This window comes from Lolium rigidum, chromosome 5 (genome assembly GCF_022539505.1).
Source record: "Lolium rigidum isolate FL_2022 chromosome 5, APGP_CSIRO_Lrig_0.1, whole genome shotgun sequence".
In the NCBI taxonomy this organism is placed as follows: Eukaryota; Viridiplantae; Streptophyta; class Magnoliopsida; order Poales; family Poaceae; genus Lolium; species Lolium rigidum.
Genome location: NC_061512.1, coordinates 175,680,754 through 175,747,281, shown reverse-complemented (window position 1 = coordinate 175,747,281; position 66,528 = coordinate 175,680,754). Strand labels below are relative to the sequence as shown.

Genomic DNA, 66,528 nt, shown 5'->3' with positions numbered 1-66,528 from the left:
TGGTATGTGGTCTCTTATGAACTCATTCATATGCTTGCAAGACATTAGACGACATTCCACCGAGAGGGCCCGGAGTATATCTATCCGTCATCGGGATGGACAAATCCCACCGTTGATCCATATGCCTCAACTCATACTTTCCGGATACTTAATCCCACCTTTATAACCACCCATTTACGTAGCTGGCGTTTGGTGTGATCAAAGTACCTTTCCGGTATAAGTGATTTATATGATCTCATGGTCATAAGGACTAGGTAACTATGTATCGAAAGCTTATAGCAAATAACTTAATGACGAGATCTTATGCTACGCTTAATTGGGTGTGTCCATTACATCATTCATATAATGATATAACCTTGTTATTAATAACATCCAATGTTCATGATTATGAAACTAATCATCCATTAATCAACAAGCTAGTTTAAGAGGCATACTAGGGACTTCTTGTTGTCTACATATCACACATGTACTAATGTTTCGGTTAATACAATTATAGCATGATATATAAACATTTATCATAAACATAAAGATATAAATAATAACCACTTTATTATTGCCTCTAGGGCATATCTCCTTCACATAGACCAATCTTATTACGTATTGTACAGACAGTGTGGAACTAGCAAGCACAAATGGAAAATCAAAGAAATTTGAGGCAAGATGGCTCCAAGAGGAATCCTTCCGCGAGGTGGTAGAGCAAGCCTTGGTCCAGGCGGGGGCTGCTGTGTCCGAGGGGGGTGTTTTGGCGGGCCTATCACACATGCACTCTTCGCTTCATGACTGGGACAAGGATATCCTAAAGGCACCAAAACGGAGATTAAAAATGGCTCAAAGGAAATTGGAAAGAGCAATGGCAGGCCCTCTATCTGATGAAAACGAAACTATTGCTAAGGAGCAGGGGGCTCTGATTGAGTTATTATTGGAGAAAGATGAAGTTCACTGGATGCAACGGTCGAGAGTAAATTGGCTCCAGAATGGTGATCGGAATACAACATTTTTCCATCAGTTTGCCTCGGCTAGAAGGCAGAAAAATCAAATTAAAAAACTGAAGAATGGTGGCGTTTGGGTTGAAGGAACCCATGCTTTTAAACCAATCATTTTACAATACTTTACTGATTTGTTCAATTCTGAAATTAATGAAGTTGATCCTGAGGTTCTCAATAAAGTTACACCGAGAGTGACATCTATGATGAATGATAATATTATGGCTCCCTTTTCTGCTGATGATGTGAAGAAGGCAGCTTTTAGCATTGGGGATCTTAAGGCTCCAGGGCTAGACGGCCTCCACGCAATTTTTTATAAAAGGTTCTGGAGTATATGTGGAGATGTTATTACTACTGAAGTTCTCCAAGCTCTAAATTCTGGAGTTATTTCCGAAGGTTGGAATGATATTACAATTGTTCTGATCCCAAAGGTAGATAACCCAGAATCGATCTCTCAGTATCGGCCTATCAGTTTGTGTAATGTGATATATAAAATAATCTCGAAGCTGTTTGCTTTAAGACTGAAGCAAGTCCTCCCTCATGTTATCTCTCCTATGAAAAGTGCATTTGTTTCAGGTCTTCTTATCACGGACAATGTGCTGGTTGCTTATGAGAGTATCCATACTATTAAAAAAAAGGTCTGGTTCAAATGGTGCGCAGTGAAGCTTGATATGCACAAGGCTTATGATCGTGTTGAATGGGTGTTCCTAGAAAATATGATGCGACGGTTGGGCTTTGCGGAAAGGTGGATTTCTATTATGATGGCTTGTGTTAGCTCCGTAAGATATCGAGTAAGGTTCAATTTTGACGAAACCGATATGTTCACTCCAACTAGAGGTTTGTGGCAGGGGGATCCTCTCTCCCCATATTTGTTCCTTCTTTGTGCTGAGGGGTTATCTAGTCTCTTGCTATTCAAAGAAGAAGTTGGTGGCATTACTGATGTAGATGGTACGTGTATTCTTTACGAAAAATAAACTAGGCATTCTCTCTCAATAAAAGTAAACTAGGCATCGTAGCTAGCTTCTAGCTAGACCATGGTTACACGGTAGATGTGATAATATAAGCCGACAAGGTACTGATCTGTATAGTATATATGTAATGTATGCACACAAAAAAATCTCAGCTGGTATTTCTGAATTTTCGTCAGAAACTGGTTTTATCGGGTACCACCGATATATTTATCTACCAGATTACATTTGATGGTATTAATATAATTTTTTCAAATTTAAATAATTCTAAGAAATTTTGAAAGAATATATGAATTCATTTTAAATATCTGGAGCGGCATAGTAGCAGGTATTTCTGATATTGCGAAGAACATGAAATAACGACGTATGGCGGAAAAAGAAATTCTTGGTTGTCCATACATTTTTTTCCGCAGGAGAAAAGCTACCGCGAATTTAAAATATATTATTCACAAGACAAGGTACAGTCTAGGTTGATATGATCTCATTTTTTTCACAGCGGTCAAATAATACCCAAGTTAATATAATTTTATCAAATATAAATATATTTTCAAAATTTTGAAAGAATACATGAATTCATTTTGAATATTTTGGGAAAAATACCGGCCGGTATTTCTGGTGCCTACCGATAATTTTATCCAACTGAGAAAAAAAGCATTGACAATAGTAAGAATTTTTCCGCCTAAGGAAAGCTACCACGAATTCCAAATATATTATTCACTAAATTGGGGACGATTCATGCAAATTTAACGTACATCTATCAGATTGGATCTCACACAAAATGGATGGAAATTAGGTTGAATATACACTACTACCATCTCTCCCTTAAAAAAAGAACTCACAGTGCTATGTTGTTGAGAGGTATCTTCCTAGCATATCAATACAAGCAAAAAAAAACAAACTTCATACAGAAAGCTAGGCAGATCATGGTGAAAATGCAAATATATGGTAAAAATAAAAAGTTTAAACTGGTTAAGAGAAGTATCATAGGTTGAGTTACTTGAGTATATTGATCGGTAAATATGCATGTGTGAGCAAACTGGTCAAAACAAGTGGGTTTCTAATTTCGGTTATAACACATATAAAGAGTTACACATGTTCATAAAAATTAATTCTGCTCTATGATGCAAATCTTACTCGAGGGATAGGGAAAATGTGACAGATTCACATTGAAATGAGAATAAACAATTACACTCTATTAGGAAACTTATTAATATATTACAACACAAACTACAATCCTGAAATTCTCTCATGTATCTATATATTTTGTGGACTATGTAACTATATTGTTCCCCTGAATGGAAAGTGTCACTTTCAAAAAATTAAACAGGTTGTCCTCGCATTTGCGAGGGCCACACTGCTAGTTGCAGTTAAAAAACAAGATCGGGAGAAAACTACTTTTACTTGTCCTTATGAAATTTATGCTTATAAACGTATGCCTTTTGATTTGTGTAATGCTCCTGCTATGTTTCAAAGATGCATGTCTGCTATTTTTCATGGTTTTTGTGAAGAAATTGTGGAAGTATTCATGGACGATTTCTCCGTCTACGGGACTTCTTTCGATAACTGTTTGTACAATCTTGATAAAGTTTTGCAGAGATGCGAGGAAACTAATCTTGTTCTTAATTGGGAGAAATGCCACTTTATGGTAAATGAAGGAATAGTTCTTCGACATAAAATTTCTGAAAGAGGTATTGAAATCGACAGAGCCAAAGTTGAAGCAATTGAGAAAATGCCCTGTCTTAGGGATGTTAAAGGTATTCGTAGTATTTTTGGCCATGCTGGTTTCTATAGGAGGTTTATTAAAGATTTCTCTAAAATTTCAAAGCCTCTTACTAATCTTCTCCAAAAGGATGTACCTTTTTTATTTTTGATGATGATTGTAAGGAAGCTTTTGAAATTTTAAAGAAGGCTTTAACTACTGCTTCTATTGTTCAACCACCTGATTGAAATTTACCCTTTGAAATTATGTGTGATGCTAGTATTTTGTAGTAGGTTCTGTTCTTAGACAGCGAGTAGATAAGAAATTAAATGTTATTCATTATGCTAGTAAGACTCTTGATGTTGCTCAAAATAATTATGCTACTACTAAAAAGACTTCCTAGTTCTAGTCTTTGCTTGCGATAAGTTTAGACCTTATATTGTTGATTCGAAAGTTAGTATTCATACTTATCATGCTACTATTAGATACCTTATGGAAAAGAAAGACTCTAAGCCTATGCTTATTAGATGGGTGCTGCTTTTACAAGAATTTGATCTGCATATTGTAGATAGGAAGGGTGTTGAAAATCCTGTTGCTGATAATTTGTCTAGATTGGAAAATATTTCTTATGATCCTATTACTGTTAATGATAGTTTTCTAAATAAATAGTTGGCTGCAATAAAATTAATCTAGCAAGAGAGTCCTTGGTACGCTGATTATGCTAACTTTATTGTTTCTAAGTACTTGCCTCCAACATTTACAGCTCAGCAAAGAAGGAAACTCTTTTATGACTTGTGGCATTTTTTTTGAGATGACCCGCACTTATATAAAGAAAGGGAGTGGATGGTATTATGCAAAGATGTGTTCCAGAATATGAACAACGAGAGATATTGAGAAAATGTCATGGTAGTGCTTATGGAGGACATCATGCTGGAGATAGAACTGCACAAAAGGTTCTACCATCAGGTTTTTTATTGGCTTACTCTTTTGAAGGATGCAAGATAGTTTATTTTATCTTATGATGGATGCCAAAGAGTTGGTAATATTTCTAGACATAATGAAATATCTATAGATTATTATCTTGTTATTGAACCATTTGACTGTTGGAGATTTGACTTTATGTGTCCTTTTCCTCCTTGAGAAGGTTATACTCATATACTTCTTCTTGTTGTTGATTATGTTACTAAGTGGGTAGAAGCTATACGTACAAAGAGTACTGATGGTGAGACCTCGTTAAAAATGCTTAAGGATGTTATTTTCCCTAGGTTTGGTGTGCCTAGATATCTTATGACTGGTGGAGGTTCTCATTTTATTCATGGTGGTTTTACAAAAAAAACCTTGCTAGATATGATGTTAATCATAGGATTGCTTCAGCCTATTGATAACGTGTGAAGCACACGTCCGTTGGGAACCCCAAGAGGAAGGTGTGATGCGTACAGCAGCAATATTTCCCTCAGTAAGAAACCAAGGTTATCGAACCAGTAGGAGATGAAGGCCACGTGAAGGTTATTGGTGGAGGAGTGTAGTGCGGCGCAACACCAGGGATTCCGGCGCCAACGTGGAACCTGCACAACACAATCAAAATACTTTGCCCCAACTTAACAAGTGAGGTTGTCAATCTCACCGTCTTGCCGTAAACAAAGGATTAAACGTATGGTGTGGAAAATGATGTTTGTTTGCAAAAACAAGTAGAGAACAATGATTGCGTAGATTGTATTCAGATGTAAAAGAATGAACCGGGGTCCACAGCTCACTAGTGGTGTCTCTCCAATAAGAAATAGCATGTTGGGTGAACAAATTACAGTTGGGCAATTGACAAATAGAGAGGGCATAACAATGCACATACATATCATGATGACTAATATGAGATTTACTTAGGGCATTACGACAAATTACATAGACCGCTATCCAGCATGCATCTATGCCTAAAAAGTCCACCTTCGGGTTAGCATACGCACCCCTTCCAGTATTAAGTTGCAAACAACAGACAATTGCATTAAGTATGGTGCGTAATGTAATCAACACAAATATTTTTAGACAAAGCATTGATGTTTTATCTCCAGTGGAAACAACACATCCACAACCTTAGAACTTTCTGTCACTGTCCCTGATTCAATGGAGGCATGAACCCACTATCGAGCATAAATACTCCCTCTTGGAGTTACAAGTAACAACTTGGCCAGAGCCTCTACTAGCAACGGAGAGCATGCAAGATCATAAACAACACATATATGATAGATCAATAATCAACTTGACATAGTATTCCATATTCATCGGATCCCAACAAACACAACATGTAGCATTACAAATAGATGATCTTGATCATGATAGGCAGCTCACAAGATCTAACATGATAGCACAATGAGGAGAAGACAACCATCTAGCTACTGCTATGGACCCATAGTCCAAGGATGAACTACTCACACGTCAGTACGGAGGCGATCATGGTGATAAAGAGTCCTCCGGGTGATGATTCCCCTCTCCGGCAGGGTGCCGGAGGCGATCTCCTGAATCCCCCGAGATGGGATTGGCGGTGGCGGCGTCTCTGGAACTTTTTCCGTATTGTGGCTCTCGGTGATAGGGTTTTCGCGACGGAGAGTATAAGTAGGCGGAAGGGCAGAGTCGGGGGAGGCACGGGGGCCCCACACCATAGGGCGGCGCGGGCCCCATGCTGGCCGCGCCACCTTGTGGTGTCGGCGCCTCGTGGCCCCACTTCGTATCCCCTTCGGTCTTCTGGAAGCTCCGTGGAAAAATAAGACCCTGGGCTTTCGTTTCATCCAATTCCGAGAATATTTCCTGTGTAGGATTTCTGAAACCAAAAACAGCAGAAAACAGGAACTGGCGCTTCGGCATATCGTTAATAGGTTAGTGCCGGAAAATGCATAATAATGACATAAAGTGTATATAAAACATGTGAGAATTGTCATAAAACTAGCATGGAACATAAGAAATTATAGATACGTTTGAGACGTATCACCTATCATACCCAAACAAATGGGAAAGTAGAATTATCAAATAGAGAAACTAAATTTATCTTGCAAAAGACTATTAATAAATTTAGGAAGAATTGGGCTAATAAGCTAAATGATGCTTTATGAGCTTATAGAACTGCTTATAAAAATCCTATGGGTATGTCTCCTTACAAAATGGTTTATGAAAAAGCTTGTCACTTGCCTTTAGAATTAGAACACAAAGCTTATTGGGCAGTGAAAGAATTTAATAGATATTTTAAACTACCTGGTAAGAAAAGGTTGCTTGATTTGAGTTCTCGAGATGAATAGAGGAGTGAAGCTTATGAAAATGCTAGACTCTTTAAAGAGAAGGTTAAGAAGTGGCATGATAGGAGAATTCTGAAGAGAGAATTCCATGTTGGTGAAAATGTTCTATTGTATAGGTCTCGTTTCAAAAAAAATTGCAGGAAAATTACTCTCAAAATGGGAAGGACCTTTTATCATTGAAGAGGTGTATCGTTCAGGTGCAATAAAAACTGCTTCACCGAAAGATAACACTACATAAGTGGTGAATGGTAAAAGACTCAAACATTATATTTCTGGAGATTCTTATAATGAAGATATTGATATTATTCAAGTGGTGACTCCGGAAAAATTTATTAAGGAGCAATTCCAGGAAACTGCAGAGTCCGTTTTCGAATAGGTAACAATGTTAGTAGGGAAAAGTTAACGTTAAACTTTCTAGCCCATATTTTTGTTCTTTCATTAAATTTGGAAAAATACGAGACAAAAACGGGTAGGATACGGTGCCCGAGGGCACCACACCACTCCTAGGCGCGAGCCAGCCCCAGGCCGCGCCTAGGCATGGTGTGTGCGCCTCGGTGCTCCTCTCCGACCCGGTTTCGCCCCGTACCTTTCCTTTTGTTGTAAAACTTTCTGCTATATAATCCCCTGGATCCCCCGAGGTCCGTATATCGCTTTCTTGTCGTGTTTTCATTTTGATCTGTTTCTGTCAGGATTTGTTGTCAGTTTTAGAGGCACCATGGTCTCCGCTAACAACGACGAGGGCAAGAAGCCTTCAGAAGATGATCTCCAAAATCCCAAGCTGGAGGAGGAGGTTGAGAGTTAAGTTGAAGAGGAAGTAGAAGAAGACCGGCGTTCGCATCCTCGCACCACCATTGCAAGCATTGGAGTGGTGGCAAACCCTCTCAAGTTCAAGAAAAGAAAGTGGATTAACATAGGAGGAGGGGTTCCACGCCATCCCTTAGCTCAAAGGACACCGTCTTCAGGCAACAATAACCCCTTCCATACTTTAATACATAAACATCAATTCCAAAGGGTGCCCAAGGAAGAGTTACCCTTTGGTTGGAATATAGATTGTTCTAACAATGCAGGGAAAAGAAGCTCCCAGTTTGAAGAAAAGTGGGGAAAAAGTTCCAAGAGCTGGGACTCATGGTCTGACAAGTTCATAAATCGTATTGAGCACAATACAAAGTTGATTCGTCTTCTCACCTACAAGATTGATGAGTTGAAGGAGTTTGTTGATAAGATTATTAAGGATTCACCACCACCACCGAAGGAGTAATTCGTCATTGTTATTGGCATCCCCTTGGCTTGTTCCAAGCTTGGGCGAGTGCCACAGTATCACACCATTATCTTTTATCTTTTTTACTTTTCAGTTTAGTCATATCATGAATAGAAAAGTTACCATATAGGATAGTTTGCAGTGTGGAAGTATCTCTCCTTTAGTTGGTTATCTATTTATCCCTTGGCGTGAGTTGCCGCTATGGAATATTAATGAGTAGTTTTATCATATACTTTCTACACACCTTATTCTAGTTGGTAATTTTTGTTATATTATTAGTCTTGTTAATTAGTATTGGTATCTCTTTGGGAGCATCAAGTAAATCTAGTTGGTTTTGATAAACTTAGCATTGGTCAGTAGCAAAAATACTTTGAGGCTTGATTAGGAAAGAGAGAAATACATGCAGATACATTATTCTATTATATTTTTTTTGTATTCTGAAGTTAAAATGTTTGTACTTCCAAGGAAGATTGCATGATTGTTTTCTATCACATGTATATTTGTTTGCTTCACTCAACTCTTATGCTTGCTACCTAGCCTTGCTAGCCAAAAACCTGTACCGAGAGGGAATGCTTCTCGTGCATCCAAACCTTGAACCAAAAACCCATGCCATTTGTGTCCACCATATCTACCTATATGCGGTATTTTACCGCCACTCCAAGTAAATGGTTCGTGTGCTACCTGTAAAACCTTCTAACAAACAATCAAATAAATCTCCTAACACTATGGGCTTGAGAAATCATGAACTTAGATTGTTTAAACAAAGGAGAAGAGGAACTTTATTGTTCTCTCTATGGGAGCCTCTCTTGAAGCCATTAAGCATGAAAGGATGTTAAATCATTCGATACCATTCGTTGACATAGACATACACCACTCTCAAAATTACATTTTCATACCTCTGATCCATTTAAAACAAAAAGCTCTAGCACATGAGTGATCCCTGCTTCCCTCTGCGAAGGGCCTATTTTTTACTTTTATGTTGAGTCAGTAAACCTACTCCCCTCTATCTCAAGCAAGCATTTGAGTTGTTGTGATCCAACCATTTATGTGTGTTGATGTATCCAATCATGTCTTTTATCCTTCCTTGTGTAGCACAATGCTTTTATCTGAATGAATATAAATTTGAAAGTTATCAATGGCTGTAAAGATATTGTAATGATTGAGCATGTGATTTCTTCGATATACGTTGTAATATAAAGACTCTACTCGAAAGATAAGTACAATTTGTTAATTGTTCTCTGACTAAGAAAAAAGGTTTACCATCACCAATTATGATTGTCTCTATGCACATCTATTAGTGATTCCCTTACTCATTGCAAGTTAAGTTATATAGTGACTTGTGTATTGTTATGTGTGACGCTTCTTGTCCGTATTTTGTTTATCGACACTTCACTCTTTAAATCCGTGGTCTAGTTTACCGAGTTCAGTTTTCGCTTGGGGACAAGTGATGTCTAAGTTTGGGGGAGTTGATACGTCCAAATTGCATCACTATTTTATATCATAACTTACTGTTATTTAGTAATATATTTCATATTTATATATGATACTTATGTTATTTCAAATATTTTGCATGTTTTATGATTATTGGAGAATTACCGGAGTCAGAATTATGTTGGAAAAAGGACCGTCAACACGCCATATTTTTGATGATCAGCAATTTCCAAAAAATACCCAGAAGTTCCTATTTTGCCAGATGCCAGAGGAAGCCAAAGGGGGAGCCCGAGGTGAGCCAGGAGGGTCCCACACCACCCCTAGGCCGGCGCGGGCCACCCCTGGCCGCGCCTAGGCATGGTGTGGTGGCCCTGGCCCACTTCTGACGGTGCCCCTTCGCGTATTTCATCCCACCGAGAACCCTAAGACTGGAGGAGTCATCACAGAAATATTCTTCCTCCGCGATGGGGCGGAAAACAACAGAGAGAGAAAAGCTCTCCGACAGGCAGAAATCTGTCGAGGAAATTCCTTCCCGGAGGGAGGAAATCGTCGCCATCGTCACCGTCATCGGTCTGGACTACATCGGATCGTCATAATCATCATCTCCGTCACCAGCACCATCATCTCCACCATCTCCACTCCGCCCCGCTGTAACATCTTGGGTTTGATCTTGTCTAGTTCGTAGGGGAAACTTTCCTGGTGTTAATTACTCCTTGTAGTTGATGCTATTGAGTGAAACTATTGCATTAAGGTTTATATCTAGATTGTTATTCATCATTACATCACCTCTTATTATGATCCATATGATGTCTTGTGAGTAGTTCGTTTAGTTCTTGAGGACATGGGAGAAGTGAAGATGTTAGTAGTGGAATTATGTTGAGTAATATTTAATGGTTTGATATTTAAGTTGTGGTGCTATTCTTCTAGTGGTGTCATGTGAACATCGACTACATGATACTTCACCTTTATGGCCCTAGGGGAATGCATCGTGTATTTGGCTACTAATTATGGGGTTGCGGGAGTGACAGAAACCTAAACCCCTGTTGGGAAACCAGTGCACGAGGGCGTGTAGGATCTCAAAGTTTAAGGCTACGATTAGATTTATCTTAATTACTTTCTTATAGTTGCGGATGCTTGCAAGCGGTATAATCACAATGATGCATTAGTCCAAGTTGGGGTAGTGCATTAGCATAGGTTCGCTCACACAACACCTACCAAACCAATAAATATTATTCAGCTGCGTGAAGCGAAATCACTTGATACATACTTGTGATTATACCCCTTGCAAGCATCCGCAAATACAAGAAAGTAATTAAGATAAATCTAACCACAACCTTAAACTCTGAGATCCTGCTATCCCTCCTGCATCGATATACCAACGGGGGTCCAGGTTGCTGCCACTCCGGCAACCCCACAATTAGCAAACGAATACAAGATGTATTCCACTAGGCCCATAAAGGTGAAGTATCATGTAGTCGACATTCACATGACACCACTAGAAGAATAACACCACAACTTAAATATCAAACCACTGAATATTACTCAACATAGTTCACTACTAACATTTAGACTTCACCCATGTCCTCAAGAACTAAACGAACTACTCACGAGACATCATATGGAACATGATCAGAGGTGATATGATGATGAATAACAATCTGAACATAAACCTTGGTTCAATGGTTTCACTCAATAGCATCAATAACAAGGAGTAAACAATACCGGGAGAGTTTCCCCTATCAAACAATCAAGATTCAACCCTAGATGTTACAGCGGTGACGAGGTGCAGCGGTGGAGATGACGGTGACGGTGGTGGAGATGATGGTGATGATGATCCCAATGAAGTCCATCTCGATGACGGTGACGATGGTGTCGATTTCCCCCTCCGGGAGGGAATTTCCCGGCGGATTTCAGCCTCGCCGGAGAGCTCTTTCTCTCTGGTGTTTTCCGCCCCACAGAGGCGGCTGTGTCTCCTCGCGATTATGCCCAACACCTTAGGTTTTCGGGTAGATGAAGTACGCGAAAGAGAGGAGGCCGAGAGGGGCTGTGGGCCCCCTCCCCACAAGGCGGCGCGGCCAGGGCAGGGCCCGCGCCGACCTATGGGGGGTCCCATGGCGGCCCTCCTCGGCTCCTCCTTCTGGTTGGCTCATTCTTCTGGAAAAATAAGATCTTCGGTGTAATTTCCGTCAATTGTTGATCTCCAGGAATATTGCATTCTGGCGGTGCTTTTTCCAGCAGAATCCTGTCTCCGGTGCATGATTCTCCTATAATCATGAAACATGCAAAATAGGTGAAATAACATAAGTATCATCTCTAAATATGAAATATATCAATGAATAACAGTAAATTATGATATAAAATAGTGATGCAAAATGGACGTATCAACTCCCCCAAGCTTAGACTTCGCTTGTCCCCAAGCGAAACCGAACTCGATAAACAAGACCACATGTTTATGGAGTGAAGAGTCGATAAATAAAATACGGACAAGAAGCATCATATTAATTCACACAAGACATTCTAGTGAACAACTTCCTCATATAATTCAACTTGAAACAAGTAGAAGGAAATCACAAATAAAGGTACATAGGAAATCATAATTGGTGATGGCAAACTCTGTTCTTGGTCAGAGAACAATTAACAGATTGTACTTATCTGTCGAGCAGCGCTCTTATATTAAAGCTTATACGGAAAAACTTGCATACTCAATCATAATAATCTCCTCATAATCATTGATAACCTCCAAATCTATATTCATTCGGATAAAACTTGTACTAAACAAGGAAGAATAATAGGCATGATTAAGTAGATCACAATATAAATGGTTTGATCACAACAACTCAATTGCTTGCTTAAGATAGAGGGAAATAGGTTTACTGACTCAACATAAATAAAAGATAGACCCTTCGTAGAGGGAAGCAGGGATTAAATCATGTGCTAGAGCTTTTTCAGTTTTGAAATCATATAGAGAGCATAAAATTAAAGTTTGAGAGGTGTTTGTTGTTGTCAACGAATGGTAGTGGGTACTCTAACCCCCTTGCCAAACAGACTTTCAAAGAGAGGCTCCCATGAAGGACGTTATCTCTACCAGCAAGGTAGGTCATCCCTCTTCTCTTTTGTTTACACATGTACTTTAGTTTATTTAAGGATGACACTCCTCCCAACCTTTGCTTTCACAAGCCATGGCTAACCGAATCCTCGGGTGCCTTCCAACATTTCACATACCATGGAGGAGTGTCTATTGCAAAATTAAGTTGCTTACTGATGAATCAGGGCAAAACATGTGAAGAGAACTATTAATGAAAGTTAATTAATTGGGGCCGGGAACCCCGTTGCCAGCTCTTTTTGCAAAATTATAGGATAAGTGGATGAAGCCACTAGTCCATTTGTGAAAGTCTGCCCAACAAGATTGAAAGACAAAACACCACATACTTCCTCATGAGCTATAAAACATTAACACAAATAAGAGGTAATAACTTTTGAATTGTTTAAAGGTAGCACATGAAGTATTTACTTGGATTGGTAGGGAAATACCACATAGTAGGTAGTTATGGTGGACACTAATGGCATAGGTTTGGGTTAAGATTCGGATGCACGAGAAGCATTCCCTCTCAGTACAGGTCTTTGGCTAGCAAGGTTGATTAGCAAGCATAAGAGTTGAGGGAAACAAACAAATATACATGTGATAGAAACAATCATGCATCTTCCTTGTAAGCACAAACAATTTTAACTTCAGAATACTAAGCTAAGAGCTAACAAGAAAGAAAGATAATGAAATAACATATCTACATGTACTTCCTCTTTCTACTTAAACCTCAAAGTGTTGTTGCTATTTACCAATGCTAAGTTTTCCAAAACCAAATAGATTTACTCAATGCTCCCAAAGTGATACCAATACTAACAACAAGATCAATCATATAATAGAGATTGCAAACTAAAATAAGATGTGCAATATGTAAATGATAAAACTTCTCATTAATATTCCATAACGATAACTCACACCAAGGGATACATAGATAACCAACTAAAAGAGAGATACTTCCATACTGCAATCCATCTTATATGATAACTTCCCTACTCATGATATGACACTACTTGATAGTAAAAAGGTAAAAGATGGTGATGATGTGATACCGCGGCACTCCCCCAAGCTTGGAACAAACCAAGGGGGTGCCAATACCAATGATAAATTACTCCTTCGGCTGTGGTGGTGATGAATTCTTGATAAGCTTCTTAACAAGCTCCTTTAGCTCATCAATCTCGTACATGAGGTTGCGGATCATCTCCGAATTGTGCTCGACGCGGTTAAGAAGTATGTCCGACGGCGAGTCCCAACTCTTAGAGTTGTTTCCCCACTCTTCAGCTTCAGGCTTCATCCTTCATGCAGTGTTAGAATGATCTATATCCCAACTGCTAGGCAATATTGCCTTGGGAATCCTTTCAATTTGACTATTATGAATTAGAGTGTGGAAGGGGTTGTAGGTGCCTGGAGGAGATGTCCTTGGAGCTAAGAAGTGACGTGGAACTTTTCCCCCGGTGCTAATTCTTGCGCTCTTCTTGGAACTGAAAGGATTTTCCACCACCCCGATGCTTGCGACGGTGGCACGCGGGTATGCACGCGAGTTTTCCTCCACTTCTTCTTCATCTTCTTCCTTGACACTCTCATCCACCTCTTTCCACTCGGGATCTTGAAACTCTTCCTCCGAAAGCCCCTTGCCCTTGTTGTTGGAGACCATGGTGCTTCTAGATCAAAAACAAATCCTAGAAGAAAATAGCTCGAAACAAAACACGACGAGAAAATGATATACGGACCTCCAGGGGTCCGGGGGATTATATAGCAGAAGTTTTCACGATAGAAGGAAAGTAACAGGTCGAACCAGAGTTGGAGACGGACACCGAGGGGCCGTCCTCATAGGGCGGCGCGGCCAGGGTAGGCCCCGCGCCGGCCTATGGGGGCACGCCCTCGCGCGTCTCCTCCTCTCCGTTTCTATCTCGTAATTTTTCATATTTTCCGAAAATAGCAAAAACATTGTTCGGAAAGTTAAACGCGGACTTTTTATTACCAGAACTGTTACCTATTCAAAGTTGAACTCTACAGAACTGTAAATTTGACCTTTGATGAAAGCTTCCGGAGTCACCACTCGAATAACATCAACATCTTCATTATAAGAATCACCAGAGATATAATGATTGAGTCTCTCTCCATTCACCACTTGTGTGGCATCACCTTGCAGAGAACTAATTTTAATTGCCCCTGAACGATACACCTCCACAATGACATATGGTCCTTCCCATTTTGAGAGCAATTTCCCTGCAAAAAATCTGAGACGAGACCGATACAATAGGACTTTATCCCCAACATTAAATTCTCTTTTGATAATTATTCTATCATGCCATTTCTTAAGTTTCTCTTTAAAGAGTTTAGCATTTTCATAAGCTTCACTTCTCCATTTATCTAAAGAACTCAATTGTAGCAATCTCTTCTTATCGGCAAGTTTAGGATCTTTATTTAGTTCTCTTACAGCCCAATAAGCTTCGTGCTCTAGTTCTAAAGGTAAATGACAAGCTTTCCCGTAAACCATTTTATAAGGTGACATACCCATGGGATTTTTATAAGCAGTTCTATAAGCCTATAGTGCTTCCTTCAATTTACTAGACCAATTCTTTCTAGATTTATTAACAGTCTTTTGCAAGATAGATTTAATCTCTCTATTTGATAATTCTACTTGCCCACTAGTTTGATGATGATAAGCGGAAGCAATCCTATGATTAATACCATATTTAGCAAGAGTTTTCCTAAAACCACCATGAATAAAATGAGAACCTCCATCAGTCATAAGATATCCAGGAACTCCAAATCTAGGAAAAATAATATCTAAAAGCATTCTTAAAGAGGTCTCACCATCAGCACTTTTTGTGGGTATGGCTTCCACCCATTTAGTAACATAATCAACAGCGACAAGTATATGAGTGTTACCTTCGAAGAAGGGAAAGGACCCATGAAGTCAAATCCCCAACAATCGAATGGTTCAATAACAAGAGTATAATTCATAGGCATTTCATTGCGTCTGGAGATATTACCAACCCTTTGACATTCATCACAAGATAAAATAAACTTTCTTGCATCTTTAAAGAGATTTGGCCAATAGAAACCTGATTGTAGAACCTTTTGCGCGGTTCTATATCCGGCGTGATGTCCTCCATAAACACTACCATGACACTTACTCAATATCTCTTGTTGTTCGTATTCGGGAACACATCTTCGCATAATACCATCCACTCCTTCTTTATATAAGTGTTGGTCATCCCAAAAATAATGCCTCAAGTCATAAAAGAATTTCCTCCTTTGTCAGGCTGAAAAGGTTGGAGGCAAGTACTTGGAAACAATAAAGTTAGCATAATCAGCATACCAAGGACTATCTCGCGAGCTCACCTTTATTACAGCCAATTGTTCATTTGGAAAACTATCATTAACAGGAACATGATCATAAGCAATATTTTCCAATCTAGACAAATTATCGGCAACAGGATTATCAGCACCTTTCCTATCTAAAATATGTAAATCAAATTCTTGCAAAAGAAGCACCCATCTAATAAGCCTTGGCTTAGCATCTTTCTTTTCCATAAGGTACCTAATTGCAGCATGATCAGTATGAATTGTGACTTTTGAATCAACAATATAAGATCTAAACTTGTCGCAAGCAAAAAACTATAGCTAATAACTCTTTTTCAGTTGTAGCATAATTTCGTTGAGCAGCATCAAGAGTTTTGCTAGCATAATGAATAACATTCAATTTTTTATCTACTCGCTGTCCAAGGACAGCACCTACAGCAAAATCGCTAGCATCACACATAATTTCAAAAGGTAAGTTCCAATCAGGAGGTTCAACTACAGGAGCAGTTGTTAAGGCTTTCTTTAGAGTTTCAAAAGCTTCCTTACAATCATCATCAAAAACAAAAGGTACATCTTTTTGAAGAAGATTAGTAAGTGGCTTTAAAATCTTGGAGAAATCTTTAATAAATCTCTTATAAAACCCAGCATGACCAAGAACACTACGAATGCCTTTAACATCCCTAGGATAGGGCATCTTCTCAATTGCTTCAACTTTAGCTCTATCAACTTCAATACCTCTCTCGTAAATTTTATGTCCCAATACAATTCCTTCGTTAACCATAAAGTGGCATTTCTCCCAATTAAGAACAAGGTTAGTTTCTTCACATCTCTGCAAAACTTTATCAAGGTTTCGCAAGAAATTATCAAAAGAATTCCCATAGACAAAAAAATCATCCATGAATACCTCTACAATCTTCTCACAAAAGCCATGAAAAATAGCAGACATGCATCTTTGAAAAGTACCAGGAGCATTACATAAACCAAAAGGCATACGTCTATAAGCATAAGTTCCATAGGGACAAGTGAAAGTGGTTGTCTCTTGATCTTTAGTTTTAATAGCAATTTGTGAAAACCCAGAATAACCATCAAGAAAGCAAAAATGAGTATTTTTAGACAACCTTTCTAATATTTGATCAATAAAAGGTAAATGGTAATGATCTTTCTTAGTAACTTTATTAACTTTTCGATAATCAATGCACATTCTATACCCTACAACTACTCTTTGAGGGATGAGCTCATCATTATCATTAGGCACAACAGTTATTCCTCCTTTCTTAGGAACACAATGCATAAGACTAACCCATCTATTATCAACAATAGGATATATAATACCAGCTTCAAGAAGTTTTAATACCTCATTCCTTACCACATCCTTCATCTTAGGAATTAGACGACGCCGATGTTCAACAATAGGCTTTGCATCATCTTCCATATTGATGGCATGTTGGCAAATAGAGGGAGAAATCCCCTTCAAGTCATCAAGAGTGTAGCCAATAGCTCCTCGGTGTTTCTTCAATATTTCCAATAACCTTTCTTCCTCAAAATCTGAAAGCTTAGAACTAATAATAACAGGACATATTTTCTTATCATCAATATGAGCATACTTAAGATTATCAGGCAACGGTTTTAAATCAAAAACATGATCTTCCTTTGGTGGTGGTGTTGTACCTAGATCTTCAACCGATAAGTCATGTTTAAGAATAGGTTGACGAAGGAAAATTTCATCAAGATCATTCCTTTCTTCCCTAAAAACTTCACTCTCACTATCCTCCAAATGTTGCTGCAAAGGATTATTAGGAGCAAGAGCAATAGACGCACACTGTTCAACTCTAAAATCATTATTAGGAAAATCAGCTTTATAAGGAGTTTTGGAAAATTTAGAGAAATTAAACTCATAAGATTCACCAATAAATTTAGTCACAATTTTCTCCTTCTTGCAATCTATAACAGATCCACAAGTATTTAGAAAAGGTCTACCAAAATAATAGGACAAGACTTACTAGCAGCAGAACCAAGTACCAAAAAGTCAGCAGGATATTTAATCTTACCACATAGAACTTCCACATCTCGAACAATACCAATAGGAGAGATAGTTTCTCTATTAGCTAGCCGAATAACCACATCAATATCTTCAAGTTCACAAGAACCAATTTCATGCATGATTTCCGTGTAAAGCTCATAAGGAATGGCACTAATACTTGCACCAATGTCGCATAAACCATAATAACAATGATCACCAATTCTAACAGAGAGCATAGGAACACTGGCTTTCCTAGACTTATTAGGATGATAAACAATATTAGAAGCATCTTCACAGAAAATAATATGACCATCTTCTACATTTTCAGTCACAAGATCTTTAACTATTGCAATAGCAGGTTCAACCTTTATTTGCTCTTCAGGTTCTATAGATTTCTTTGCACTTTTATTCACCGCACTAGTTATAACAGAATACTCCTTCATTTTAGCAGGGAATTTTTTTTTCAATATAAGCTTCAGGAAGAATATGATCAACAGTTTCAATTACAACACATTTATTTATAGATGAATCATTTTTATCTTTGTACGGTTCATGATACTTATCAAAATTCTTCCTATGCAATTCAAAATGAGAGGCAAAAGCTTTATAAAAATTTGCAACAACTTGAGGGTCAAGACCGTAAGTAGCACTCATATTACAAAATTTATCAGTATCCATAAAAATTTCAATGCATTTATAATCATAATTTATACCCGACTCTCAGTCTTTGTCGTTATCCCATCCTTCAGTATTCTCCTGAATCCGATCAAGAAGGTCCCTTTTAAACTCTTCTTTGTTGCGTGTAAATGATCCAGAACAAGTAGTATCCAGCAAGGTTTTATCTTGAAAAGAAAGTCTTGCATAGAAATGATCAATGATAATATTACCAGGAAGCTCATGAATGGGGCATTTGAGCATTAAAGACTTCAATCTCCCCAATGCTTGGGCAATACTCTCTCCATCATGAGGCCAGAAATTATATATGCGGTTTCGGTCTTTGTGAATTTCACTTGGAGGATAGAATTTAGAATAAAATAGAGGCACAATATCCTTCCAATCAAGAGAATCTCCATTCTTCAGCAGTTTATACCAATGCGCTGCTTTACCAGACAGCGATATAGAGAATAGTTTCTTCCTAACTTAATCCATAGAAATACCGTGCACATTTGAATAACCCGCATAATTCATGTAAAAACAGTAAATGATCTCCAGGATGGACAGTTCCATCCCCTTCATAGCGGTTATCCACAACACGTTCAATAATTTTCATAGGTATTTTGTATGGAACCTCTTTCTCACTCGGCGCCTCATCCACTACCTTTGCAGTAGTAGTAGATTTTCCAAATAGGAATTCAAGAGAAGATCTCTCCATAATGAATTATAGCAGCAGGTAGAAATAAAATCAGCACGTACAGTAAAAGTTTTCCTTACCAATTCCACTTACCAATAGCGCTTCACTCCCCGGCAACGGTGCCAGAAAATAGTCTTGATGACCCACAAGTATAGGGGGTGTATCGTAGTACTTTCGATAAATAAGAGTGTCGAACCCAACGAGGAGCAGAAGGTGTTGACAAGCAGTTTCGATGAAGGATTCACTGTAAATGCTCACAGACAAGTATTCAGGGGGTTTTGATATAGCAGATAAATAAAGTACAAGTAATTAAAATGCGAGAGTAATAATTGCGAGTGGCCCAATCCTTTTTAGCTCAAAGGAAAAGCCGGTTTGTTTACTTATGTTGACCAAACATTCTTGAGGACACACGGGAATTTAGTCTAGTGCTTTCGCTTCATATAGTTGATTAATCTTCATTGTTTTGATAAGTGTTGTGTGGGTGAACCTATGCTAATGCACCGCCCTTCCTAGGACTAATACATACTTGTGATTATACCCCTTGCAAGCATCTGCAAATACAAGAAAGTAATTAAGATAAATCTAACTACAACCTTAAACTCTGAGATCCTGCTATCCCTCCTGCATCGATATACCAACGGGGGTTCAGGTTGCTGTCACTCCGGCAACCCCACAATTAGCAAACGAATACAAGATGTATTCCCCTATGCCCATAAAGGTGAAGTATAATGTAGTCGACGTTCACATGACACCACTAGAAGAATAACACCACAACTTAAATATCAAACCATTGAATATTACTCAACATAGTTCACTACTAACATTTAGACTTTACCCATGTCCTCAAGAACTAAACGAACTACTCACGAGACATCATATGGAACATGATCAGAGGTGATATGATGATGAATAACAATCTGAACATAAACCTTGGTTCAATGGTTTCACTCAATAGCATTAATAACAAGGAGTAATCAATATCGGGAGAGTTTCCCCTATCAAACAATCAAGATTCAACCCTAGATGTTACAGCGGTGACGAGGTGCAGCGGTGGAGATGACGGTGACGGTGGTGGCGATGATGATCCCAATGAAGTCCAGCTCGATGACGGTGACGATGGCGTCGATTTCCCTCTCCGGGAGGGAATTTCCTCGGCGGATTTCAGCCTGCCAGAGAGCTCTTTTCTCTCTGGTGTTTTCCGCCCCGCAGAGGCGGCTGTGTCTCCTCGCGATTATGCCCAGCACCTTAGGTTTTCGGGTAGATGAAGTACGCGAAAGAGAGGAGGCCGAGAGGGGCTGTGGGCCCCCTCCCCACAAGGCGGCGCGGCCAGGGCAGGGCCCGCGCTGGCCTATGGGGGGCCCATGGCGGCCCTCCTCGGCTCCTCCTTTTGGCTGGCTCATTCTTCTGGAAAAATAAGATCTTCGGTGTAATTTCCATCAATTGTTGATCTCCAGAAATATTGCATTCTGACGGTGCTTTTTCCAGCAGAATCCTGACTCCGGTGAATGATTCTCCAATAATCATGAAACATGCAAAATAGGTGAAATAACATAAGTATCATCTCTAAATATGAAATATATCAATGAATAACAGTAAATTATGATATAAAATAGTGATGCAAAATGGACGTATCACAGTCTCAACGTTTCCAAGGAGGCATGGGATCGAAAGAAAAAGAAAGTAGCCCAAAATCATGGGGTCAAAAAATCCAAGAAAAGAAGCTATTACCATTGAGAGAGGATGACATGCAGGACCCATGAGTAAGCATCATCATCAACATTTCCAAGGCGGCTGGGGGTTGAAAGATAAAGAAAGTAGCAAAAAATCAGGGGGTGAAAAATCCAAAAAAACAAACATTCACCATTCAAAGAGGATGACATGTGAACAGTGTCCTCAACGTTTCCAAGGTGGCACATGATCGAAAGAAAAAACCGCAAATAGCTAGAAATTAGGAGTTAAAAATAAATCCAAGAAATTAAACTTTTATTATACATAGAGGATGACATATATATCCCATTTTGCAGGAGCGGTCTCAAGGTTTCCACGAGATCGAAAGAAAATGTAAGTAGCCAAAAATCTGGGGATCAAAAAAATCCAAGAAAGAAACATTTATCATTCAGAAAGGATGACATGCGGGACCCATGAGGCAGCAACATCCTCAACGTTTCCAAGGCGGTACGGGATTGAAAGAAAAAGTAAATAGCCAAAAATTAGGGGGCCAAAAAAATTCAAGAAAAAAACATTTACCGTCCAGAGAGGATGACATGCGAGACCCATGAGCTAACATCGTAAATGGCTTGAAAGGAGAACGTGAACGAGAGGGCGCGATAAAAAAAACATCTCTAGATACATTGCCATTTGGGCCCTACAGCCCTGGGCGGTGCGGATTTGCGTTGACTTGGTCGGCGCACCCAAGAATTCGTCATGCACCATGTCCGGGGCCACCATACGCAACATTTTCCACGTTTCTGTGGTGCTAGATGGCCTCAAAAACAAGAAAAAAAGTTTTGACATACACCATAAAGAGAGCAAAAATCGTCGGTGATGGTGCATCAACAACCATGGCCTGACTTTGAATTTGTCGGCCATGACAACTTTTCTTGTAGTGATAACCAAAACACAATCGAACGTAAAATATTTTTCTGTACTTCAAAGGACGATCGAATGTACTTCTTGCTCACGAAATTATGTACTTCAGTGTGAAATGGTCATATATCATACTACCCCAAAACATGAGTCTATAACATTGGTGATATTGTAGTTCAAAAAACGAGCGGCCGTAATACTTGCTCACGAAAAAATTCACCTATTTATTATGAAGAGAACAATCCTTGCCTGCCTGAAAAGCATTAAGTTCAGCAAGCGAACAGAATAAATGAGTCTCCTTGTCTTCCTCAGAACAACCCCAACCACACATCTGACACCAATGAACTACAACATCCAAAGCATAGTGACACAATAAAATAAAAATAAAAGAGAGTGGACGATAACACCCTGTAGTAGGTTCCAAATGTCATAGGATCGAAACCACGGCTACTACTTGGCTTCTCGCATCCACAGGTCTACACCAACCACTTTGAAAAAATCCTTCTCCTTATATAAAACAGGAAACGAAATCAACGGCAGCAAGTGTGCATCACCGTGATCTCCATCATAGCAAATCAGCGGCAAGTCGGAAACTCTCCTAGGTTGCGGATTGGTGGTATGTATAACTTCAAAACTTCTCATTTTGGTAGAAACTCCATGTACTAGCTAATCATCCGCGTACGACAATAATGCACAAAACGGATATGGGGCTAGTGGTAAGCAGCATCGCTGCGTATTTTTTCCACCTCATGTATCCACCACCCATGTTGATGCTTAACTTTATGGTGTACATAGAAAATGTTTGCTAGACTGCAAGAGGTTGCATGCGCACTCCAGGGCAAAGAAGTACAGGTACTTGTGCACAAGCATATGTCCAATATGTCACGTCGACCCTCATAAATAGGTTTCAAACAATCAAATTTAATTCTTTATTGCATACAAAATGTATTACTCGACCCATGCAATGAAATTTCACTCTTTTTTTAAATCTAGATGCATCTACACTATATGATTTAAAATTAATTTCTTAATAATCGAAATGTCATCTTTATAAAATACAACCAACAAATCATCATGGTCCATCCAACACTGACATAGAAAATATCCAACGCGACGATCAAAGTAACAACACTGACGACATCGCAGACAAAGGTGTTGAGAGCGATGTTGATGAAAGTTATGCATAATTTCTGTCACTAACGGGCAAAATAACTGTTAGAGGTACAAATACCAACAACTAAAAATCAAACAATATAGTCAGTAGATAGTTTTTGAAGATAAATAATACCTCTTGATTGTAGTGTCTGGATTTTATGGAGATGAAAATTTCGACAAAGCATGTGTATTTAGAAACCATGTGAAGATGAATTACAACCAAGTACTCCATCTGATGAATACAGCCAACACGAACCAGACACCAGCTATTAAAGAATATATTTGCACCATGACTAAATCATTTGTTACAAGATACATATGCAATATGGTAAGTTTAAGTAAGACGGAAAATGTATCTCGTCGATTATGTTAAATATTTAGTTTCTACGGGACAAGAAAAGTTTTGAAGTAATGTACCCCAAAACTAATAATGTTCGTTTTAACACTTTCAGGAATTTCAGAAAAAATCACTAATGAACACATTTGAGAGTTCATACACGAACCTGTTAAAGTTGTTGTTGAGGTAGATGGATAAGAATGTGAAAGCTATGATAAAGAAAGATTTTCCATAGATAGTTCAAGAATTCAACCTGAAAGAAGGAGATATTTGCTTATTTAGCTTCAGGGATGAAAGGGGGTGTCCATTCTTACATGGCAGGGCCTGACTTCTATTTCGTTCTCACTTAATGCTAGTGTCATGTTATATGTGATATTTGAGAACCTTCTTGAAGTTATGCACATTGTAAATGTTAATGCTAGTGTCATGTATCTGCAATTACTAGGAAGCATTGGCGCGACGACACGCCGCGCCCGTGATATTATTATCTTTTGTATGTAATTAGTACTAATTATCTCGGAGTAAATTGGTTTGTCTTTTGTGAATTTAGTGTCGATTTGCATGTTTGCAAGAAACCGGTTTTAGTGGATACCACAGTGGACAGCAGAAGAAGGCTCATGTCCTACCATACATACCTACGTATACATTGGATTACATAGCAGAGGCCAGCAAGCGCGGATGCATCTTTACACTGAGAAAAAAGGTATATACTGGTATACAAAGCCTGGCTAGACAGGAGCCAGGGTGCCACAGCTTAGTTATGCATAAACATGTGAGCATTGCGAGCTTTAGTTTTCTCGGTTAGAGCATGACAACTAATAGAGAACTATTCATAACATTTGAGCAAGCATCTAGTGCAGTGATACGGCGGAACTACTTGTTCCTGGAATGACACATAGACCAATTAGTTTGACAACTTGGCGACAAATTTCTGATTCATCAATTGAACTCCCTGTCTCCAGTTTCTGAATTGCCGTGGTTGTAGTGCATAAATGGCATTCTTGGTCCTGATTGTGGAGGAACAAAGTGAGTGAAGTTAGTACATCAATTAGTGGTATAGCAAATTCAACATAATATGTATCTCAGAGTGCTTACTTGGTAAGTTAAGCTCCTTTTGTTAGGTGGGAAACAGTTCCTTGTTTACTTCCTTTTCTCAGCAGGTGCACTGCAAAAAAAAGACTGGCTATGAGTTGACAGTATAGGTTCAGTGTTAGCTCTCGTCTTATAGATCAGACGTACGAAGCCACCATCTTTTCAATGGCGTGGTGGTTGACTTTTATGGTTTTTTCCTTTGGTTGCCTATGTCGTGGAGCCTATGTTCTGTTATAAAAGAAGTGTTCCTTGTAAGATTGTTGCTGGGAGTTGAAACAGTTTATTGTTTGCTGCATTCGCTTAACTCTTGTAAGTCTGAATTGGTGTCTTCTACCTCTGAATTTTCGTTGCCTACTGATGGGGTGGCCGCGTCTTCAGGCAAACCAAGCTGTTCAGATTTCTGAATAGTTGCTGGCAGTCTGAAAGCACTGTTGGGTGCTGTCACTGAATCAATAGTGGTGATCATTTGAGAACTCGGGATGGGGAATGGTATGTTGTCAAGATCAACGGCTACTGGTGTACCTCGGCGACAACAACTCATTTTTTCCAATTGTGCCGCTAATAGCAGATGGTACATAGTCTGTTAGACCTCTTGCTGTAACGACAACCAAAGTTGTACCATGGCCCATAATTGTATTACATTGGTAGCCGGAAAACATGAATTGCCCTATAACCTCTTCTATTATCTTTGTATGCTGGATATCTTATCCATTGACTGGGAGCTTCTACCTGTGAACAGTTTGCATGTGAAATAAAGGGCTTGCTATACCTTTCCAAGCTAATTTGGGGAACTGAAGAGTGGCTTACCTTTCTACCCCATTCTATACATGTATAATGGGGGCATTTGTGAACACTCAGCTAACAACGAAGTAGAGCAAGTAAGAGATCTCTGAGAGTATACAGTTGCCTCAATTGAGAAAGACAATTTAAAGGTGAACATGTGTATTAGTCATTGACAACAGGCTATTTCTAGGTTCATGGAAAACATGGTAAATTGAACTCAAGTATGAAGGCTCATTATTACTCTTTACCAATGGCATATTAGAATGTACGTCAACTCGATTGTGAGGTAAATTTTTTATTATCATTAAGTTCAAACTGAAGTGAAGTTCTTCCTTTCAATTAATAATGCTGTAATTAGCGAGGAGAGGGAATGACAGATTAACTACATTGTACCCTTGGTTGGTATATAATGTAAATAAAAATTACCTCAGGTCAGCTGATATATGTACATATATACAAACTCCAAGGGCCACTGCAAACAAAGAACCATGGACCTTTTAATATAAACATTATCATCAGTCTCTGGGCTTGTCACTTAACCTGCAGACAATGGCCAAACTAATCTAAGAACCATAACACATTAACGCCATTTTATTTTCAGCAAAACACTACAGGAATCGCGGTAGATGCCGACGGCCTTCGACCCTCGGCGTAGCACGCGCTTGCCCTCGGCGTACGATACGCCGACGGGCCCCCTCGGCGTAGCTCCTCGGGGAAGGTAGGCCTCGGCAGAGCACACGCGGCCCTCGGCGTAGAGGCCGCCGTCGGCGTAGCCGCAGAGGGCCGACGGCTGGAACAGCTCGTCGGCGTCGCAACCCTCGGCGTAGCACGGTGGCCGGCGCCGTCCGGCTAACGTCCGTTTGGGCTACGCCGAGCGTCGCCCCGTCGGCGTATGGAGGCACGTGGCGCCTCCTGGCCGCTTCTACGCAGACGCTACGCCGAGCGTCGCCCCGTCGGCGTACGGGGGCACGTGGCGCCTCCTGGCCGCGTCTACGCAGAGCCTACGCCGAGCGTGGCCCCGTCGGCGTATCGAGGGCTATGCCGAGGGGGAGGCCCTCGGCACATAGGGCGACGTGGCAAACGCTGGGGGCTCCCCGTTCATACGCCGAGGGGGAGGCCCTCGGCATAGCCCTGACCATTTGGTCCATGTCGAGGCTATGCCGAGGGGGAGGCCGTCGGCGTAGAGTCGACCCAGATTTCGCCAAATTGCCAAATTGACAGATTTCACAGGTTTTCACAGATTTCGCCAAATTGACAGATTTCACAGTTTTTCACAGCACATATATTGCATAATTCACAGGACTTTGCACATAGACATCACATGATGTTCAAATAGCTACAAATCATGGTCTCATAACATAGCTCCGGATACATAGTATCGTGTCGATAAGATACATGCATGGGACAACTAGAGGAGCTCGTCGCCGCTAGACACCGGCCCGGGCCGATTCCTTCCGGTAGAAGCTGCGGAAGAACCACCGGGAGAAGGACCGGGAGAAGTACCGGGAGAAGTACCGGGTGTAGCACCGGGAGAAGGACCACCATGATGAACCGGTGTGATCTCCCTCCCACCACCCTGGTTTCCGGAACATCCCGTTCCCTACACACATGTTCCCGAGATGTTAGCAATTTGCGAGGCAAAGGAAAGCCATAGTATTCGGTTTGGCAAAGAACTTACCGTTGTTCTCCCATAGTACTCCGCAGCGAAATTTTCCTTCGATGGCATGTTTGGCGCCGGCCCCGGAAAGGGAGGCATCGGCCCTAAATCCGCTGTCTGTCCAGTTTGATTGGCCACCATCGACGCCTGCAAGATAGTTTACATGTCAGTCTTTGCAGAAATGAAGCATCAAACTAGGGGAAAGTGGGACTTGTCATCATTTGCGAAAACAAAGGTTGGAACTTACATGTATATATGCCATGTACTCCATGAAGTGCTGCTGGTGCTGGTTGAAGGCCACCCGATATTCTTGATGAGCGGCCACGTAGGCGGCCTCGAAGTCGGGCTACAATTTCACAAATTCATGTCTCGTTAGCACTTAGCAATGTATGAACGAAAGTCGGAAAGAGGATGGAAATGAGGGAAACTTACGTCGTATGCGGGTTGTTGCCGAGCCCGGCGACGAGGCGGGAGAGGGGGCTGTCCTTGGTGAGTCCCGCCTTGAGACGCGTGAAGGTCGTGGTGAGGGTATGCTTGACGGCCTTGTTCAGCATGGCGAGACGGCCATGCGGCAACCCTCCGGACGACGGGACCAACGACTCCTCGTCGACCTCCGCGCTCATGGGGTCATCCACCTCCGGGTGACGATGCCTCACCATCTCGCAGTAGTTCTCGACGTCCTCGGCGTAGGTGCCGAAGTACTCGGGGAGCGAGGGCTGAGGCTGCGAGAGATCGGGCTTCTTAAGCCGCATCTTGTTGTATATCTCGAGGTCGGACATCTCCTCCTCGGGTCCTAACGCGGCCCTCTCGCATCGCGAAAGGAAATGTTGTGAGTACCAACTTTGAACCTGAAGGAAAATAAAATGTATACATACCGTCTTCCCCTTGTAGCGCTCGTAGCTGAGGTTTCCCCCACCGTGTGTGCCACCGTCGCCTCGGTTCTCCGCGTTCCGCCTCGCCACGGCTGCAAAGTCCTCGTCCATCTTGAGCCACCTCGTCCTAACCATCTCCTCCCATGCCTCGGCATGCGGCTCGGCCCAATCGGGGATAACCTGAAAATGCAATACTCAACTCAATCTAATGCAATCGCAACTTAGTAGCAATGTAGAATCTCATTGACATTTTACTCACCGACATGTAGTCATCCACCGTCATCTCGTACTCGGCCTTAGCATTCTTACCGACAATGTCCGGCTTATGGACCCTCTCGCCTCTCTCTGCCCAGAAGTGACTGGCGGACGTGATCCTTTGGTTGTACCACACCTGCGGTGTCAACCTCTCACAAGTCGCCCGCAAAGTCCCGTTCGCGGCCGTCTCCTCAACCTCGGGCGCCACACGATAAAAACACTTCAATCATGCAAAAAACAATTGTGAGATTCATGAGTTAGAACATTGGGGTCATCAAATATGAACGAAGCTCGAGAAAATATGTCTTACCCAAAACTTTCTCATCACGGCCTCGGCAGCCGTCGGGAAGCCTACGCCAGGGGCACTCTCGTAGTCCGTCCAAGTAGTGGCTAGCTTCTTCTCGCCAGCTGGGACAGTGCCGAGGGGATAGTACTTGCCCGGCCAGAACTTCCTAAGCAAAGCTCCAATCATGCTACTAGGCAGGCGCCCCTTGACCCCCGGAGGAAATATCCAATTGCTGCACATGAAAATCAAACATTAGCACATGAAAATCAAACATTAGTACTTGAAAATCGAAATTGCCAAATTAGTACACTTACTCAGGGCCAACAGGAATAATAAGGGTCTTCGCCTCATGGGTCTTAGGCTCCTTCCTCTCGTCGGGGACTCTCGCTTCCCCACGAATCTTCAGTGCCTTCGGCCGCCCATCCTCCTCCGGAGTCTCAAACCCGCGGCTAGAGTCCTCCTCGGCTCTAGACTCCGTCTCCGCCTCCTCTCTAGACGTCCCCTCCAAAAAGAACCCGGAAGCAACGTCGCCCGAAGCCGAGGGTGGTGGCTCAAAGTCCGGTCCTCCCCAGCCACCTCCACCTCCACCTCCACCTCCACCTCCTCCCAAGCCACCTCCAGCTCCACCACCTCGTCCCCGTCCTCGTCCTCGTCCTCGTCCTCCTCCTCCTACCGCAAAGTCCTCGTAACGCGGATTGCGACGCGGTTCCCTCTCACTCCTTCTAACATTGTTCTTGCGTTGTTGCATCTTCTTAAGCAAGCTCGACGAGTCCTCCTTGCCGCCGCTCATATTGTTCAATCACCTGCATTGAGAAAGAGAAAACAATTAAGAAGCATGTTGAAAAATATATAAATAGTAAGCATAAAGACACTAAACAATTAAGAAGCATGTTCAAGAATATATAAATACTAAGCATAAAGATACTAAACAATAAAGAAGCATGTTGAAAAAAATATAAATACTAAGCATAAAGACACTAAACAATTAAGAAGCATGTTCAAGAATATATAAATACTAAGCATAAAGATACTAAACAATAAAGAAGCATGTTGAAAAAAATATAAATACTAAGCATAAAGATACTAAACAAATAAGAAGCATGTTGAAATATAAACTCATAAAAGACCCTCACCAGCCGTCATCAATCTCATCGTCAATCTCATTTTGTTTCTCCTTGCCACTATCACTATCACTATCTTTTGAGTAGTAAGTTGGATTTTGATAGACGGGTGGAGGCTCATCATCGCTATCATCTTCCACTTGTAACTTCTCGAGCATATCTATGTCCTTTAGATCCACCACTCGACTCACCACGAGTTTCGCATCGTTCTCGAGGTCCTCTTCAAGAACACATTCTAACTCAAAGTGCCCGAAGTCCTCTTCCTCTTGATAGAAAATTCCCTCGTATGTTACAGGGTCAATGTTGTTGTAATCGTCCTCGGAGGGAATCGGTAGGTTACCATGTGGCGATACCTGGAACACGACTTCCCAGCCGTTGAGGGCCGCTTTCTGGCATGGGTACGGCAAATAATAAACTTGCTTGGCTTGGTGAGCAACAATATAGACATCGGCTCCGGTATAGGTGGTGGAAGGCTTAACTTCAACTAACCCAATGGACTTGGTAATTCTCTCGTCCACCTCTTGGGTCGAACCAATGACACTTGAACACAACGAGATTGAGTTGTTTGTTTGTACGGTTGAAGGTCAGCTCGTATACATTCTCTAACCTCCCGTAGTAATCAAAGGTATCGGATCCTTTAGTGAAGACACCAGTATTTACCGTTTTTGGATTCGCCCGGCCCTTCTGGTGTGTCTCTGTATGGAATCAAAACCCATTCACGTCATACTTCTCATACTTCATGACGTCACGGTTACAACCTTGGGAAACACATCTCAACTCATCTCGTCATCTCAACGTTTGCATCGGCTCCCTACAAGCACGGTTCAAATTTGTTGTGTGCATTAGTTACGTGGAATAACAGGGACAAGTCACATATTGGAATAAGAGGGACAGCTTAGACATTACTTTTTTCATGAACCAAGACACAAAGTTTATTTTTACTTCGGGAGCACCCTCTTTCAGTAGAGTCTCCAACTCCGCGCCCGTGGGATCGCGCGGAAGCCACCACTGTTCATCCGTGAATTCGCTGAAAGGATACAACAAGCATTAGACCGAGTTGAGTGTAGGTGATCGAAACTAGATACAATAAGCATTACACCATGTTACCTAATGAAATCGTGACCGCCATCGTCGTCGTCCCCCCCACCACTTCCTTCATGTTCATAAGCACATAGAGCATTATGCAATCCTTCTCTTCCCTCTCCAATCTATATTTTTGTCCTTTACCAGCCTTGCCACCGGGACATTGGAATAGTTGAAGCTTGGGGTCATTCATGGGCACGTCGACATTGTAACGAGAGACCGGGTTATGCAGAGTGGGAACTTCATCGAGATAGTACGTTGTTGCGGCATCTGCCATCTCCCGAAGGCACGTTGCCTCAGCTATGCATGCTTCAATCTTGGCTTTGTTTCCAGTTATCTTCCGAATATACTTGAACTCTCTCTCAATACAAAACTGCCACCGAAACCGCATCGGGCCACCCAAGAGTGCCTCGTTTGCGAGGTGCACAATGAGATGTGCCATCGGAGTAAAGAAGCCTGGCGGAAAGATCATCTCCAAATTGCATAGCAACTCCGGCACTTGAACTTGCAGCTTCTCAATAACCTTAGGACATATCCGCTAGCACGGAGCGTGCGGAAGAAATGGCTCAACTCCGCGAGCACTCGCCATATTTTCTCGGGGAGATACCCTCGAAGCATCACCGGCATCAGCCGCTCAATCCATATATGATAGTCGTGACTCTTGAGCCCGGTGACTTTTCCCGTCGAAAGATTGACTCCCTTGCTCATATTCGAACAATAACCATCGTGGAACATCACAACGTATTTTAGCCACTTGAATGCCTCCTTCTTTTGGATGGAATCAAGGCAGAAGTCGGCGTGCGGCTTGAACCAATTCTTTCGACGGCCAGTAGGACGTTGCATGTGTAATTTCTTCCTATCACAGAGCTTCTCAACATCGACTCTAGCCTTGACATTATCCTTTGACTTCCCGGGAACGTTTAGGCACGTGTGAAATAAGGACTCCGCGACATTCTTTACGGTGTGCATCACATCGATGTTATGGGGAAGTTCGAGGTCCTTGTAATACTCGAGCTTCGTTAAGGCTGCCTCGTGAGTCCAGTTGTGCGTTACACCATATCCCTCAAATTGATGGCCAGCTTCCGATGCCGCTGGCACGAGAGCACGTAGCTCGGCATCAACAGCTATACCATCGAACTTTGGCACCTCTGTTACTTCATGCACAACTTTGCCTTTCTTGAAGTTCTTTTTGTCTTCTCTGAACGGATGCCTCCGTTTGAGGTACTGCCGATTCGTGTCAAACGCAACATACTTGCGACCCTTATTTAGCCAAAGGAACTCAAGTCGATGCCTGCACACTGGGCATGGGCATGGCCATTTACCAGCTGTACACCAGCCCTTAGGTGGGCTCCTAGCAGCCGCCGGATCCGTAGATTGAGTACGTTCTCCATGCTCTACCCCGGTCCGAGTCAGGATTTCGGCAGCACCTCCCCGCTGCTCTCCCGATACACGTCTCGCCAAAAGACAAGAGGATGTGCATCCGGAGAACAACGGTGAGACGCTGCCGAAATCCTGACTCGGACCGGAGCGAGCATGGAGAACGTACCCAACTACGGATCCGCCGACTCGTCCCGTAAATGCCGCAAGCGTTACGGTTGAAAATATGCCGACCACTAATGCATATTTATCCGCGTAACGCTTGAGGACGGGAAGTGACACCTAGGTGACGCAACTTGACTTGGAAAATGAATCTAGTGACATAAATAAAATGCGGAGAAGAAGTTGGAAATTTTGCTCACCCTCGGCTGTAGAGGAAGTAGTCGAACAACCGATCGTCGATGTCGGCGACCGTCGAGAAGCGCGTCAAGATCCGGGATCGTCACGCCGGGGTGCTCAAGACGAGGCGGTCACGGCATGGCCTATTACAAATACATATTATTAGAAGAAATTCACATTTGCATTTCTATTTCCATTCACACTACACATTTCTATTTTTTCCAAATGTCCACTATTCTAGTTCTATTACTATTTACGAGTATTACATTTCTATTTGTTTCGACTATTTACACTATTCTATTTCTATTCCCACTATTTCTATTACTAGTTCCAACATCAATTTCTATTACAACAATTAAAGCAACACAAAACTGAAAAAAGGCTAAAATACTTACCATCTGCAGGCCGGCCGGCTACTGGCCAGGGGTGTTGAGGAGGAGGAGGGCGGCGCGACGAGGAGGCCGGCGTCGAGTGCGGTGGGGGGGGCGGGGATCGGCGGGCGACGGCTGGGGGCTGCGGGGGGCGCGGCTGCGGCGGCGGGATGCGGCGGGCGGCGGCTCGGGAGGAGCGGGGGAAGGCTGGCGGCGGCTCGGGAAGGCGGCGGCGGGCGGGTTGCGGCGGGCGGCGGCTCGGGAGGAGCGGGGGAAGGCGGCGGCGGGCGGGTTGCGGCGGCGGCGGGTGGCGGCTCGGGAGGAGAGAGCAGGGGCGCGGGTGGCGGGCTCGGGTTGGGGACTGCGGGTGGCGGGCGGGTTGCGTGCGTGCGGGTAAGTTGTTTTAGGGTTAGGGGTTCTATGCCGAGGGCCGGAGATACGCCGACGGTGGCCCTCGGCATAGCCCAATTTTTTTTTTTTGTTTTTTCATTTCATTTATTTTTCTGAATATAATATACTAATATATATATATATATTAAGAATAGGTCCATATAATAATCATAATATATATAATTATCATAGATCTATCTAAAGCGCGTGGGGCTATGCCGAGGACCAGATCTACCCCTTTGAACGCGCGAAACGGAAAACATTTAGCACATAAAATGACGCGTCCTAGACCTAAAAACATTTTTCCCTCCATTTATTGAGCGAAGGAAAGTGTCGCCCCAGTTCAAATCCGGACAGTTTCCAGCGGATTCGGCGGGGCACCGCAGGAAGCGGGTGGGATTCCCGGATGGCTTCCGCGCGCATATGGCATGTGATAGGTGGTGCGTAGGAGGTATCCTACCGCCGCGCGGAGGTCCCGCGCGATACCGAAATGCGCACCATGTAGCCGCTTCACAAAAAAAGCCCTTCCGGCACCCCGAAAATGGAAAAACCGTCGCCCGTGGTTCGGATTGGAAATCCGCGACCGGGGCCTTGCTTCCCATCCTAAGGCCCACGCACGTGCCAAATATGGCCTCGTTCCGACAAACTATGTGGTGAAACGGGCCGTTTCCTACTCATTTCCCCTAAAAGCCATAGAACTCCGGACGAGATAGCCCTGTTCGTGAAGGGTTCTCCAAGATAATTGCCGTATCCCAGTTCCGTCTTTTGCGGTGGTTACTAGGACACATAAAATGACGCCACGCGGCTCCGCTCGATTTTTTGGCTCCGTTTGCTTTGCCAAGCTGCGCAAAACGGGGCCGCCGGGACATGCGGTATGGCCGTACCGGGCGCGCGCGTGCACCCGTCCGGCAACGCGCGAAACGGAAAACATTTAGCACATAAAATGACGCGTCCTAGACCTAAAAACATTTTTCCCTCCATTTATTGAGCGAAGGAAAGTGTCGCCCCGGTTCAAATCCGGACGGTTTCCGGCGGATTCGGCGGGGCACCGCGGAAGCGGGTGGGATTCCCGAGATGGCTTCCGCGCGCATATGGCATGTGATAGGTGGTGCGTAGGAGGTATCCTACCGCCGCGCGGAGGTCCCGCGCGATGCTGAAATGCGCACCATGTAGGCTGCTTCACAAAAAAAGCCCTTCAGGCACCCCGAAAATGGAAAAACCGTCGCCCGTGGTTCGGATTGGAAATCCGCGACCGGGGCCTTGCTTCCCATCCTAAGGCCCACGCACGTGCCAAATATGGCCTCGTTCCGACAAACTATGTGGTGAAACGGGCCGTTTCCTACTCATTTCCCCTAAAAGCCATAGAACTCCGGACGAGATAGCCCCGTTCGTGAAGGGTTCTCCAAGATAATTGCCGTATCCCAGTTCCGTCTTTTGCGGTGGTTACTAGGACACATAAAATGACGCCACGCGGCTCCGCTCGATTTTTGGCTCCGTTTGCTTTGCCAACTGCGCAAAACGGGGCCGCCGGGACATGCGGTATGGCCGTACGGGCGCGCGCGTGCACCCGTCCGGCAACGCGCGAAACGGAAAACATTTAGCACATAAAATGACGCGTCCTAGACCTAAAAACATTTTTCCCTCCATTTATTGAGCGAAGGAAAGTGTCGCCCCGGTTCAAATCCGGACGGTTTCCGGCGGATTCGGCGGAGCACCGCGGGAAGCGGGTGGGATTCCCGGATGGCTTCCGCGCGCATATGGCATGTGATAGGTGGTGCGTAGGAGGTATCCTACCGCCGCGCGGAGGTCCCGCGCGATGCTGAAATGCGCACCATGTAGCCGCTTCACAAAAAAAAGCCCTTCCGGCACCCCGAAAATGGAAAAACCGTCGCCCGTGGTTCGGATTGGAAATCCGCGACCGGGGCCTTGCTTCCCATCCTAAGGCCCACGCACGTGCCAAATATGGCCTCGTTCCGACAAACTATGTGGTGAAACGGGCCGTTTCCTACTCATTTCCCCTAAAAGCCATAGAACTCCGGACGAGATAGCCATGTTCGTGAAGGGTTCTCCAAGATAATTGCCGTATCCTAGTTCCGTCTTTTGCGGTGGTTACTAGGACACATAAAATGACGCCACGCGGCTCCGCTCGATTTTTTGGCTCCGTTTGCTTTGCCAAGCTGCGCAAAACGGGGCCGCCGGGACATGCGGTATGGCCGTACCGGGCGCGCGCGTGCACCCGTCCGGCAACGCGCGAAACGGAAAACATTTAGCACATAAAATGACGCGTCCTAGACCTAAAAACATTTTTCCCTCCATTTATTGAGCGAAGGAAAGTGTCGCCCCGGTTCAAATCCGGACGGTTTCCGGCGGATTCGGCGGGGCACCGCGAGGAGCGGGTGGGATTCCCGGATGGCTTCCGCGCGCATATGGCATGTGATAGGTGGTGCGTAGGAGGTATCCTACCGCCGCGCGGAGGTCCCGCGCGATACTGAAATGCGCACCATGTAGGCCGCTTCACAAAAAAAAGCCCTTCAGGCACCCCGAAAATGGAAAAACCGTCGCCCGTGGTTCGGATTGGAAATCCGCGACCGGGGCCTTGCTTCCCATCCTAAGGCCCACGCACGTGCCAAATATGGCCTCGTTCCGACAAACTATGTGGTGAAACGGGCCGTTTCCTACTCATTTCCCCTAAAAGCCATAGAACTCCGGACGAGATAGCCCCTGTTCGTGAAGGGTTCTCCAAGATAATTGCCGTATCCCGGTTCCGTCTTTTGCGGTGGTTACTAGGACACATAAAATGACGCCACGCGGCTCCGCTCGATTTTTTGGCTCCGTTTGCTTTGCCAAGCTGCGCAAAACGGGGCCGCCGGGACATGCGGTATGGCCGTACCGGGCGCGCGCGTGCACCCGTCCGACAACGCGTGAAACGGAAAACATTTAGCACATAAAATGACGCGTCCTAGACCTAAAAACATTTTTCCCTCCATTTATTGAGCGAAGGAAAGTGTCGCCCCGGTTCAAATCCGGACGGTTTCCGGCGGATTCGGCGGGGCACCGCGAGAAGCGGGTGGGATTCCCAGATGGCTTCCGCGCGCATATGGCATGTGATAGGTGGTGCGTAGGAGGTATCCTACCGCCGCGCGGAGGTCCCGCGCGATACTGAAATGCGCACCATGTAGCTGCTTCACAAAAAAAAGCCCTTCCGACACCCCGAAAATGGAAAAACCGTCGCCCGTGGTTCGGATTGGAAATCCGCGGCCGGGGCCTTGCTTCCCATCCTAAGGCCCACGCACGTGCCAAATATGGCCTCGTTCCGACAAACTATGTGGTGAAACGGGCCGTTTCCTACTCATTTCCCCTAAAAGCCATAGAACTCCGGACGAGATAGCCCTGTTCGTGAAGGGTTCTCCAAGATAATTGCCGTATCCCCGTTCCGTCTTTTGCAGTGGTTACTAGGACACATAAAATGACGCCACGCGGCTCCGCTCGATTTTTTGGCTCCGTTTGCTTTGCCAACTGCGCAAAACGGGGCCGCCGGGACATGCGGTATGGCCGTACCGGGCGCGCGCGTGCACCCGTCCGGCAACGCGCGAAACGGAAAACATTTAGCACATAAAATGATGCGTCCTAGACCTAAAAACATTTTTCCCTCCATTTATTGAGCGAAGGAAAGTGTCGCCCCGGTTCAAATCCGGACGGTTTCCGGCGGATTCGGCGGGGCACCGCGAGAAGCGGGTGGGATTCCCAGATGGCTTCCGCGCGCATATGGCATGTGTACATGGAAACCATAGGTTGGGCATACTTCACCATAAAATAGGCTCCATTTGAGCCGTGGCGAGAGTTTCCACATACAGATCCTGGATTTTACCAATTGTTAGCCCATGTATGCGGAAATCGTCAACAACGGGTACATCCAAGGTTAGCCAAACCTTACATCACACTTGTACACATATGTTATGGGCATATACAAGTTTTCCAGTGATTCCGACGATCCGATGGTCCGTATCTTGAAAAAACCCTAGGGCGGGGACCCCGCAGATCTACCCCTATAGCTTTCTCCGTGTGAGGGTTTACCAATGGACTTTTTACTTGCTTTGGTTTGTTTAGGACATATGTATATGGAAACCATAGGTTGGGCATACTTTACCATAAAATAGGCTCTATTTGAGCCGTGGCGGGAGTTTCCACATACAGATCCTGCATTTCACCAAGTGCTAGCCTATGTATGCGGAAATCGTCAACGCCGGGTACATGCAAGGTTAGACAAACCTTACATCACACTTGTACACATATGTTAGGGACAAATGCAAGTTTTCAAGCGATTCCGACGCTCCGGTGATGCGTATCTTGGGAAACCCTAGGGCGGGGACCACTGCAGATCTACCCCTATAGCTTTCTCCGTGCGAGGGTTTACCAATGGATTTTTTTATTTGCTTTGCTTTGTTTAGGACATATGCACATGGAAACCATAGGTTTGGAATGAAATAGGCCATGGATGAGCCGTAGCAGGAGTTTCCACATACATATCCTGGATTTTACCAAGTGTGGGCCCATGTATGCGGAAATCGTCAACGCCGGGTACATGCAAGGTTAGACAAACCTTACATCACACTTGTACACATATGTTAGGGACAAATGCAAGTTTTCAAGCGATTCCGACGCTCCGGTGATGCGTATCTTGGGAAACCCTAGGGCGGGGACCACTGCGGATCTACCCCTATAGCTTTCTCCGTGCGAGGGTTTACCAATGGATTTTTTTATTTGCTTTGCTTTGTTTAGGACATATGCACATGGAAACCATAGGTTTGGAATGAAATAGGCCCCGGATGAGCCGTAGCGGGAGTTTCCACATACAAATCCTGGATTTTACCAAGTGTCGGCCCATGTATGCGGAAATCGTCAACGCGGGGTACATGCAAGGTTAGACAAACCTTACATCACACTTGTACACATATGTTAGGGACAAATGCAAGTTTTCAAGCGATTCCGACGCTCCGGTGATCCGCATCTTGGGAAACCCTAGGCCGGGGACCTTGCGGATCTACCCCTATAGCTTTTTTCGTGCGAGGGTTCACCAATGGATTTTTTTAATTTCTTTGCTTTGTTTAGGACATATGCACATGGAAACCATAGGTTTGGAATGAAATAGGCCCCGGATGAGCCGTAGCAGGAGTTTCCGGCGATTCGGACGCTCCGGTGGTTTGTATCTAGGGAAACCCTAGGGGGCGGGGACCCCGCAAATCTACCCCTAGGGTTAGGGTTAGGGTTAGAGTTAGGGTTAGCAATGGACTTTTTTCCTTTGTTTTAGGACATATGTACATCGATAGCAGATGTTGGGCCCTCTTGGATCCCGTCGACCCGTCTACGAAGAGCGTCACTCGTGGGATCTACATAAGCCATCTACCATTTTTTTCTTTAAAAAAGTAACTATTTTTACATAATTCATACTAGTACATAAATAAAACAAACATAATATAAAGTTAATGACCAAAAAGAAAAAAAGAAAAAAAAAATGTATGCCGAGGGTGGCCGTCGGCATAGGCGGGTGATGCCCTATGCCGAGGGTGGCCCTCGGCGCCTCGCTGACGCCGTGACCGGGCCGTCACGGCCGGAGCGGGACCGGAGCAGATGCTCGTGCTACGCCGACGGCCTTGGGTACGCCGAGGGTGGCCGTCGGCGTATCCTTCTCTACGCCGAGGGGATGTCTACGCCGAGGGGCTCGTTGGGCCGCTGCCCTGGACCGGACGTACGCCGACGGCCCCGACATTTGGCCGTCGGCGTACGCCACGGCCGTCGGCGCAGCGCGCCATTCCTGTAGTGAAACTGTGATATTATTATAGAGAAAATATAGTAAAAGGGAAACCATACAATTAACTTGTTTTTTACAAAATATGGTCGATGTACATGAACACCATATCATTAATGCCTAGTGCTCCTTGAGAGATGGTCAAACCCATCACAGTTTCAATGTGCAAAGAAGGTCAATTTATATATAAGGGCTTATGATTTCCAAATAGGATAGGTTGGAAAAAGTATATTGTATTAGGGGAACTTTAGCCAGAACATTACTTGTAAGGGTAATAACAAAAGTTAGAAATACTTCTGCTCAGAATAATTACTTGCGTTTGCCTGTAGTTTTCTATGTATACTTACCAACTAATTTCAGGACAGCATATTTCTATGCACTGAAGATAACCTAGAACAACATCTACGGCAGATCTATTGAGGTGAATAACTCTTCTTCCTTTATGTGACTCGTCAATGCTATTTGGAAACTCATGCCCTTTCCCATCTTATATACATAAAAGAAGTACCAAAGCAATACGAAGGGGATTCTGCAATGTTAATGCTGAAAGTAAATCAATACAGGTACCTATTTGGCAACCATCTGACAACTCAAAAGCAAGTGTTATTTCAATTTTTCAGAATTTTTTTTGACAGATCCATGCAATCTATCAACAAGACAAAAGGTGATACAGTGCAGAAACATAAGTTCACAAAAACTGTTGACATATTAGTTTGATGTTTTAACACGTTGTGCATATTGGCAACATTTAAAGAGAAAATTCAATAGCGTCAGATGGACATATTAATAGTAGATTGTTTGCTTCAGTTTAGCAGCAAAGCATGAGATCAAAGCTATTGGAGCATAGCCCAACATCAATTACCTGTTGAAACTTCAGATCCCCATGCAGCTCATGGTGCAGAGCTAACCCGCTTCTTTGGTATCTGATGAGCTTCAACTCGAGCGCCTCGTCGGCTTAGAGTATTCCCTTCTCGATTGATCATCCATACAAATCTTGTTATACACCATAGCAGCAAGCAATCAGTAACTAAGGATCAACTAAACCAAAAGACATGTCATCACAATAACACAGGGCACACATGCGCCGGAGGGTGACATATCGTTACAAAAAAGACACAAAATACTTTGCCATATTAAATAGTAATTCTAAGTAGAAGTGCATGAACACCCCATCATGTCATTTTTTGAGGCGTACAGAAGTCTACATTCGCGGGAACTAATTGAAATAATATCGACAGAGCCTATCGGAAGAATGAAGATGAACCAAATTCTAATAAAAGAACCATAGCCAAGCCGACGACTTCATTAAAATTCCAAGTACCAAGGAACAAACAAACAAATTAGAAGAAGAAAAAAATAGTGATGCGCTTATGGATCGTCAAATACTGGTTTCAGATTCGTGAACAATAGACTGCATGGAACCATGAGACCGGGCATATTGGCATTCGTGTGGAATTAAACTTTTTGTGATTTTGACTGCATTCATTCAGCATATAAGAAATTTGCTTCCAATAGAGAAAGAACAAAATGAACATATTAATAGTACAATCAGTCGGCTGCTTGCCTAGACGAATTCCCTCCTTCGGCCAGCAATATTAACTGTATAATTTGCCAGCTGAACTTGCAGATCTGATGTAATAATTTTTCAGTACGAATCGAACCAACAACTGAACCATCAAAACCAGCAGCTAGGGCAACAGTATTTGAATCGACAGGTGAGTGATTAACCATGCAGGTCTACCACTAACAAAGAAGAAAAGCAAACCACTCACATACATCTTTGATTGTGAGATGAGGCACACAAAGCAGGAGGAGACGTAACTGGTCGGCCATAGCATCAATGAGCAGGAAGAAGAGCCTGCAAAAATCGATCATCAAATAATTGGAAAGAGAAAAATCGGTAAGCACCACATCCAAAGATAGAGAATTAAGGCCGACACAAATTAATGTACACCAACAACCTAGACCGGCTTGGAATAATAAATACGGTGGCTAGGAGGAGATCTGCCTAGAGAACTAAAGCTGCACGCAGTTGGAGAACTCCAACGGCTGAAGCAAGCACGCGGCCGACGCGATGGAGGAAAAGGAAAAAAAAATCAGCCCAATCCCAAGAAACGATCAGTCCGTACTTTCCAAGGAGTGAAAATCTGATGGATTAGAGGGGGAGGAAGGAGAAGGAGAAGGGTTAGGGTTTGTTACCGTTCGGGGTGGAATCGAGAAGATCCTCATGGGGATTGCTCCATGGAGGAGGTGATTCTCCAGGCCGCTTCAGGAGATCTCAGTGGTGCCGGCCATGGCAGGCCTCCTTGCCATCGCCCATGGTGACCGCTGCCATCAAAGAATTTGAGGCCCCCGCACCGTGTTGGCACATGTCATGGTGCCAGCAGCAGCGAGCGCCGCTGATTGCTGTCCGTGTACTACTCGGGGCTAGAGTTCCGTGCGATGGCGGCGGAGATAGGCCTAGAAGGCCGGATAGAAGGAGGGTGTGGGAGGCCATGAAAAAGAACGTGATAGAGAGTTGTTCCAGATTTTGTCTTCTCCTCTACTGTTTCGGTAAAGGGTAAAGAAGTGTTGTGAATGTGGGGTCTACTTGCTAGAAATTTTAGGAAGAAACCACCGCTTTACCGGAAGGGAAGGGCACAAGAGAAAATAAAAATGCATCTGAACCGGTAACCGGTAGCCCACTCTGCTAAAAAAATAACAAATCTAACTTAACACATCAGTGGAAAGATTACGTGGCACAAAAAGGATGAACGAAAATTGCACATCTACAATATCCAAATCAATATGAGGTCGGTTAAATTGATTGTCTTTTATATAGTGTATAATGTGTAATGAATATTTCAACGAAATCAAAAGAGAAACAATCTTGTACTCCTCTTCTTGCTCCATTTATACTTGTCTCACGATCACCACTGTAATCGACACGCTTGGCACCTATACGTGCCCAGCGAAACAAAAACTTTAAGGGAAATCAAAAGAGAAAAAATCCTCTACTCCTCTTCTTGACCCATCTGTACTTGTCTCACGATCACCGCTGTACTCGACACGCTTGGCACCTGTACCTACCCAGAGAAACGAAAACTTGCAGATAAACCACAAGAAAACACTCGTGTACTCCTCTTGGTGCCACAACTGTACCCGTGCAACTTTCACCACTGTACTCGACACGCTTGGCACCTGTACCTACCCAAAGAAATTGAAACTAGCAGAGAAACAAAGAGAAAAAATCATGTACTCCTCTTGGTGCCGTAGTTGTACTCGTGCGACTTTCACCGTTGTACTAGACATGCTTGGCACCGGTACCTACACAGAGAAACGAAAACTTGCAGAGAAACAACGAGAAACACTCATGTACTCTCTTGGTGCCGCAGCTGTACTCGTGCCGCTTTCACCGATGTACTCGACAAGCTTAGCAATTGTACGTGGCTAGAAATACTTGCAGAGAAACAAAGGGAAACATTCATGTACTTCTCTTAGTGCCAGCAGTACTCATACTGCTTTCACCACCGTACTCGACCCACTTGGCACCTGTACCTACCCAGAGAAATAAACAGAAACACTCATGTACTCCTCTTGGTGCCGCAGCTGTACTCGTGTCACCTACACGACTGTCATCGACTCTCCTGGCACCTGTACGTGCCCAGAGAAAACGAAAACTTTCAAAGCAACCCAAAGAAAAAAAATGTTTGATGCGCCCAAGGCGCCTTGTTGCGAGGCGAAGCTGAGCCGTGGCACTTGCTTCGACCTATGGGGGTAAAAACTAACGGGGACAACGACATATGTGTGCCATTCATTAAGTATATGAATGTTTCATGCGTCGAAGGCGTCTTGTTGCGAGGCGAAGCCGAGCCGTAGCACTCGCTTCGACCTATGGGGGTAAAAACTATCGGGGACAACGGCATATGTGTGACATTCATTATGTATATGAATGTTTTATGCACTGAAGGCGCCTTATTGCGAGGCAAAGCCGAACCATAGCACACGCTTGGAAGTGCTACCTCCCTCCCATTAATTCCCCAGAAAACTCAATGCCGGGAAAAGCAAAGGGAAAAAACGAAAAGCGAAATCTCTTTGTGGTCCCGACCAATTTTTTGAAAACGTACAACATACAGAAAGGGAAAAAGGAAAAAATCTAACGGATCAGTATAGCTTTAATGGATCTAATAGGGGAGAAATATAAAACCAAAACCCGAAAAACAGTTCGCATCTTTTCCTCAGAAAATCGTTCCTCGCCGACACGCGTCGTCGCGATATTAAGCGCGCGGATGATTTTTTTTTTTCCTTTACGAAGATTGATCTTCATGTAGTGGTACCCGGAGACTAGGCAGCCCACTAGACCAAGACCAAGAAGGTCTGTCACAACTTCGTTTGGGGTTGGAACCAGGCCAAGGCGGAGTTAGGGCCGGTAGCCCACTAGACGAGTAATCTCGATTGGCGTTACACCAGGCTTGGCCCATTAGTGTGATATCTGCAACCTATTCACGTTCAAAGTTTTTAGAGTAAAATTCGAAAAAAGAGTGTTTCTTTTCTTTTTGCGAAACACAGTATAGATGTAGACACTCACATATATGTATATACACTCATCCCTATAAACGCACACACAATCTAGCCCTATGAGCATCTCCGAGAGACTGCGTCCGAGAAACTTAATCTGACGGGTCTTGAGAAGTGTCTCGCTGTCGACAAGAACATCGTCTCCCACTGAAGAATATTCCGCCTTTAATAAGACACTAAAGTATCAAACCTGAGATTCGAACTCTGGTGGACTGGGGGGGCCACTGCCCTACCAACCACCTAATCACAGGTTAGTTCTCAAAAAAAATTGAGTAAAAAAAGAGTGTTCCAAAGTGACATTGCTTGTTCTAAAAGGAAATTGATCTTGATATGTTCTCTAAATAGAGTTTTCTCGCTTTTAAAATAACTTCTTGATAGAGAGTTTAAATAGAAACACTCGCTTGGGAGCAAATAGAGTAAAAACGTTAAGAAGAAATGATCCCTAAAAAATAACGTTAGCAAGCACGGAGAGATAGAAAACTCTTAATATTGGCATCGGTGCTTAGAGTTATAGTTCCATTTCTTATTACTGGCAAAAAAAACATCCTCTTCTCTTCACTGATGGTAGAGGATTATTCCTCCGCCAGCCCTGAGGTACATCGCTGACGGCTGTAAGACCAACCGTAAGCACTTGTAGCCGGAAGCCTTTTGAAGAACTCTCTAAAAACTTTACAGACCATTGCATTTTTTTTCTCAAAGTGATGCAAAAGTTTTGTCTTTTATATTGATATTGGAGTGGCAAACATAGGGAGGACGAAGACATTTTGAGAAGAGGCAAACATATCCAATGTTAACTTTGTGTAGAGTGAGATTAAAACATTATTTTACTCCATGACATTTTGCAATGGAGGGAGTAAACAGTTGGGTCCCACCATTGGTCATGTTATACTTCACACACAGCTCTAATTTTCCATGGGCACCTGCAGTGCAGTGAGCCAGAAACCTCTTATTGTTGTTCCTTTTCTTCTTAATTTGAACTCTGTTTTAACTGCATATTGTGACACTGTTGTTCTAAGTTGCTCCATGGAGTCAAACACCATGCCTAATTTACATTGAGGGTCCTCTATCTCACCAGCTGAGTTAAAAGGTTTGAACTTGTATATCACTTCTTTTCTTCTTCTTCTTATATTTCTCCTCATCATAATCACTCTTATGTCTTCTCTCGGTACCATCTTCCACTCTTACCTCAAGATATTCTTCATTGACATCGTCTCAGCAAGACATATGTGCATGTTGTGCTGCTATTTTCTTCCCCTTGCCAAACATTTCAACCTCCTCAGAATCATCAATATTCTCTACATAAAGGTCATCATCTTCATCCAGCTCAGAATCGCCATCATGCCAAGCAGGATCTCCATCTGAGTCACACCGAATGCCTCTTGTTCTGAATTTTCTGAACTTTTCAGACTTGTCATCCTCCCACTGTTCTTGTTCATTTTTTTCCACATGATTCGCATACAGAACAGAACTTTGCTCTCCACATAGACCTTTGCCATCATGTCACAATCCATCTCAAAATCAATTGGGATCAGCTCATGAATTGATTACCCCGGTGGCACCAGAAAACAAGATCCAACTCGTTACATGCATATCCTAACTCAGCTAGCATGCAGTCTAGCTATCATGTAATTCCTGAAGGTACTTGTGCCCAAATTGTCAAACCATGAAATCTTCTCATCCAAATAGCTAATATTCAGTCCGGAGCACACGAATAAACCAGCATGATGCATTTCAACACTGAATTTAGTTTAGTCCAGACTCCAGACCAGCTAACATTGTAGAAAGATTATCCATGATCAGCACATGGGGCATGATGAACCCTAAATCGATAACACCAACTTCAGAAATAGTTTTTGAAGTGGCGGTTGTTGTTGCCGGTATTGACGTGTTGTTGTAGCCGACTCTGACAGAGGTGAAGCTGCAGCCGCCGCCCCGACCTCGTTCGATACAGCGTCCACCATGCGCTCTCCCGTGACATCCCTTCCAGCCCGCTCCCCATCCGTCACCACTCGCCATCGAGCTGAGAGGAGCGGCAACAACGACATCAAAGGATTTATAAATTTTGAAATCTTCGGCAGCATCCTTGTCTTTTCTGTTGTCCCGAACTGATTGTCCTTAGAGCATGTCTAACAGGCCCCGTATAACCCGCCCACCCCGTAAAATTCCGACAGGATACGGGCAGGCGCGATTTGGGCGTCTAGCAGGCCCCGTATTCGGGCCGGCCCGTTTCGGCGGAATACGGGGCCCAGGAAATCGGTCCCGTCGCCCCGTACTTATACTGGGCGCAGGTGCGAGTGAGAGGTTAACCCCTCACTCGCAACCCTAGCTCTGCCGTGCGCCGCCGCCTCCGTACTTAGCTCCGGCGAGCAATTCCTCACTCCCCCGCGCCGCATTCCACCCCAGATCTAGCATGGACGCCCGCCGCCGCAGTACCGCCTCGCCGGCGAGCGGATCGAAGCGATCCCGCTCGCCGGACAACGTGGAGGATGCGTGGCGGCGCCAATGCAAGAGATCCGCCGCCGGGAGCCGGCGTGCGGCCTGCAGGTACGCCGGCGCCGCGTACGTCCTACCGAAGCTCGTTGACTTCGCGGCAGGCGGGCGCTGGTACAACGAGGATCCGCCGATGAAGCCGATGAGCGGGCCCAAGTTCGACGAGTGGCGCGCCGACTGGGAGCGCCGCCGCTGGGCGAAAGAGGCTTGGAGCAGCGGGAGCACCAGCGCCGGAGGAGCTCCGCTCGCCGGCGAGGAGGAGGAGGCCCCCGACTTGTTGAAGGAGCTACGACAGTTCCTCAAGGACGACACCAAGAGGAAGAGGGCGGAGGAGGAAGAGGTGGCGGCGGCCATCGCCGCCGCGAAGGAGGCGGAGTTGCGGGAGGCAGAGGCGGAGGCGGACTCATACCTAGTCGACCTCCCCGAGTAGGATCGCGCATTCTGGATGTATAATCGTTGATCCGTATGTTTGATCCGTAGTATGATCAATGAAGATGGACTTCCCGGGGTTTTTATTTTTGAAATACGGGGTCTGCAAGACGAAAAGGCTCTTCCGTTAGCAATTTTTCGATACGAGACGAAAAAGCGGCGAGATACGGGGCAGAAATATAAGGGGCCTTGCTCTTAGTTTCTCAACCAAGTTTCAATCAATCAGCTTACGAGTGATAGTGCTGGGTTGTCGTGAACCTGATTTGTTATCCCCCTCTTGTAAAAGCGCGCTTCTGCCTCCTCTATGAACAAACTAGAGTCTTCATAGACATAGACCGTGAACCTCAGGATATCATCTCTTCCATCAATAAGCTTGCACTGGTCAACCGAGATACCCAGTAGAAACACCACCATGCCACCATGGCTGCTGCCTACACAAGAATCCATGGCCTCCTCGTGCTGTCCTACGTTTCATACCTTGCTTCACACGCCGCCGCACTCTCCTTCAACTACAGCGGCTCCGACTCCCCGTCTCTGATCCCTCGCCATGGTGCGCACCTTGCAACTAACACCGCCGCAGGCATATCCAGTGTCCTCGCCGTCGGTTGGTGCTATTGCCAGGCGTGGCCTCGGAACTCCGACGTTGCTCCTGGGCATGTACTCTTTAACTTCGGTGGAATCGATGCAGTAACATCTTTGCAAAAAAGTTGCTGTGTAGAAGCCGTTTCTTCCACTTTATTATTCGCATTGCATCAGCTCGTGAACTGCAGCAGGAAGCCTGGCTCCACTACTGGCCATATGTTCCAAGATAAATCATTTGAACTTGGTGTTTCCTGCTATGCGGGTTCTCTGCGCGGTTTGGAATATCGCTCCCTTCCAGAATACTCAAGCACACGAGGAAGTGGAAGAGTGCACCGTACATGGCCGCACTACCACCGGCCCCGCGACCAACCTACGACACGAAGATTGATGTCCGCTGCATATGGCCGAAATACGACAACGCAGCATCGGGAGGTCGCGTCCTCTTGGATGGAGCATGCATCTGTTGCAGGTCCAGCTTTGGTGGGTCTGATTTGCGCCGTGGCGGGGCTTGCGCTCTGCTGCGTCCGAATCAAGAGACCGCTTCAGAGCACTGCGGCTACTGAGCTGGTGGGATATGATGATGAGCAGATCATAAGGGAACCTGACCTCCGCCAAGGATTGGGCCCCAGGCGGTTCCGTTACAGCGAGCTTGCTGCGGCGACGGACAATTTCGCAGAGGAGAGAAAGATCGGCAGAGGGGGTTTTGGTCCGGTGTACCGATGCTACTTGACTGATCAGGACCGGCATGTGGCCATCAAGGTGCTCTCACAGGAGCTTTCCGTGCAGGGTCTAAAGGAGTTTCACGCCGAGGTCACCATCGTGAGCCAGCTTAGGCACCGCAACATCGTCCGACTCGTCGGCTGGTGCGGTCGCCGGAGAGGACTAGCTCTCGTCTACGAGCTCATGCCGGGCGGCAGTCTCGACATGCATCTCTACAATCCCGACACACACTTGACTTGGCCACAGAGGTACTTCACTCTCCTCCCGAAATGTTCTTTCAGTTAGCCAGTTGTTTCACATAGATGCTGGCTCTCTCTGTTTTCGTTATGCCTTGTAATGGATTTAGTTTTGCGGGTAAAATAGGAACTTTATCAACCAGGCCGGAAGGATTAGAAAACGATCATCACCCATGGTCTGAAGAATAGCATCAGACCCAGAACCTAAGTACCTAACCACATATCCGTGGTGTTCTGCTCGTGCCAAGTTTTCAAGGCAGCGGCTGAACCTAACCTGAAACCGTTCTGTTTTTACGAAAACACAAACTCCATCACGACTAGATAAGTTCATTATCTCTGAAAACAAGTGTATATATGTAGAATATGTCGCTTGTTGGAGAGCTTGGGGCTTCAATGAGCTTGGTGGAATCAGTTTCGATAATAATCGGCAGCTGACTGAATTGAAGAACCAACTCCAATCCTCTGGAAATTGGTCTCTTCGAGATCGCTTGGGAAAAAATAATTCTCCTCCTGAACTGACCAATTTCACTCGCCAAAGTTATGTATAATTTGAATATTTGAAGTTGATATCCGAACTCTGAACTCGTCACAGGTACAACGTCGCGCTTCAGCTAGGCTCCGCCTTGCGGTACCTCCACATGGACTGCGACCAGTGCGTCGTGCACGGCGACATCAAGCCCGCAAACATAATGCTGGACGCGTCCGGCAACGCCAAGCTCGGCGACTTCGGGCTAGCGAGGCTCGTCGACCACGGGGCAGAACCGCAGACAACGCAGGTCGTCGCGGGCACCGTCGGGTACATCGATCCGGAGTTCGTCAGCAGCCGGAGGCCGAGCGCCGAGTCCGACGTGTACAGCTTCGGCGTCGTGCTCCTCGAGATCGCCTGCGGCAGACGGCCTACGACGTCGAGGCGATCGGACCAGGCAGCCTCGGCGGCGCTGCTGGCTTCGGTCCGCGACATGTACCACCGGAAGGTCATCCTTGATGCGGCGGACCGGAGGCTGGATGGCGAGTTCGACAGGATGCAGATGGAGCGTTTGCTGGTGACCGGGCTTTGGTGCGCGCACCACGACCCGATGCAGCGGCCGTCCATTGTGCAGGCTCTGGATGTGCTACGATCTGAAGACGCAGAGCTGCCGGTGCTTGTAACGATGGGTGATTCTGGAGAGATTCTCGCGTTGGAGGGACAGGCTTATGGTGATTTATCTGACGAGAGCTCCGCTTATTTGGATGATTCCGATGAAACCGCGTACCTTACTACAGAGGATTCAGCTTATCTGGTGCAAATGTAGGTTTATCTTCTCTCTAATTCTTTCGTTTGGTTACTTGCCCTGCCTACATGATGTCACAATCTGACAATCACATTCCTAATTTACAAAGTTCAGCACTGATAGAATTCGCCTCTTTCTTCTAAAGACAGTTTAGACGCTTGAGGAAGTAGAACAAGGACAAACACTTCTTTAATCCGGAGAAATGCTGCATCCCTGTCCGCATGTCCGCTCCCGGGAGCGGCAGGACAAATCCCTAGCTCGGGCCCTCCTAGTCCCCATCCCTTCCCTCGCCGCCTCGGGGGGGGGGGGGGGGTTGCAGCTGCTGGCGGCGTGGTGGCTCTGTGTGCTGGACCTCCTCGCGCTATGCTGCCCGGTGGAGGTAGGGCTCCGCTCCGTCTTAGGAAACCCTCGCCCATCCCTGATGTAGCCTTCTGTGGACGCCGTTCCCTTCTTGAAGGCGTCGTTGTGGTCTCTCGATCCTCTTTCGTGCTTTGAGTGAAAACCCAACATTCTTGAATCGGGCAGTGATGACGCTCTTGTGTCGTGCTCTTCTTGAAGATACCGTCTTGGAGCTCGCAGCGTGCATCTCTCGGTTGGTTATGTGGCGGAGATGCAATATCTTTGGATGGCGTTGGCTCTTCGCTTGTCAATCTTCAACAAGGTGTGTCCTGCACTTTCGTTGAGTTACCCTAGTGCTGCTTGTATGTTTGTGGGCCGCATTAGTCGATTCCTGGTGGTGGCCGGTCTTTGGTGGCATTGCCTGCGGCGGGAAGTTCTATTGACGGTGTACGTGTTTGTTAGCCCACTCTTGGGTAAGTTCCGTCCCGACACTGTTGTTGTTCATCTGCTACTTCGATTCTCCATAGTCTTCATAATTGTCGTGCATGCGGTTCGCGTTTTCGTTTGTAGCCTCTTTGGTAGTCGTGTCGGTGTGTTGCTCGATCTTGTAAGTTGGATTCAGCAGCATGTATCTCTTCATCATTGAGAGCGTTATTAATTTAACATCGGGTCTTTGGCCTTTAATCTATAAAAAAAGTAGAACAAAACACACACCCACATATGTTGACCAATTGATACGGCTTATATTTTTCTTGGATGGTGATGTTCCATATTTGTTTATATTTTAGATCATTACTACGCCGCGGCCATGGTGATAATCCTCTATGTAATTAGTTATTATTTCTTTGGAGTGTGTTTTTTGATTCATTGTGTATCTATATTTTAAGGCCTAAAGCTTAAAATGAAGATCTTTTTAAAGTTAATGTAAGAGAACCCCGAAATTATTTGGCATGTTTGTTTAGCCATTGGGCATATCTACATTTTAAGTGGTGAAGCTTAAATGAAAATTTCACGAATACTAAACTTCTAGAAGAAGTAGTTGGTGAGTGTGTTTTTTGAACCATTGTGTATCTACCTTTTAAGTGGTGCAGCTTAAAAAGGTCTTCTTGAAGTTGTCATAGGAGAACGATGTATGTACCTTTTAAGTGGTGAAGCGTAAAACAAAATTTTAATTTTTTGGACTGTGTTTTGAAACTTTGTGTTTCTTATTTTTTGAAACAAGACACCCCTCCCGTAGGAGGAGCCTAGCTTTAACTGAAAGCTAAACAAAGAGGTCCGATAGCTTACAGCACAACAGCCACAGCAGGGGAACAACACACAAACCTGCACCTACAACAGTTTATGCCTAGCCAACACACCTAGGATGCTAGCAGAAACCATAGAAACCCTAAATGACAGGGAGAACACCTCCCCCACCAAAACACCGAACTACCAGAAGCTAACGGAGGCCAACTACACAAAGGATAAAAACCCAGAGATGAACTATCCAACACCTGATTTGACTGATCTTAGCTCCCTCAGCTTCCTGTCGACCAAACCAATCATCTCCTCCGTTGGCGCCCGACGCTTACTTTTGAACAACAACTTCCACTGCAACATGAGAGAAAGCGCACGATAAAGCGGCTGAATTGGATTAAACAACACTTTATGCTGGAAAATCTGTTCATTTCTGGTTATCCACAAGGCCCAGGCAACGGCAACCATCCAAAACCAAACAACATGGTTATCATTGCTGGCATTTTGTTTAAGAAAAATAGAAAGAAACTCATCTCTCCTTCTAGGAATACAACTTGACCCAAAACAATCTCTCAAGACACACCAAACAAATTTGGAAATGGGGCATGTGAACAAAATATGATCCACGTACTTCCTCAACAATGTTACATTGCACACACAACATAGACTCTGGCCATTTCCTCAATGCTAGTTGGCTGACCGATTGGATTTGGCCTCTGAAACAAAGCCACAGAAGTTTTTCTGTTTCCGGGGGATAATTTGTTTTCCACATCTCAATCATTCTACCATCAGTAACCCCAAGATTCAACATGTATAGGTATAGAGATTTAGTAGAAAATTTGCCACTTTTCTCCAATTCCCACTTAACCACATCTTCCTCCTCATTAAGAGAAACATCCTCCAACAATGTTTGTAAACCACTCCACTCCACTCCTCTACCTCCACAACCCCAAAAGACCTAAATGTGAGTGAGATGCCCCCGTTTTAGAGCACCACACCCATAGTTTCGTTTTCCTATTCACATCAGACATACAAGGAAGGAAACATGTATTTCAGTGGGCAAGACCCAATCCATACATCTAACCAAAAGAAAGTTTTCCTACCATTTCCCAAGCAGTAGCTTGACCCCCTCTTAAACCTTTTTTTAATATTACGAAGGTTCGTCCAAAATTGAGATCCACCAACCTCACTAGATTGACAGAACCCGACCTCCTCCATATATTTGTTCCTAAGAACCGAAAATCTCAAGTCCTGAGCACCACTTCCCAATTTATAGATCCATTTACTCAATAAGAAAATATTTCTTATTATGGTATCAGCAAAACCAAGCCCCCCAATTTTTTCGGTTTGCACAACCGATCCCAATTAACCATGTGGTATTTTATCTTATCTCGAACACCCTCCCAAAAAAACCTAGCCCTAGACATATCCATTTTATAATGATTACTCTCCTTGAGCAAATAGAACCCCATCGCATATGTGGGAATGCTGTCCAAACAAGCATCAATTAAAACTGCTGTAGCACCAGAAGATGCCAAAGAATTAAACCAACATTCCAACCTATAGTCTACCATTTTAGGAACAAAATCCAACTCAATAGCCAGGATTATTTAGACTCACGGGCAGCCCCAAATACTTTAAAGGAAGAGTACCTACAGTACAATTAAGCATGTTACTTAGCAGCTCGAAGTAAATCTCCCTCACTAACTCCAACACTCGTGATCTCACTTTTCTAATAATTAATTTTAAGGCCAGATATGGCTTCATAGCAATACATGATAAATTTTATCGCATCAATGCTGCCTTCATCATTCTCAGTAAGAATAATTGTATCATCCGCATAGTGCAGATGAGACAACCCACCCATAACCAAATTAGAAGCTAATCCTTTAACATAACCTGCATTCCTAGCACCATTTAACATTTCACTCAACCCATCACCAAACAAATCAAACAAAATGGGTGATAATGGATCCCCTGCCTAAGCCTTTATATGTTCTGAAAAAGGATCCATTCTCATCGTTAACGTTAACATAGACTCTACCCTATTGCACCACTTGTTTGATCTGAAGGTTTCATTAAAACCTTTCCTACTCAGAACCTCCACCAAGAAACTCTAGTGAATTTTATCATAAGCTTTTTTAAAATCAAGTTTCAAAATAACACCGGATTTTCTGGACACCTTAAGCTCATGCAACGCCTCATGTAAAACCACAACCCCATCCAAAATCTGCCTCCAAGGCAAAAAAAAAGGCTGACTGTGTTTGTCCAATGCACTTGAAAACCACCAAACAGATCCTTTTTGTTATAATTTTAGTATTGATTTTGAAAATCACACTGAGCAAGCAAATAGGCCTATACTTCTTAATCTCGGTAGGATTCAAATTTTGTGGAAGTAACCCAATTACCCCATAATTATTCCTCTGCAAGTCGAGCTTGCCCCCTAACTAGGTCATCCAGCATCTCCAAAATGAGAGGGGAAACTCTCCCCAAGAATTCTTATAAAAAAATAATTGGCAACCCATCAGGGCCAAGTGTTGAGTTGGATTTTAGTTCCCTAATAGTTTCTACCACTTCCTCTAACGTAAAAGGTTTGAGCAATAAAGCATTTTACTCGTCAGAAAATCCTCCCCTAGGCCCGCATGTATCCACAGCAAGATGCACAGTAGGCACAGGTTCACTACCAAAGAGCTTCTTATAATATTCATTCGCATACTCTCTAGTATCCAAACCTTCACAGTTAACTCTCTGTCCCCATCCACAAGATAGGAATTTTTTTCTTCCTTTTCCTTCCATTAGCAACAATATGTAAAAAAGGTATTTGAGTCACCTTGCACTATCCATTTATCCCCACTTCTCTGATGCCTATACACCTCTTCAGCACAGAAAAGCTGAATCAAAGCTTTCTCTAGCTTATATCTCTCACGCCACTCCTCATCATTAAGACCCACCAATCCATCCTTCGAATCTAATCTCTACAAATCATATGTTAATTTTTTCTCTCCCATCTATATTCCCCTCTCAAATTAGCTCCCCAGCCTTTCAAGAACTTTCTTAACCCCTGCCACACATCAAAATCCCATGCCCACTCAACCTCACTCTTAAACTCTAGTTCCAGAAACCAAGACGGCTCAAACCTAAACGATCTCATGGGACATGGTGATGGGATTCGTAGCATAGAAAATAAAAAAATTCCTACCGCAAGAACGAAAACACAAGCCAAGATCTAATCTAGTAGACGGTAGCAACGAGGAGATGAAGAGACTAACCCTCGAAGATCGCAAAGCTTAACGAGATTAGATCTCGGGGTGGATGTAGTCGATCACTTGCCACTTGCAAAAGCGCGTAGAAGATCTTGACGGTTCCACAATCGGGCAGCACATCCGTACTCGGTCACACGTACGGTGTTGATGAAGACGACGTCCTCCTCCCCGTTCCAGCGGGCAGCGGAAGTAGTGTTGGAGATATGCCCAAGAGGCAATAATAAAATAGTTATTATAATATATCTTTGTGTTTATGATAAATGTTTGCATACCATGCTATAATTGTATTAACCGAAACATTGATACATGTGTGTTATTTAAACAACAAGGAGTCCCTAGTAAGCCTCTTGTATAACTAGCTTGTTGATTAATAGATGATCATGGTTTCGTGATCATGAACATTGGATGTTATTAATAACAAGGCTATGTCATTAGATGAATGATATAATTAACACACACCCAAATAAGCGTAGCATAAGATCACGTTATTAAGTTCAACTTGCTATTAGCTTCCGATACATAGTTACCTTGTCCTTCGACCATGAGATCATGTAAATCACTTATACCGGAAGGGTACTTTGATTACATCAAACGCCACTGAGTAAATGGGTGGTTATAAAGATGGGATTAAGTATTTGGAAAGTATGAGTTGAGGCATATGGATCAAGAGTGGGATTTGGCCATCCCGATGACGGATAGATATACTCTGGGCCCTCTCGGTGGAATATCTTCTGATTAGCTTGCAAGCATGTGAATGGTTCACAAGAGATGATATACCATGGTACGAGTAAAGAGTACTTATCGGTAACGAGGTTGAACTAGGTATGGAGATACCGATGATCGAACCTCGGACAAGTAAAGTATCGCGTGACAAAGGGAATTGGTATCGTATGTAAATGGTTCAATCGATCACTAAGTTATCGTTGAATGTGTGGGAGCCATTATGGATCTCCAGATCCCACTATTGGTTATTGGTCGGAGAGGGGTCTCAACCATGTCTGCATACTTCACGAACCGTAGGGTGACACACTTAAGGCTTGATGTCGTTTTAAGTAGATATGGAATATGGAATGGAGTTCGAATGTTGTTTGGAGTCTCGGATGGGATCCAGGACATCACGAGGAGGTTCGGAATGGTCCGTAGAATAAGATTCATATATGGGAAGTTATTTTCCGGAGTTCGGAAAAAGTCCGGTGTTTTGACCGGAGCTTCTAGAAGGTTTTGGAAGGACCGAAATAGTCCGGAATATTGTGGAAGGTTCCGGAAGTGTCCGGGACGACCCGGGCTGTCTAAGGAAGTCCGGAGGGTTCCGTAATAGGTGTATCCATGTTTTCCTTAAGGGTTAAGAAGTTTCCCCTAAGGCAGATTCGGACTTGGCAAAAGAGTCCTAGTTCTAGTAGGTTTCGGCTGACAGAAACCTACCGGAACTCTCCCAAACTTTGGGGGCAGGTCTTGGACGACCCAAGGACCTTTTCCACCTATAAAAGGAGGGAAAGGGGAGCCCCAAGAAGTGCACAAGTCACAGCCCTAGCTCCCTCTCCCCAAACCATAGCCGCCCCTTCCTCCTCCTCCCTCTTGCACGGCTACGGCGAAGCCCTGCAGGATTTCTCCACCACCACCGCCACCACACCGTCATGCTGGCGGGATTCCGAGGAGGATCTACTACATCCGCTGCCCACTGGAACGGGGAGAAGGACGTCTTCATCAACACCGAACGTGTGACCGAGTACGGAGGTGTCTGCCGGCTTGTGGCACCGTCAAGATCTTTTACGCGCTTTTGAAAGCGGAAAGTGATCGACTACAGCAACAACGAGATCTAATCTCGTAGGCTTTGGAAATTTTCGAGGGTTAGTCTCATGATCTTCTCGTTGCTACCATCTTCTAGATTGGATCTTGGCTTGTTATTCGTTCTTGCGGTAGGAAATTTTTTGTTTTCTATGCTACAAATCCCATCAAGTAGTAGACCCTCCTCGGAATCCCGGCAGCACGACGGCGTGGTGGCGGTGGTGGTGGAGATCTCCGACAGGGCTTCGCCTATGCGCTGCGGGAGAGATATGTGGAGGAGGGGCGCTAGGGTTTGGGGAGAGGGGGGTTCTAGGGCGCCGGCCACTTGGGGGCTGCGGCCTAGGAGGCTTTTTGGTGTGGCCGGCCCCTCCCCTTGGCTCCTCATTATATAGGTGGAAGCCCCAAGAGTTGTAGTCCAAGTCTTCGAATAAGACCCCAACACCAAAACTTGCCTTTGGTGGGAAACCTACTCAAGATGGGAGTCCTACTCAAGGTGGGACTCCCACCTTTCCTTGAGGGGGGGTGGCCGGCCACCTTAGGTGGAGTCCACCTGGGACTCCTCCCCTTAGGGCTGGCCGGCCATGCTAGTGGAGTCCCTCCGGGACTCCGCCTTCCATAGTGATTTCTTCCGGACTTTTCTAGAACCTTCCATAAATGCACCGGATCATTTTCAAACTTATAAAATGACTTCCTATATATGAATCTTATTCTCCGGACCATTCCGGAACTCCTCGTGATGTCCTAGATCCCATCCGAGACTCTGAACAAAACTTCGAACTCCATTCCATATTCCATGTCTACTTAAACGACATCAAACCTTAAGTGTGTCACCCTACGGTTCGCGAACTATGCAGACATGGTTGAGACTTTTCTCCGACCAATAACTAAAAGCGGGATCTGGAGATCCATAATGGCTCCCACATATTCAACGATGACTTAGTGATCGAATGAACCATTTACATACGATACTGATTCCCTTTGTCACGCGATATTTTACTTGTCCGAGGTTTGATCATCGGTATCTCTGTACCTCGTTCAACCTCGTCTCCTGACAAGTACTCTTTACTCGTACTGTGGTATGTGGTCTCTTATGAACCATTCATATGTTTGCAAACTAATTAGACGACATTCCACCGAGAGGGCCCAGAGTATATCTATCCGTCATCGGGATGGACAAATCCCACTGTTGGTACATATGCCTCAACTCATACTTTCTGGATACCTAATCCCACCTTTATAACCACCGATTTACGTAGTGGCGTTTGATGTAATCAAAGTACCCTTCCGGCATAAGTGATTTACATGATCTCATGGTCGAAAGGACTAGGTAACTATGTATCGAAAGCTTATAGCAAATGAACTTAATGACGTGATCTTATGGTACGCTTAATTGGGTGTGTCCATTACATCATTCACATAATGAAATAACCTTGTTATTAATAACATCCAATGTTCATGATCACAAAACTATGATCATCTATTAATCAACAAGCTAGTTATACAAGAGGCTTACTAGGGACTCATTGTTGTTTACATAACACATATGTATCAATGTTTCGGTTAATACAATTATAGCATGGTATATAAACATTTATCATAAACACAAAGATATATAATAACCACTTTATTATTGCCTCTTGGGCATAGCTCCAACAGTCTCCCACTTGCACTAGAGTCAATAATCTAGATTACATTGTAAGGTACGTAACACCCATGGCATTCTGGTGTTGGTCATGCTTTGCCCTAGGGAGAGCTTTAGTCAACGGATCTGCTACATTCAGATCAGTGTGTACTTTGCAAATCTTTACTTCTCCATCTTCGATGTACTCGCGAATCGAATGAAAGCGCAGCTTGATATGCTTCAGCTTCTTGTGTGACCTTGGTTCTTGTGCATTGGCGATGGCACCCATGTTGTCACAATAAATGACTAGTGGGTCCAATGCACTAGGAACCACACCAAGCTCAACAATGAACCTCTTCATCCATACCGCTTCCGATCAAGCCTCTGAAGCCGCTATGTATTCCGATTCTGTTGAAGACTTCGCCACCGTGCACTGCTTGGAGCTGCACCAGCTTACTGCAGCACTATTCAATATAAACACGTACCCAGACTGAGACTTAGAGTCATCAGGATCAGTGTTCCAATTTGCATCGGTGTAACCGGTTACAACGAGCTCTTGGTCACCTCCATAACAAATAAACATATCGTTAGTTCTTTTCAAGTACTTCAGGATATTCTTGACCGATGTCCAGTGTTCCATTCCTAGATCACTTTGATATCTGCTAGTCAAACTAACAGCATGTGATATATCCGGTCTAGTACACAGCATGGCATACATGATAGAGCCAACTGCCGAGGCATAGGGGATCTGATTCATCCTCTCTCTTTCTTCTGCCGTAGCCGGACCTTGAGTCTTACTCAAGACCTTACCTGGCAACATCGGTAAGAACCCTTTCTTACTTTCATCCATTCTAAACTTCTTTAGAATCTTGTCTAGGTATGTACTCTGTGAAAGCCCTATTAGGCGTCTTAATCTATCTCTATAAATCTTGATGCCTAAAATGTACGTTTCTCCACCAAGGTCCTTCATTGAAAAACACTTATTCAAATAACCTTTTACACTGCTTAATAGTTCTATATCATTCCCAATCTGTCACGCCCCGAGACCGGGCCTGGACGAGACAGCCGCCGCGCGCCTATAAACCGAGAGGCTTATACTCGCGCAAGGCTAAAATTGCAGGCTTAAACCAGCACAGAGGATCTTGAGAAGCTCATATACAACATATTATATATTTATTTTACATTTACACAAGAATTACAACTAGATTCTCTAATCGCTTCCCACCCGCTGGTCCAGCCTAATCTCCGATCGACGAACTCTTCTGTTGCGCAACTCTGATAAAAACATTGGGGAGCTGGGGTGAGTACGACAAATCATACTCAGCAAACCGATTACACACAATCATATAAGTTGTAAAATAGAAATGCTTTTATAAAAAAACAAAAGATGGTTGAGTAATTAGGCAATTTAAAACGCATGGTGCCACACATGAAAGTAAGTTTCCCTACCCGGGAATCACAGGGGTGAAATTCACACTTTTACACTCTGCAGAGGGGTACTCCGACATCGACAGTCTTGACTAGGTTGCGCTAGTCAAGCAGTGTTCTTATACCCGCTAAGACCCGGACACTCTGACCTACTGATGCCGGTCGCTCCTACGGATCCATCACCGACACGTTCCCGAACAGAGATCGTCCCCAGCGGAGAACACAGACAGTCCCATACCTGAACTGTGAGAGGTACAATATGTTTACCTTCGTAACACCAAGTTTTCTCTTCTAAAAACAATATTTTCTCAGTTGATCACTTTCTATCGATATTCGCGCTAATGCCCGATTCGTACCGGTGGCTCCAGCGGATCCATCACCGTGTAACGGCACCGGCGAATTAGCCCACGAATATCTCCACATAGTTCTCACATATCTCATATCAATTAATGTATCAGCAAAATCTATTCTATCAAAATATACGAGAGGGTATAAAGCAGCTTGCCTGAAATAAACTATTTATCTTGGCATTAAATCCAGATCAATGTATAGCTCATAATAGATAACCACCAACGATATAAACCAATAGCAGTAATCTAGGCTCAGCTCTCATCTTCATTTTGACAGCATCTCCCTATGCATTTCGTTGGCATATCTCCTCTCTCTGGTTTTCTCCTTCTAACTCGCTTTCTCTCGGCGCCGCTCACTAATTCCTTCACCAAAATATCGTATGTCTCACTGGTGGCCTGGTATCACGCTCTATTGTCTCTCAGTCGATCGCTGATCTGCTCTGAAGCAGTAGCGAACTAACCATGGATGCTGGCTATTTATACATGAGCGACGTCGGTTCCCAAAGCCAGCCAAAATATCTGACCGCTTGGTCCAATAAGATCTGCTCCTATTGGTCACACCCTCACACGTGTTGAAGACTAACAGGTTGACTAACATGCACACCTCCACGGACGGAAACAAAGACCGACTAAGAGCAAGTACAGCAATGCTGAGTCAGCTGGCTACAACAAGTTAAAAAGTATTAAAATATTACGTGGAAGAGAGAGGAGGGAGGAAAGAGAGCCGAGCCGGCGCTTGCAGTAGCGCCGGGCTGCAGCGCAAAAACCAAGATTCTACAGCTCGCATGCAGCCTACCTTCGGCGGTAGAGGCCGGCTGTTAAGATTTATTGTGTCTTGCATGTAACCTGGTGTACCTGCTACTCTAAATACTTAAATATATGATATAGCCTGCACAACAGCCAGCTTACTGTACGAGTGCAAATTTTTAATAGCTACATGTGACATGGCACAAGTATACAGCCGGCAGCCGACTACGTTATTGCCCTTGCTCTAAGCTACTATCACCAAGCCAGTACTACTAGCATGAAGCCACGTTGCACCTCATGATAAATATCATGCAGTGAACCATGCCGACAAGAGTCCAACGCCAAGCTTCAATCGATACATACATGTATTAAGACTAGCTAATGGACATGTACAAATTATTCAGGTTCTAATTTAAAACTTACATGAACATTTTAACCTTAAATTTAAACACTAGTTTTTTGCCAAACAAGATAATTAGCAGTAAATTTTCATTAAACTTAAATTAATTTACAACTCAATAATTGGGTTATCACACAATCAATAATATATCATCTACATATAATATCAGGAATGCTACAGAGCTCCCACTCACTTTCTTGTAAATACAGGCCTCTCCATGACACTGTATAAACCTGAAGTTTTTGATATCCTTATCAAAGCGTCGGTTCCAACTCCTGTATGCTTGCTTCAGTCCATAAATGGAACGCTGAAGTTTGCATACCTTGTCAGTATTTTTAGGATCGACAAAACCTTTGGGTTGTACCATATACAACTCTTCCTCAATGTCACCATTAAGGAACGCGTTTTGACATCCATCTGCCAAATCTCATAATCGAAAAATGCAGCTATTGCTAACAAAATCCTCACAGATTTTAGCTTCGCTACAGGTGAGAAAGTCTCATCGTAGTCAACACCTTGAATTTGTTGGAAACACTTTGCGACAAGTCGAGCTTTATAGACAGTAACATTACCATCAGTATCTGTTTTTCTCTTGAAGATCCATTTATTCTCGACAGCCTTGCGGCTATCAGGTAAGTCTACCAAAGTCCACACTTTGTTATCATACATGGATCCCATTTCGGATTTCATGGCTTCTTGACATTTGTTGGAATCTGGGCTCATCATCGCTTCTTCATACGTCGCAGGGTCCTCATCATTGTTGTCCACAATCATGAAATTTAGACAAGGATCATACCAATCAGGAGTGGTACGTTCCCTTGTCGATCTGCGAGGTTCAGTAGCTACCTCGCTCGAAGTTTCATGATCATTATCATTAGCTTCCTCTGTTATCGGTGCGGGCGGCACAGGAACATCTTCCGGTACTGCGCTACTCTGATCAACGAGAGAATATTCAGTAAGCTCGTCGAGTTCTACTTTTCTTCCAGTCACTTCTTTAGTGAGAAACTCTTTCTCAAGAAAGGTTCCGTTCTTAGCAACAAAGATTTTGCCTTCGGATCTGTGATAGAAAGTATACCCAATAGTTTCCTTAGGGTATCCTATGAAGACGCATTTCTCCGCTTTGGGTTCTAGCTTGTCCGGTTGTAACTTTTTTACATAGGCTTCGCAACCCAAAACTTTAAGGAACGACAGCTTTGGTTTCTTATTAAACCATAATTCATATGGTGTCGTTGCAAGGGATTTAGATGGTGCCCTATTTAAAGTGAATGCAGCTGTCTCTAATGCATAACCCCAAAACGATAACGGCAAATCAGTAAGAGACATCATAGAACGAAGCATATCTAAGAGAGTTCGATTACGACGTTCGGACACACCATTGCGCTGTGGTGTTCCCGGCGGTGTCAACTGTGAAAGTATTCCGCATTTCTTTAAATGCATGCCAAACTTATAACTCGGATATTCGCCTCCGCGATCAGAACGCAGAAACTTGATCTTCTTGTTACGTTGATTTTCTACTTCACTTTGGAATTCCTTAAACTTCTGGAAAATTTCAGATTTATGTTTCATGAAATAGATATACCCATATCTACTCAGATCATCTGTGAAGGTAACCACCGCGCGAAGCTACACTCATTGGTCTGCACACATCGGTATGTATGATTTCCAATAAGTCTGTAGCTCGCTCCATAATACCAGAGAATGGAGTCTTAGTCATTTTTCCCGTTAGACATGCTTCGCATCTATCAAGTGACTCAAAGTCAAGTGACTCAAGTAGTCCATCGGAATGGAGTTTCTTCATGCGTTTCACTCCAATATGACCAAGACAACAGTGCCACATATAAGTAGAATTATCATTCAATTTAATTCGCTTAGCATCAATGTTATGAACATGTGTATCACTACTATCGAGACTTAATAGAAATAAACCATTCCTCTCAGGCACATGACCATAAAATATATTATTCATAAAAATAGAACAACCATTATTCTCAGACTTGAATGAATAACCGTCTTGCATTAAACAAGATCCACATATAATGTTCATGCTCAACGCAGGTACTAAATAATAATTATTGAGGTTTAAAACTAATCCCGAAGGTAGATGTAGAGGGAGCGTGCCGACAGCGATCACATCGACCTTGGATCCATTTCCAACGCGCATCGTCACTTCATCCCTCGATAGGCTTCGTTTATTCCGTAGTTCCTATTTCGAGTTACAAATGTGAGCAACCGAACCAGTATCAAATACCCAGGCACTAGTATGATAACCAGTGATATAGACATCTATAACATGTACATCAAATATACCTTTCTTCTTCTTGACAAGGACGCTCTTCAGATCAGCCAAGTACTTGGGGCAATTACGCTTCCAGTGCCCCTTCCCATTGCAGTAATAGCACTCAGTATCAGGTTTAGGGCTACCCTTGGGTTTCTCAGGAGGCGCGGCAGCTTTCTTGCCGCCCCTTCTTGACGTTGCCCTTCTTAGGTTTGCCTTGTTTCTTGAAACTGGTGGTCTTGTTGACCATCAACACTTGGTGCTCTTTCTGTATCTCAATCTCAGCAGATTTTAGCATGGAGAAGAGTTCAAGTAACTCCTTGTTCATGTTCTGCATATTGTAGTTCATCACAAAGTTCTTGTAACTTGGTGGCAGTGATTGGAGAACACGATGAATACCCAGCTGGTTAGGGATGATTATCCCCAAGTCACTGAGCTTCTTCGCGTGTTCGGACATAGCGAAGACGTGCTCACTAACGGAGCTACCATCTTCCATCATACAGCCAAAGAACTGTTTCGAGGCCTCATAGCTCTCCACAGCCGCATGAGTTTCAAAGATAACTTTGAGCTCATTGATCATATCACAAGGGTCATGGTGCTCAAAACGCTTTTGGAGCTATGCCTCTAGGCTGCACAGAATGGCACACTGAACTTGAGAGTAGCGAGTCACCCGAGTCTCGTAAACATTTTTCTCATCCTCGGATACTACAGGGGGTGGTGGGGAACCTAGCGGTGCATCAAGCACATATTGCAGATTTCCGCCATTGAGGAAGATCCTCACATGACGGAACCAGTCGGTGAAGGTGCTACCATTGCTTTTAAGCTTTTCTTTCTCTAGAAACTGGTTAAAATTGATTGATGGGGACGCCCTGATCTACAACATATATTTGCAATAGTTTAGACTAAGCTTATGACAAATTGAGTTCAAATTTTAATTCAATAAAATTTAAAAAAACTAGGTGAACTCTCACTCAAAACAATATCCCTCGCATTGTCTTAGTGATCACACGAACCAAATCCACCACACCAAGTCCAATCATCACGAGACAAGATGTAACTTCAATGGCGACACTCAAAGTGTTCATCATATCAATCATATGACTCATGCTCTACCTTTCGGTATCCCGTGTTCCGAGACCATGTCTGTACATGCTAGGCTCGTCAAGGCAACATTAGTATCCGCGTGTGACAATCTGGCTTGCACCCGTTGTATGCACATGTAGAATCTATCACACCCGATCATCACGTGATGCTTCGAAACGACAAGTCTTAGCAACGGTGCTACTAAGGATGAACACTTTATTATCTTGATATTTAGTGAGAGGGATCATCTTATAATGCTACCGTCGCGATCTAAGCAAAATAAGATGCATAAAAGGATTAACATCACATGCAATTCATATGTGATATGATATGGCCCCTTTGTCTTTGCGCCTTTGATCTTCATCTCCAAAGCACGGACATGATCTCCATCATCGTCGGCGTAGCGTCAAGGTCCATGGCGCCGTCTTCATGATTGTTCTCCCATGTAGCAACTATTACAACTTCTTTGAAATACTACTCAACATGAAATTTAAAGACAACCATAAGGCTCCTGCCGGTTGCCACAATACAATAATGATCATCTCATACATATTCATCATCACATTATGGCCATATCACATCACCAAACCCTGCAAAAACAAGTTAGACGGTTCTAATTTGGTTTGCATATTTTACGTGGTTTAGGGTTTTCGAGTAAGATCCAATCTACCTACGAACATGAACCACAATGGTGATACTAGTGTTGTCAATAGAAAGAGTAAATTGGATCTTTACTATAGTAGGAGAGACAGACACCCGCAAAGCCACTTATGGAATATAAGTTGCATGTTGAGCGTGGAGCAAATCTCATGAACGCGGTCATGTAAAGTTAGCCCGAGCCGCTTCATCCCACTATGCCACAAAGATGCAAAGTACTCGAACTAAAGACAACAAAGCATCAACGCCCACAAAACAATTGTGTTCTACTCATGCAACCAATCTATGCATAGACACGGCTCTGATACCACTGATGGGATTCGTAGCATAGAAAACAAAAAAATTCCTACCGCAAGAACGAAAACACAAGCCAAGATCTAATCTAGTAGACGGTAGCAACGAGGAGATGAAGATACTAACCCTCGAAGATCGCAAAGCTTAACGAGATTAGATCTCGGGGTGGATGTAGTCGATCACTTGCCGCTTGCAAAAGCGCGTAGAAGATCTTGACGGTGCCACAATCGGGCAGCACCTCCGTACTCGGTCACACGTACGGTGTTGATGAAGACGACTGATACGTCTCCAACGTATCTATAATTTCTGATGTTCCATGCTAGTTTTATGACAATACCTACATGTTTTATATGCACTTTATATCATATTATGGCATTTATTGGACTAACCTATTAACAAGATGCCACAGTGCTAGTTTCTGTTTATTATGTCTGTTTATTGCAGAAAAGGCCCAAAAACCAAAGTGCTCGGAAAAATCCAGAAAAATCACATAAATTCTATTCCGCCAGAAGACTCACGGAGCCAGAAGGGCCAGGCCAGAGGAGGCCCAGGGCCTCCTCCCCATCAGCCGGCGCGGCCAGGAGGGGGGCCACCCCACCCTATGGTGTGGGCCCCTCGGGACTCCACCGACATCGCCCTTTCGCCTATAAATTCCCTCGCGATGGAAAACCCTCAATCAATATATCAAACTCTAGAAAGACTCCAGGGGCGCCGCCGCCATCGCGAAACTCCGTTTCGGGGGACAGAAGTCTTTGTTCCGGCACGCCGCCGGGACGGGGAATTGCCCCCGGAGTCATCTCCATCGATACCACCACCATCTTCATCGCCGTTGCTGTCTCCCATGATGAGGAGGGAGTAGTTCTCCCCCGAGGCTGAGGGCTCTACCGGTAGCTATGTGGTTCATCTCTCTCTCCCATGGTGTGATCTTTATGAATATGTAGATGTTACTCTTGTCTATTATGCACTCTAGAGTTTACTTTAAATATGAACTCCGGATGTTGTGGAGTTTGTTTACTCCGGCTTGAGGGAACTCTTGTAGCCCTACAAAATGAATGGTGTTTGTTATCCAACAAGAGAGTGTTTGAGAGTAGCACTTATTTGTTCATCTATGTGATCGTAGGCTTTGCAATCTAGATGTCATATGCTATTCAAGTGTTTTATTATGTGAACTTTGGAGTTACTGTGACCTCGGTGTAATGGTGACAAGTGTGTGCGCCGTGTGTAACTCCCTTATGAATTGTGGTGTGTTAGTACCTCCTATGAATGCTCACGGTGACGAGTGTGGGGTGTTTATTAGTACTTGGGAATACGCCTTTGAGGTGTGCTTTTGCACACTTGCCCAATGAATTTGAGTTCTTTATCCAATAAGAGAGTAGTATGATGAAGTGCTTATATTTATATTCAATTATGATTGCAATGATTGAGAGTGTCCACTAGTGAAAGTAGGATCCCTAGGCCTTGTTTCCAAATACTGCAAACATCGCTTATTTACTGTTTTACTGCATCTTTACTTCCTGCAATATTTAGTTCAGATCGCATTTACCGTTTACCACCATCTATACCACGTTCGTTTTAATATCTCTTCGCCGAACTAGTGCACCTATACATCTGACAAGTGTATTAGGTGTGTTGGGGACATAAGAGACTTCTTGTATCTTAATTGCAGGGTTGCTTGAGAGGAATATCTTTGACCTCTACCTCCCTGAGTTCGATAAACCTTGGGTGATTCACTTAAGGGAAACTTGCTGCTGTTCTACAAACCTCTCGCTCTTGGAGGCCCAACACCTGTCTACGGGAATAGAAGCGTGCGTAGACATCAAGCTATTTTCCGGCGCCGTTGCCGGGGAGGTAAGGTAAAAGGTATTCACATCCTCCG

At 43.9% G+C, this 66,528-nt stretch overlaps 1 protein-coding gene and 1 long non-coding RNA gene across 2 annotated transcripts; one reads left to right on the top strand and one right to left on the bottom strand.

Moving 5' to 3' along the window:
- Positions 1 to 24,363: 24,363 nt before the first annotated feature.
- On the bottom strand, positions 24,364 to 39,888 carry LOC124651066. Its single transcript, XR_006987267.1, has 4 exons — positions 39,752 to 39,888; positions 24,884 to 25,872; positions 24,553 to 24,622; positions 24,364 to 24,464 (listed from the first exon to the last, which is right to left on the bottom strand). It is a non-coding gene; the product is annotated as an uncharacterized LOC124651066 (long non-coding RNA).
- Positions 39,889 to 46,785: 6,897 nt separating this feature from the next.
- On the top strand, positions 46,786 to 49,212 carry LOC124656738 (L-type lectin-domain containing receptor kinase IX.1-like). The gene is made up of 2 exons (XM_047195430.1): positions 46,786 to 47,915; positions 48,496 to 49,212. Exons 1-2 carry the CDS (start codon positions 46,786 to 46,788, stop codon positions 49,193 to 49,195), a joined length of 1,830 nt encoding a protein of 609 aa, XP_047051386.1. The 3' UTR covers positions 49,196 to 49,212.
- The last annotated feature ends 17,316 nt before the right edge of the window (positions 49,213 to 66,528 follow it).

Excerpts from the sequence above, each read along its gene's own strand:
- LOC124656738 (XM_047195430.1), top strand. The coding sequence starts at position 46,786 with ATGGCTGCTGCCTACACAAGAATCCATGGCCTCCTCGTGCTGTCCTAC. Across the intron at positions 47,916-48,495 it reads CACTTGACTTGGCCACAGAG|GTACAACGTCGCGCTTCAGC; the intron begins GTACTTCACTCT and ends AACTCGTCACAG.